Here is a 72,089-nt window from a genome sequence, read left to right as displayed (position 1 = left end):
TAATTGGAGTAAATATCAATCAATGAAGATGGAAAGTTCCTGAGATTTGAAATGACATGAAGACGGGGATTGGGCAGTTCGTGCTATAACAAGGGATTCGTAGGCAAAATGAGATGCAATAGGGTGAAATGATGCATACAAATGAAATTTACGAGAAGTATGCCGGGATCCGGGTGATCCGAGGCGTAACCCAGATGACGACACAGGGAAGGATCGTGGCACAGACAAGCTCCCAATGACCCACGGGATCAACTCCAATGGCCCATGGGGAGGGCCGACGGAAAGGGGGATGACCTTCATCCAAGAGCGCCATGCCATCGATGTGAACGAACAGTTCCGATGCCAAGAAGGAAGCTCTAATTTGTTATTCGGTGGCAAAGACTACTGCGTATATAAATTCTCCCTGAGGCAATGGCACAATAAAAAATCAACATAGAAGGAAATAATAATACTGTAGAATAAGGGGAGTAGAAGTGGAACCTGAGGGCCAAAGCCGGAGATCACTGGCGGGGCACAACAGAGCGATGACAACTCGGGAAATCAAAGCCGGCGGAATGAGACACTGAACCATTTCCCCTATCCCTATTGCTACCTGATTGCTTTATTCGGGGAAGGCTAGAAGAGGTGCAATCGTCGACTGACGTGAAGAAATGGCCGGGGGGCAACGTTGCACCTGCGTGGTGCTGAAGGTGACCACTGACCACGATGGGCTAAAGTAGTGCAAAGGCAGCATTGCTGGGTCGAGAGCAACAAGGAATCCCAAATGGATGAGGAAAATGCAGGTTGAAGTCACTAGGACCGTTATTTTTTGACTCACGCAACTCGTCAAATTGTTCCTGAGGGATTTGATAGAAGAGGAGTTGCAGCGAAGGAGAGAGATTGAGAAGAAGAAGAAGAGATCAGGATTGAAGAGGAAAATCCCATAGAAATAAATCAACGAAATGTTCTGCTATTTATAGGAGAGTAAGGGCGGTAATGCATTTAATAACTGCATTAACCACAGTGCCCGACGCCATGCTGTCGGGAATGATGACTGAAGATATTAGTCATGTCAGACCATAGTGGCAGACGTGTGGTGCCTTGGGACAGTGTGAGAGCCATCATAGAGCAATGTGTCCGAGCCTGACAAGGGTGTGGCTCGAGGCTTGTGGCGGCGTGCGTACATGCTTCTAGAGGCTTCACTGTCAAGTCGTTGGTGGAGCAGTACGGCGGGCGTACAGCTGTCCTCAAGGAGTCATCATTATCTTTGACAGGATTCTTGTAGGCCAGGTGGTTCTGGTTTCAAATGGGTGACAACGGTGAATATTTCACTTCCAGGAACGTCACAGTAATCTCTGTCGGCGGTGCTTTGGTGAGAGATAGCTGGAAGGCATGTGCCAGCGCTATGTAGAGGAACTTCAGATTTTGTGGCGGTGTGTTCCATATTTGTGGAAAAGGTTGTTTTGCGAGTGGTCACAGAGCGACGAACTGGACGACGACTTCGTCGATCGACAACCTAGTTGATTTGGCGTTGCCGAGAGTACCTGATCCGGACAATGCAATCGGCGTTCACATGCAACGTGACACAATGATATGGAATGACGTGAGCACATCAGTGGATCGCATGGGGTCGGCTTTTTCACATAACAACCTGAGTATTTGGCGATAACGTAATCCTGATGGCGAGCCGAGGATCTTCCTCAAAGCGTGTTTTCTCTGGAAGCAAGACCAAAGTTGATGAACCCAAGAACATGATCTTCCAATGGTGCTCTTCTACTCCATGGATGACAACAGAGAACTGGTCGAGAACCCTAGGAGGGGAACTTCCAGAGAAAAAAGGAAATAAAAGTATTGTTTGAAGAAAACGACTTCTTCATCAACAGCAAACTTCAACAATTTCAGATCGCCTACCCACATTCACTTTCCCCCTCTTCTTATAGTAGAAAACGGGGGAACGGTTATGGGTGCCATTATGGTCCCCTATTAAGGGGAAGCTTATTGGGCTTCCCCGTAAGACGGTCCTTTAGGGGGGGGGAATAAGTCAACATGGGCTTTCCCCCCACCCTCTAAAGGTGCAGATTAACACACCAAACAACACAAACATAAACACAAACAGGGAAGGCCCATACACACGCAGGAGATGGCCTCCCTACAGTCAAAGATGACGAAAAGAAAGAGTAAAACGACACAATGATAGGCCCATACACGAGAAATAGGGTGTCATAACCATAAAGGAACACGACACGTAACAAGATGATGTGAATGCAGCTTCCTCAAACTTGGTAGCGGAAATGCGGATTCTTCATATCGGCTGGAACTTCGTGAAGTGGCTGGTGGCGAGTCTGGACGCGCTCAAATGGATGGTTCTCCATCAAGATTTCTCTCAACTCTTCCTCTCCAATGTTGAGTTGTCATTATTTTACGGTTTTGTCTAGTCACAGAACAAAATGCAAATATTGGGTCCCCGGTGATCATCGATCAACGACTGTCGTCACACCACAAGCCCCTGCCAGAAAAAGACAAAAAATGTTTTAACATTATTTTTTACGGTATTAGATATGAAAAAAAGGAATATGCATCTTACATGGCATTGCGTTAGCACGTACCATGTCAACATGCCCTTTAGAAATGAGAGAGAGTGAGACACGTGCAAGCCGCATGTTCACATGGTGCTACGTGTCTCGCAACACGTAAGTAGTGCTTCTATAATGGATTGGTCAATGGATAAAAAATCATTATTTAAATTTTTGAGCATCGACCTCTAGGTCATATTGATAGCAAAAAAGCACAACTTTTTTTACTAGACCACATAATGTTGTGAGAGGGAAAAAAGAGAGAGAATTTGTTATTAGTAAAAGCCATTAAGGCATCGATAATTGTAATGCCATAACGGTTGTGGCTAATGATTGGCAGGCACTAATCATTAACGAGGTTTGATGATTGGGTGTCACCAATCATTAACCGTAATCACTGATTGGTCACCATTTGATAATTCAAATGCCGATTTACGACACGACAGAAATTAAGAAACCAAAAAATATTAAAATTCTTATAAAAGTAAATAAATCCCAAAATATAAATAGATATATATCAACATAGAAAAATAGTAAATTTATGAATATAATGTCAGAAAATTGAAAAAATATTTTATGACTGAATCTATTATTTTCTATTTCAAAAAATGTGGTTAGAAAAATTCTAAAAATACTTGAAAATCAAATTATCATTATAAAAATAAATTTCATCACTTTAGGATAAATAACATCAATATGTAACCAACTTAATGCGAATAAATATACACATACTATTATATTAACCTATCAGTATTTTGGGTTATCAATCATATACAAAAAATGCTAAAGACGTACATTAATTTAAGGTCATTGTCATATGTCCAATGGGTTGTTTGGTGCCTTCTTCACTCATCCTCTTTAGGAACCCAATAGCGAACCCCAAATAAGATTTTGAATTAGAAAATTACAACTCTACTCGTAATTAAGAAGGAAATCCAAGGATACCTTTTTTAGAAAGACATGGAGAGGTGTCTAATATTGATTATTGGTATGGATAAAAATAGAGAAGATACATAAAAGCTGCTCTGGGGATTTTTGATGCAAGACAGCTAGATGATGGATGCAAAACGACTGATGAGACGGGAAGGATGATGACAGGTGCTGGGATGGGATTGGTTTAGGAATGGGAGGGATAAATCAGACCACAAATCCACACAATCGATTTCGAGAACTTAAATCCGATGAAATAGTAGTGGTGCAACCCCTCTCCTTGTCGAGGGCCGGTGTACTATCTTCAACCACCGCGATGATGCCAAGCACCAAAATCAATACTATCGAATTCTCGTTTGCGGGAAAACTCAAGAAAGACCTAATCCACTAATCCTTGAAGATTCCCGAGAATCCATAAACAGATCCGAGGGCGGTGGAAGACTTCTCGCGGAACACTAGATGAAGAACACATGACACCAAAGAGTTCAGGAGTACCTCTCCACAGAAGTGTGTATCGAGGCTGCGTGGAATTCTCGGCGTATCGCTGATGGGCAGGGGTTTCTTGGCATTTCGGGCATTGAGTGGCCCTGGCAGTGAGGTGGCCGGGTTGGCCTGGTCGCTCGGTGGGCGGGGCGCTTGGGCGGGATGGACGAGCAGTAGGCGTAGATGGCGTGCGCGAGCGGCTGGGTGCGCGGACGGGCGCGTGGCGAGTGCAGGCGGCTGGGTGCGCAGCAATTCTTGAATATAACTTTGCCTAATGTTTCTTGCAGCATTGGCTTTTATATATAGGCCTTGGAGGAAAGAGAAAATGCGAGAGATAAAAATAGAAGTAAAGATAGGCGAGGTGATATCATGTAACGTTAGAGGGCAGTTCTTGATCTAGCGTTGATGACGTGTCATGACGCATGACGAGGCGTGCGTAGGTGGAGACGTGCTCGATGGGGCATGCGTAGATGGAGACATGCTTAATGCCGGTGCGTTGACTTGTTCAGTTGACGGTGGCGGCGTGTCCGCAGAAGTCGTGTTGTTGTCGTTGCCATCAATTTCTGCCTGAACTCTTGGATCATTAAATATCTTGATTTAAAATTTAATCATTATCTACTGTCCATTTTGTTCTCTCTCATTCCATGTAGTAGATTGCTAGAGTGGATTAAAATTATCATAAAATAAAAAAGTAAAAAAACTTGATAAAAGCACTAAAACAGTTATATATATTTATGTATAACTTATAAATTTAGTTTATTCATTAATTTAATGTTATAATAATCCATAGGAATACAAAAAAATCAAGATAATCAGAATATCACTTAAAAATTTTGATAAAACTATGTGAATAGTTATATAATACATTGCATATGCAGAATTATAAATTAAAAAACTTTTTAATGTCTAAAATTATGTAAAAGTACCAAATATTTTGGGAATTTTCAAAAGTTCATTAAGAAAATTGAATAAGTTATTTTAACTTAAATATCATATGTATAATTTCAATGAAAAAATATAAAAAAACAAGAAAGCACTATTAAAATAACATGTTAATTATGATTATATTGGGGAAACAATGAGAAAATTTGTAGGAAAACTCTCTTCGTCTCTCAAATATAAAGCTTGGGATTAACATTGTCAGAGATTGGCTGGAGATAAATGAAGAATGAGCAACCTCTTTATAGTTTGATCCCATCACCAATATGATTGAGTCCATGACTTTGTGTGAAGTTTGGTCATTTAACTCCACAAATAAATCAATTGTGATCGACAAACTAATGAAGAAGAGTAAGCTGTGATGGCAAGTGTGATGAATAAGGTCAAACATGGCAAAGCAAGTTTCATGGGGAAGGATGAAATAATAAGGTAGTTGTGCTGACGAATGTGAGAGTGAACATGGTGAGAAGTGTGACATAAAGTGTTAAAATTGCCAAAAAATTGGGCATTTTGGCTATGAATGCCAAAGTAAGAAGAATGAAGAGGAGCCAAAGAAAAGAGTTACCAATATAGCTGCTTACATCAAGAAGGAATTATAGAAAGAAGTTCAGGTTTGAGTAGGCAACAAAACATAGGAATATGATGTGGTCTATGTTGGGTTCTGCATGCCTTGGTATGGATGAAGAAATCAAGGCGATATGCAGCGGAAGCCTTTAGGGAAATTGAATGGCATCATAAAAAACATCTAATCTAAGAACCTGTGCACGGATTTCATCCTTGAATTCTTAGATCCCAGAGTGAGACAAGTCGAGCTGCTCAAGTGTGCATCCTCTAGACGTATCCATGCGGTCTTGGCATGTTGAATCTCCTCCTCTTGACAAGCCCCGTTCTAGCTCCATCGTCGTCATTACGTCATTCTGATCACATCGGGCATTGAGAAGATTCATGGGGAGAAGGAGAAGAGGGGGAAGGCCCCTGAACAATTCTGGCCTGGGTGAATTTCGTTCAGGGCCTTCCCTTATTTATACGAAGTGGGTATTTTTCATAGAAACCCCAACACTTAAGCATATCTTTTGACGTTCAAAAGACCATCTACGGGTGACCCTCTAGGCCCATGTAAAAGTCTAGTTAAAAAATCTAGCGGCCCAATAACCTTTATTGGTCTTTCAAATTAATTAACTGTATCGTCATATAGATTAATTAACATTGGATCGATTTAACCCAATCAATAGGTTGAGTCGCCAACACGTGGGGTGTCAAGCAACACCTCGTGCTCTAGAAGATGCAAATGAGTGTGTCTCGACTCACTCATAGAACCTCTTCGTCATCGGTTACCATGTACGTATAATCCCTGATCCACTTGACGCTCCTTGGATGACTTAGGGTATGGTCAATTGTCAAACCCTAATCGGTCATCCTAGTAGTGATGCATTTGGAAATCATCGAAGAAGTCTTCTCCGATATTTCACTACCTTGGCCAAGGACTTCATCGCAACCTCTTCCTTGAGCTATCACCTCCTATACCGAGAGTGGACGATTTCATCTTGACCTCTCAATCATCTTCGTGAACTTCTTGATGTACTCGAACTAAGACTATTTAGAATCCCATGACTAGGGACACGTAGGCCATAGTCAAAGTACGATTGTCCGTCCACCAGACGTCTTTGGTGTCTCAAGTCTAAGGACCACTTACACAACGTGACGTGAACCAACCTGATTGACAATATGGTATAATACTATTCACACAATTTTTCAATTTAATTTTGATGGGGACAAATTAAGTTTTAAATAAATTCCAGAAAATTCATAAAATTAATAGAAATTTAGGGATAAATCAGAAATCACCTAGAAACATTAATTACATGTAAATATATGATAAATACCCTATTTTAAACTCTTTAAATGCATAAATTTGGGATAATTACTTGAATTAAATACCAAATTTGCCTTTAGAAATTTAAGAAAAACCCCTTTGCCTTTAGAAATTGCTTAAAAACTCATATGTTCCATATATTTATCTAAGGTTCTTATGAGAAAATATTTGTAGGGGGGCGTCAGTTTGCGCGTGCATATCTAATCTTGGACTGTTTTGCAAAAGTTCAGGACATTTTCTCTCCGGGAGGTAAGTTCACCTCCCTTGCTGCACATACGCATCGCACACACGGGAGGTGATGTGGTGCTCTATGAATGGGTGAAACTTTGAAGGCGCACAGGTAAGTGCAAATCGCACCATATATGGTATATTTTTTATTATTTTTTATATATTTTGATTTCAGGACAGGGGGTACGTGGCATTACAAAAATGAACACGCTATTTTAAATGCGTCGGCCAATCACGGGATGACATGACATAGCGTGTAGAAAATAAATTTAATTAAATAAATGAAGATTGATCCAACGGCTTAGATTGGTCAATTTTCATTTATTAATAACTTTTGATCCTGGAGTCCGATTGAAATGATTTTTTTATAGATTTGCTCGTTTTAAACTCCTCTTTCTATCTTACATTCAGATCAAGCCTACATTGATGGATACAATTTATACTAAATTAGGGTAAAATGGTAATTTTTACCATGTAACCTAAGTATAAAAGCCAAATTTTGAGAGGAGGAGATCATTCTAGAGGTGGCTCTTTCACAACTGCAAGACAGAGAGGAGCTTCATCCTGGATCAACTATATTAGGTGATTTATATTTCATTGTATTTGATTTTTAGTGTGATTTGGATTATGTTTTAGTAGATTTTGTGATTGTTTTTCTTGATCTTGGTCTGCATTTCTAAATCGCTTGCCTTAAGTAGAATGTACAAGCTTATTTTAGAATTGAGAGGAGAAGTTATGAAATTGATCTAACTATTCTATTTGCGCATTAAGAAAAAAGTATAAAAAAGCTTAATTTCTAGGAGATATTATGATCTTGAGTTAGTACATTTTGAATTAACAAATCCCCAAAACCAACTAAAACCAAATCAAATTTCCTTCTTAATCCCTCTACTTGACTGATTTGATCCTTTTAATTTGATCAAAAAATTCAATTTAGAGCTCTCTATTTCTTCTACTCTTCCCATATCTTCTACCCCTCTTTCTAAATTGTTCATCTCATTAGGGTGATTTAATCTTCATTGAAGATCAAATTAACTCTAATTAGGGTCAAATTATTCACGCAGATCACAATTGAATCACCTTGGACGATACCTATACTTATCATTATACATCTTAAATGAAGGTTTTATAAATTTTATTGTAAAAGCTAAAATTAACAATGACAAGGGATTATAAAATTACAAAATTCACCCCTATTGTTGGCTTATCAGGAATGACCACACTCATCATATGAGTGAGGCAAGATAGTGCTATTCTATCTGAATTGTTTGATGTCCTTCTCTCGTATCCTGCGAATAGGAATATTTAGAACACATGCTTAAAGACTAGTGATCTCTGTATTACAGACTCATCATTATTCACTTAGTCCGATCATGTATTCATAGACTTCATTATAAGCATCACACGTGCACTATAATGAATTTGTTCTAGTAATGAACATGGAACGAGATATGGAATGTGTGATTGGCTTGCCGACCACATATTTTTGTCGATCTCTTGATGTTGGAGCTAGAAACCGTAATGACTGGTGATACATCCTTATTTCAAATTTTCAGAAGTTTTTTACGATGATAATGGTGCTTCTTCTCCCTACTCTAAGGAATTAATTTTCTATGCTAGTGTGGACCGTGAATCACAAAACTAAGTTACTCACTGAAACCTAAAGTGTAAGAGCTTAGATTATATCATCAAGAGTCAATGATATTGTCATCCTTGATTCTCGAACAAATAAGAGCCGTATGTGTAAGTCCCAAAATGGTGGTGATGTAACTAGGGAGGTGTGATTTGGTTTCAGAGTTACTCTATACGTTTTCTAGTTTTTGTTATCAATTCATGGATTTATCACTCACCGCTCAATCTCACAATACAGATGTATTTTTATTGTGGTTTGAGGACCTAAATGTCTCATATTTATATCCTAAGTCTATCTACCTCAGTTCGTCAAATCCTCAACATGGAATCTTGATGTGTACACCCTTCACTAGGGTTGTAAGACTACCTTAGTACAAAATGCAGAAATGCCCCCATGACGGTCCCTACCACTCGAGCCACTATCCTATATCACTGCCCACTCCAGTCTTCACCTCCTTTGTTGTTGAACACTCATTTCCTTTGACTAACCTCCTTACGAAGATCTCACATCATCACAGATGTGTCCTACTGCCATGTGGTGTGATTCTCAACTCATGTAATGTTTCTTGTACTCCCTGGACTTTTGATCTACGTAAATCTCTCATCTCAAAAAAAGTGAACAAACCAAATAAAATGGACATCTAACTTTGAGATTCAATATGGATTGAATTTGAACTAGAGAGAAATGAATATTGACTTTGAGTAAGGGATGGACTTTAAGTAAACTTGACTTTGACGTATGGTTTACCTTTGACATACATTTGAATTCACCATGTGGTTGACCTTTGACATATACTTCACCTTGCCTTAGTGTTGACATTTGATGAAACTCGAATGGTTGACCTTTGACTACACTTGACTTTGACATGTGGTTGACCTTTGGTATATCGTTGAATTTTTACTTCGCTTGACTTTGACATGCTATTGTCATTTGACTGGATTGGCCTTTACTCGGTTGAACTTGACTGGCTGACTATAGTCTTTGTTCAACTTTCAGAAAAGAGTGATCACATATGCAACAATGAGATGATATTTAACCAATAATCAAGGAAATAAAATGATGGATTGAACTAGAACAATTAGAGATATGCAATATTCCAGAAGCGTGTAGAAATAGCAAGAATTGAGTATCAATAAAATATGGATAGTGATTAACATAGTGAGATATAGATAAACAACCAATCTTATTCAATACAGCTTATAAAAAATTACGTAGAAGTTAACCAATAAGATAAACACATCTTGATTAATTTGAACGAGAAGAAAAATATTGTGTGGGAAAAGATAATTGTTTGGGAGGAAGTAGGTTTGTTGGGAAGGAAAAAAAGAGCGGAAAGGTTGAGATTGAGATTGATCTGGAGGAAAAATAGGGATAAGGAAAATAAAAATGATTGGACAGAAAAAGAAAGATTGGAATACAAATATTGGTTGGAATACAAAATTTTATTTGGATACAAAAATTTATTGGAAAGAAAAATATTGATAAAAAAAATTGGGGGAAATAAAAAACAGAATGTAAAGACCAAAATGGAATAAAAAGAAAAACTGAAGGGGATACAATCTCCACCACTGAAGAGATTGAACAGGGAGAAATATTGAATGAGAAATCTGAATAGCTGTATATTGGAAATACCAAACAACTCTGTAATTTTGACAGTAATTTTTACGCACTTTATGTGTTTGTTCTCCTTAAAATCATCATAAATCCATGGGAATATGAAGGAGATAGCACGCTGGTCGCGTCAAAGATGATGGCCCATTTGCACCGACAAACAGTGGAGGGGGGGCGACTGATGATGAATTTATCGGTGCGATGGTGATTGCAGAGGATACGTGCCGATGAGCAGTGGAGCTGGAGGCTGCATAGAGGATAGTGGAAACCTAGGCTATCGGCAATGATAATGAGCAAAAAATGATGAATATGTGAGTTGGAAAAAGATGAAGATCACTAACCTCGTCGTCATGTCCCTTACAGGTTGAGTTGTGATTTTCTTCATGTGCCTTGAACTGAGTGTCACTCCTTCAATCCTTCACCATTTGAGTACAAAAATGGACCCAAACAAGTTTTTGAATGAGCAAATTACTCTGCTAATCCTCCAATATTCAAAATTATACGCTCTTTGCTCGTCGGACGGGTCCTCCCGGGGTCGGTGCTGTCGGCGCGGTCTTCCTCGCATGCGTCCTGCTCCTCATCCGCGTGTGGCGGTGGCCCTAGGTGAAGCCTCGTCAACGGGAGCCTTCCTGTGTGAGCGACGACTCGTCGTCGCCCTATCTTCGTTGTCACTAAGTGACAAGACACCTAGTGACCTCGGGGAGGTCCGTGGGGGCCGTCGGTGTCCATAGTGTGCACGGGTGTGCTCAAGTGGACCGAACGGTGCGGGGGCACTCGCCTCGGCGAGTGCGGTCCATGCAGGCTCCATGGTAGCTGTGATGGGCCACCTACGTGCGTCACAGGACGATGTTCTGAGAGGGCTGTACGGTGGCCTCTCTCGTTGGGCGACGATCCAATGCGTCGCGGGGAGTTCGAACCTCCGGGTTGCATCCGTCTGTTAGATCTCATCTCAACGGCCATGGCTAGTTACTCGGAGAATCCTAGATGCGTTTTCAAAAAGATGAAATGCAAATACGATGATGCGGGTACGAAGATGTGCTGTGAGCGACCACAACCGGGCTCTAATACCAAGATGATGTAGGACGTCGTCGGGACGTCGTCCAATCGACACCGAATGCAAAGTAGCGGTGCCGATAATAGGTGGGGGAAGTCGAACTATAGCTAAGCGTCGTCTGATAGTGTATGCAAATGAGCGAATGACGATGAAATGCAAAACGGTAAACTGTGGTACGTGCAAGTGCCGACTCATGGGGGATTCCGACGTCCGGGAAATGGGTGGAGTCGCCCGGGGAGGTAGGGTAGACGCTTTGAGCCTTGTCCGAGGGGATGAAGACGGCTACGGCGCTGAACGGGGTAACCCCGCCGGGCGTTGCTATCACGGGACGGGCGAACCCGATTCGTTCCAAACAGGTAAGACACTCGTGTTTTCGATGTCATTCACTCGACCTGTCTCGCTCACCTACGTCTAACCCGAGCGCGGTGGAGGCTACCGAAAGTGCACTGGAAAAGATAAGAGATGGGGACGGAGCGGCATACCTTGTCAACGTCCGGGGATGGTTGTCTCGATTTTGTGCGTCAGTCAGCTGCGGCGTCGTCGGTGACGATGGGGTTTGCGTGCGCGCGGTGGCGTCGGCGTACGGGCACAAGCGTCGGCGGCGGCAGGTCATCGACTCACGCGTGGGACAAGGCGCCGAGGCACGGTGGGCGGCGACAGCGGCGGCAGTACCATGGCCGCGGGCGAAGATGGCGGCCGTCGCTCGGCTCGGATGGTGAGGCGACGGGGGGGGGGGGCGCCGACGCGCACAATGGGGTGGATGCGGCGGCAGGGATGCGGCAACTCCGCGCGTGAAGGCGGAGTCACGGCGCGCCAGAGTTGCACCCGCAGCAGGATGTGCGGGAGAACCACCGGCGGTGGCCGGCGTGGAGAGGCGTTTGCACCGACCGGGCGTAACACCAGGCGCGCAAGACGGCATCGGGTGCGAGCGGATCGATCGTCAGCGGCCTCGCTTCTGCGGCACTTGCACTCGGGGGCGAGCGTGGCCGCGCGACAGGGATAAGGCGCGGCAGCGTCAAGCACACGCGCGAGGGATCTAAGCGCTCGAGGCCATGGAGCAATGACCGCGGGGTGGGACCGGCGTCAGCGTCGCGCGCGCGGACGGTCAACGTCCTTGCGGCGCGCGAGGATGGCCGCGACAAGCAGACCCGCGGCAGGGGCGCACGCGGCCGAGCGGTGTCGTCAGGGCGCGATTGGCGGCGGTGGAGGCTCCGCGACAGGTTCGTCCTTCCTTCCCTTGGCTCCTCCCTCTCTTCTCGCCTTCTCCTTCTTCCTCCTTGCCTTCTCCTTCCCCGATCGGGCGGCGACCCTCCTTTCTCTCAACAATTCACGTTGAAGAAAATACTTCGTTCAAAATATGAAGGGTAGTGTTTTAGAGCACCATCCGATCCCTTTTATAAGGGAATTAGATGGGCCTAAACATGCAAGGCCTAAACCCATAAGAGAAAGGGAAAATAAAAGAAGGGAAAAGAGAAAGGAAAAAGAAAAAGAGGTAAAGAAAGGGAATGTTCTAAACCCCTTAATAGGTGGAGGGGAAATCCTTATAGACTGGATTTCCCCTCAATACAACATGGGAGTAATGGGAAACAACATGAAGGGAAAACGAGGGAAACATGGATAAGAATCCAGATAAAATGACAGAGAAACGACGAACGAAAACACGATAGCGTACCCGTTACCTGAAATATTTCAATCTGGGCATGCGTACCGTCGCCTTGGCTTGCCGGGCAGGCTGAACGCGTACCGGCGGCGATGTCGATGGCGATGGTGACGTCTCCGAAGACGTTTCCGGGGGCTCGGGTTGCTCTGCGCCATCATATATTTTATCCTGTTGTTTGGTGACGAACAATGAATTTCCCATCCCTACATCTGCTGATGAGTAAAAGATAGGGTTCCCCCGTCCCGATATCCGATATCGGACAACCGATATACGATATCCGAAAAAAAATGGGACGGTTCCAGATATCGGATATCGGATATCGGGCGATATCCGTCTATCAAGGGTTAGACGGATATCGGTACCGGATATCGGGGGGGTGAGGACGAATACGGTATCAGATACTGGATATCGGTTTTCCGATATCCGGATGTCGGAGACGGATACCGGATGCCGGATACCGGTTTTCGATATCCGGATATCGGAAAACCGATATCCGATATCGACTGATAAAATAATCATCCTTTAGACATCATACTTGTTAGTTTAATTTGCATTATTTGATTTTGATATATATTCAATGCCTGTTATTATATAGTGTGCAATTTTTTTTCTTCCATATGGGATAACAGAATTCAAAGTTAATGTAAACTCTGAATCCAGTTATCCCACATGGGAGATTTTAGAAACTTTTATTAGTATCTATTAAATGAGGTCGATATATATTAAATATTAAAATAATAGCTGTGTCTATTATCGCTATTTTTAAGAGCGTAATATACGTATATTAATTTATTTATTAATCAGTATGCCTTCCAAATAAATAGAAACAATTTTTTTTGTTATCTTTCCATATGGGATAAAGGGATTCCGAGTTTAACACAAAACCAGAATCCCTCTATCCCGTATGGAACAAATAAAAAATAGTCTCTTGTATATAATAACCAAGTTTATGTTCAAGTAATAATATCTTGTGGTACCCCCTTGCCCACGTTACCTCTGCGAAACGTTAGATGCCAGCCGACCAAAATTTTAGGAGAGAGAAACGTGGTTTTAATGTGCTTCTCATATCTTTAGAGAGAGAGGCATGAAAAGCTAGAGCGAGAGTGAGAGAGGGAGGGGGAGAGAAGAGAGAGAGAGATAGAGCGAGAATGAGAGCGAACGAGAGAGAGAGAGAACGAGTGCGAAAGAGAGAGAGCGAGAACGAGAGAGAACGAGTGCGAACGAGAGCGAGAGAGATAGAGCGAGAATGAGTGAGAGAGAGAGAAATAATTCGATGCGGATATCGAAAACCGATATCCGCATCCGATATCCGGTATCGTCATCTGTCCCCCTGAGACGGATACCGGTATCGGATATCGGCACTGTAGCAACCGATATCCGATACCGATCTCCGGTATCCGGATATAAAAAAAAAAGGATACGGGAAGATTCATTTCCGGTATCCGGTTCAGCATCCGTCCAGATGCCGGCATCCGATACCGGCATCGGGACGGGTGAACCCTAGTAAGAGAGGGTAAAAGAAGGTAACAAAACTAAACACTTAAACTGAGTCTTGAAGAAAGGCCCATTAAAGAATACAATGAAGGCCCATTAAGTGTGGGCCCATCAGAGATTTAGGGCTTTTTTCTCTCTCTCTTTAAGCTCTTCCCGCCGCCCATAGAACAAGCGAACAGTAGAAAAGGGAGGGAATTTCGCCAAAGATTAACGAACGAATTTCTGTGCATCGTCTCCTTCTCTTCGAAGAATCGCTCCTGCGCTTTCCGCATAATCTCGCAAAGTCGATTGATGGGCGTGGAATTCGGTGGTAACCTTGAAATGGAGATGGCCGTGGAAGAAAGCGGCTACTTCAGCGATTCCGAGGTCGTCGCGCACGTTCAAGAAGCGCTTCGTTCCGTTGCGTTGGTAAGTTTGAATTTTTACAGACTTTGGATTTCTGGGTTCTCTTGATTTTCTGCTACAGGCGATGTTCTTGTTTTTTTTTTGTTATAGACATCATTTTTTTCTTGAACCGGAGAACAATGAGGCCGTAATTCGAGCTTTTGATCTTCCCTGTTTTTCTATTGATGTGTAGGGGGACAGGGAACAGTATGAATGGCTTCTCTACGAAGTTTTGTGCCCGAAGAGAAATAATAGCCCTGATCAAGATGCTCTGCTTCTGGTAGGCGATTTTCTCATTTCTCTGAATACCCTTGTCTATCTTCACCTTTTTTTTACTTATATTCCTGATTCAACCTTTTTTTTTTACAAATGCAGGCGACACTTCGGGCTCTTTCAGGAGCAGTTTTACACATCGATGTCGATCATCATCAATCTCTATATTCCTTGGTGCGCAACTTCCTATGGCCGTCGGATTTTCTTGTGTATTTTGTAAAATATATTTTTTTATTCAATTGCATTTCTTCGTAGATTTTCAGAATGAGCCTGTGGAACTGTGCGGCGGATGTGAGGGGTGCTCTAGTCGATTTAATCACTGGTCTGGTATGGTTTAATTTTTCTTTCAATCGAAGATTCATAATTGTTTCGTCTATGTTATCTTCTTTAATGGACTAATTGATCTATGATTTCCAGGCTACTTCCAGTGGTGTGTTTCTGGACGGGTGCCTGGATATGCTAATTGTAAATTTTACCCCTCCAATGAAATTACAAGAATCTCTCAGCGACGATGAGTGGGCTGCAAGAAAGAAAGATGTTTTCGACTCTGTGCTGTTAACTTTGCAAAATATCACCGACTTAGTACCTCTTACTCCTATGCGCCTGTGGCCAAAAATTGTGCGGGCTATGCCAAAAGCAGCTCGGCAGAAGGTATTCAGAAAACTCTGAAACGATCTCTGTTCCAATGTTGATCATAATTTTCGCCTGAAATCCGTTTCCGAGATTTCCGTATTAGAGATGTGTAATTTTTTTACCATGTTCCATCTCATGTTCATGTCATTCAGTTTTTTTTCAAAATAAGTAAGGCAAATCCCCTGAGATCGGTGATCACCCGAGGGTATTAAAATAGACGAGCAATTAATACACCCGATGTCCAAAGAGGCCGCCCCTTCACTCCCTTTTAAACTAGTATCCCACAAGAGTCTCCACGAAATGAATAACATTGTCGGTCGAGGTTGTCCTCCTCTTAAACATTACCTCATTGAGATTCAACACGAGAGCCTTCCTTATTCCATCTTTCTCCAAGATCAGCCTTCCATGATATACTGCAATGCCCATGACACCAGAGCAAACTGACATGCAAATAACGAGAGCATACTTCCTAGCCTCCTGTGCACATAACGCATTCTGCCAAGGCATCCATGAACATTCTATTTCGGACGGCCTGTGTCACTAGTTGCGGCCTCATCAAGAACCAACAAAAAATCCACACCTTTATGGGAACTTCCACAAGTCACATTTGGTAATGGTCATCAGATCCTCTGATACTCCTCTGATCTTCATGTCGACATCCCTTGCAGTAAAGGAGTTGCAATGCCATCCCGGGCTATCTCGTGTCTCGTGCAAAGGTCTAAGATGTATGATCACCTGTTGCATGCCCATCAATTCTTCAACCTTCTTCTCTGAAAAATCCCCTTCCAAGATTGAGTTCCATGTTCCATCTCAACATTTCCCTACCGTGGCTTGTGGATTCCGTGCAAGGGCATGAATACTTGAAAACTCCACTAGTAGCTCACCTCTAGCTGTCTAACCGTCCAGCCAGTATCTAGAAATGAAGCCGTCACCTAGTTCGGTGGCGAAAAGTTTCTGGGTGCGGGGGAAGATTGTCTCACGCCATGCTAATATGGAGATTCTGTTCGAGCTCTAACTGCATGTCTCTCCAAATCCAGCTCCGAGCCATAACTTTCCTTCAGGACGTTCAAAACCAGATCCTCCTCTGAGCGCATAATCCCAGGCGACCAAGGACATCCCTCTATTACTCCTTGATCTGGATTCTCTCCAGAAAAACCACCTTGTCAAGCCTTCCTACCCCTTTAGGCATCTTAAAGACCGAGTGGTTGATAATTGGAATAGTTGAATGAACCGATCATTCTCTTTGATAGTTCTGCCATCTATCCAGTCCCCTTTCCTCCTGTATCACTGGCTACTAGTCTGTGTTCAAGAGCCGTCCCCCTGTTGATGGTAAGCCTAAGTAATTGATAAGAGCTGACCATGTGATTCAATACAGTTTCATCATCTTTTTGCTGGGTCAATCAATAAGTTTACGGAGCTTATAATCTCGAACTTGATTGCCTTTAGCTGGACGTATTGTTTCTTGTCCGTAGGAGTGCACTTATTTTAACTTTCTCTTCTGTAAATTAAGACATCAGAAATTTTTGTTTTGCATGAAATTTAATTACATATTATTTTATTTCACAGGACCTTTTGGTATACGTAGAATGCATGCTGCAACTGGAGAGGGGTATGATTGGAAAGTTTGTGGGAAGCTTGTTGATGAAAGCGTTGGTGGATCGGCTGTTGGATCTTGATGTGCGTATTGTTTTGCATTCTACTTTCATTTTGCAATCAAACTCTTGAGTGAATATGTTCGGGTTTTGTTCTATTTCTGGATTCTTCAGACGGACATTAACTGGGACGAGGTACCTCTGGAAGACAATAGCAAAGGAATATTTGACATTGAAGATGTGCAGGAGGGACAGCGCAACGAGAGAAGTGAAGTGGTGAAAAAATTGTTTCTTGAAATTGGATTTATATTGTAATTTATTCGTCCTCTAATGGGGGAATATTTTGCCTCCAATCTTGTTAGACTCAAGAAGACATCAAAAGATTTTCTCGAGGCTGGACCAACAGCGAAAAAGTGGACATTATTGATGGTCTGATGGTGCTTACTTGTGAACATTTGAAAGCATGTGTTGATGATGGCCGTCATATTCAGGTACTACCACATGCATTTTCTGAAGTACTGTATGTTATCTGGTAGTTATCCTATGATTGGGAATTGTCGAAGGAGAGACAAGGTACCTTCTTCCTGTTCTGACAATGGTGCTGGATCTTATTTGCACGCGAAAATCTTTTTTTTTCTTAAGAAACAGATTGGTGCATTCATTATGATTTAGTGGCTATTTTATTTATTTACTCCTGTTTTTAAATGATCGTTCAATTAAGAGAGACTTGTTCAGATTCGTTGAATCTGCACGGTCTCGGCAGGATTCCTTAAACCCTGATGAGATTCCACTTTGACTGAAGATAATCTCGCTTACTACAGGTGTTTGGAACACTTCTTGAATCTTTTCGGTCAACTGTCCTCAATGCATATAAATCTAAAGTTGCTCAGGTAACGTGCTCGCTCTGCAGTTTCTGTTTTTGATGTTCTTAATACACCATTCAGCTCATAAAAAAAACCATTCAGTTAGATTTTTGTTCTCTTTTTTCTTATAACTTCTTAAATTTTGTGGTGCAGTTTGTAGTATTCTATGCTTGTTCCTTGGATCCTGAAAACTGTGGTGAACGATTTGCGTTCATGCTGAGAGAGACTTTCTTGTCAAGGACAAACCCTCCGCTCTTTAGGTAACTGGAGATGCCATGTACTTTTTATGTTATTCTTGAACTACATGATCGTTCTACATTTTCATGAGGGGCTCTTTCCACTCAGCGAAAATTTCCTACTTGAAATGAACCCTTTAATTTTCATTTTCTAGACTAATGCAACCAATTTCTTTGGTTTCTTCATCCGTCAAACCAAAAGTTGTAGGATAAAAGACAATCCCTGGGATTATTATTTTTTGTGACCGTGTTAATTTATTTCACGCCCTGTTCTAGTAACGAAGAATCTTCAGTCTTATCTGGTGCTCCATAAATGAGTCCCTGCGCGTATTAGTCTTTGGTATCAGGTTAATAAAAGTTTCCCGACAAGGGGAGTTCAATACTGGTTTTCTATGTAAATATTGTGTTTGTGCATTTGATATTTTTTGATGGAATGATATTATCAGTATAATTTATATCCCCCTTGCAAAGTGTAATCGGCTTACCTCATTTAAATTATAGTACGATGAGAGACTAAATTTCCCTGTTTGTTCAGGATGAGCAGTGTTGCATACCTCGGAAGCTACTTGTCTCGCGCAAAGTTCATTGGTTCGTCGTTGGTTTTGGAGATACTCGAAAGGTCATTCTCTCACTTTTTCTATCGACAAGAATGCTGCAAGATGCAGCCTCCCCGCTACTTTTCTCGCTTAAAATTATAAATCCTTCATAGCTCATAATATAGCTGGACAAAGTTTTTATTGCGACATTTTGTTTTTTTTTTTAATGTTGTCAGGAATCAGACTACTGGAATATATTTTAATGTTTGATCATGCGGTTAATCTAACAGCTCTTTATAACTTGCTGCGCAGTCTGACGGAGTGGTGCTTCGATTACTGTCAGCTTGTTGACAACTGCATGAGAGCCGAACCCAGAGTCCACAGAGTTTTCTATGCAGCATGCCAGGTACAGTGAGACCAATCCATTGCACAATCTGCTCTTGATATCCTCCTTTTTTGATCATCCATCTTGGATGGAAGAGGATGGCACCATCCATCCATCCATCCATCCATCTATCAATCAATCTATTTCTCTCTTTCTAATTTTACCGTCTATATGTGTATCTGTCGTACCGGATATCTATAATAACCCTGTGTCATTCCGATTGTGGTTCCATGCAACCATCCATCCATCTTCAGTCCTTAAATCCAATCATCTATCCTTCCATCCATGAGTTTCATCCATGGATGTATCTATCCTCCCATTCAGCTCTGTGAGGCTGCAGGTACTATGGATCCTCTGACACTCAATGGGGTTGCCTTCCTGGGTTTCACCGTTGTTACCTGTAGGTCATTCTTTGTGCATTCTTGTATCCTTCCTTTCATCCATCCATCCATCCATTCATCCATTTGTTCACAACCTTAAAACCATCTATAGTTAGTCTGTCCAGCTTAATCTCCATCTTTAATTAAATCTATCGTTCTATCATTTATCCATCCGTCCATCAGTCTGTTGTAACCACTATCCACCACTCCATCCCTCTCTCCTGCCATCTTTCCACCCAGCTGTGTCTCTCGATATATTTATCCATCATTTTATCTAAACTCTCCCTGCGTCCATCCATTCATCCCACGGTCTGTTTTTTTTAAATAAAGCATTCCTCCGCCGAAAGCATTTCATTTAATCATCCCACATTTCATGAATCTTTTTTTTTTCTGTTGGTCGGACAAATTGCAGGCTGTGATGTACATCTTCTGCTTCCGGATGAGGTCCCTGATGATAGACCCCATGCGCAAAAGCCGCATCCTCAATATGCCATTCCATGTCGTTCTTCGCCATCCCTTATCTCCCCTCAAGGTGATAATCTTTAACTTTAATTTTTTTCAAAAGAAAATTTTCTTTCATTTGAGTGATTTCATCTTTTGAAAATCTGTTCCGCAATATCCTAAAATCTTTCTTTGGAAATTGGACAGGTCTGCCTGCCTTCAATTGTGGGAGAGTATCTGCGGCAGGCCAAGGCAGCCCAGTTGTTCTCATCCTCCAAGGCTTTCATGTTTGATGATGTTCTTGAATCCGATCTGTCCAAGGCCTTTGGTGGCGCTCAACGCCTCGACATGCTCTTCCCATTTGATCCCTACCTATTAAAGCGCTCCGACAGGTCAGATCCGTTTTTTTTTCATTTTATCCTTTTTTTTAAGTTTGATGTCCCCATCTTCAGAGAGAGATCTCGATTCTATTGTGTTTCTCGTCGTTTGTGACTTGGATAAGTTACATTTTCAATTCTATTTGATATGCCAAGATCGCATTGCCTGATTAAGGTGTTTCTGAATTGTCCGTATCATTATCACCCATCAAATTTGAAATACAAAAAACACCCTTTCCCTTAATTACACCATCATCATCATAATCATGATGATGATCATCATCTTAATAGTGTTCTTGGGTGTGTAGGTATATCCGGCCGGTCTATGGATTCTGGGCGACAGTGGAGAAGACATACGATGGAGACGAGAACAGTGAAGATGAAGAGGTGGAAGAAGAGGGGGAAGCGGATCCTGCCGTTTGGTTTGGACCCGATGGGTATCCGATTAGGGGATCTGACAGTGAAGCAGATGCTGACGAGGACGACTTGGGCTGCTCTATGAACAAGATGTCCATCACGCCCAAAGACTCCTTATTGGGCCGCGGATTCCCATCGAATATCGGAGTCCCATTTACCCGAATGCCCGCCCGGATCCGACCCTCTTCAAGCCCTGTTTGACCCGTATCCAAATTTCTCCATTTCCTTCATTTTTCCTGTATATAATCTTGATTTTATATCCTCTTCTCTTATAAGGAACTAATTCTTATATGCCTTAGCTTTCTGTCAATTATTAGTCGAAAATAAATGAAAAGTTTTCTACATCTATATGGATTCTAAGATAATCCAATTCTTGATGTGCCTATTTCTCTTCAACTTATAAAATACGACGGAGGCTCATGTTTTTTGTGCTTTTTAATTTCTTAAATATTTTATCTCTTGATGTCCATTTTTTCTTTAAACTTCATTTTTGTCATACTGATTTAGTATTTTTGGGTATTTTATTCAAAATTTAGTTATTATGGTAATTGATCAAATGAAGAGTTTTCCATAGAGGTTTCCCTTTTTCTTATAAGGCAAAATTTGAAATCTCAGGGGTCCACTACCTTGCTGCTGCTATGAGGGGTGTTTGTATGGTGGGGGTAAGGAAACTAGTCCATAGAGGCATATGGCTCAGAAGAATAGGGTAGCGCGTGCCCTCCAGTGTGAGATGCTCTAAGTGGTCTTCAAGTTTCACTATAGGCTAGTATGATATCAATATAAATGATGACACATTTGCCCAATAGCTCACAAAAGTGTGTTTTATTATATGCATGAAGGTACTTGATGTGTTGGAGAGTCCAAATGGCAACAACAGGTTGAATGTCTGGGGGGGGGGGGGGTCCCTCTAGTAAGTATTCAGAAAATACATCTGGAAACTTAGTTTGTAGACTCATAAAGTCTAGGTCCATAGTTTAATTGGGTGAAGCTGTATTTGATAATGTAGGATATATTATGAGCAGCGGACCATTGCTCTTTGCAGATATCATTGAGGATGAGGTATAGTTGCGATAGCTGTGGCTGAAGACTGACACGAGATATGGGATTGATCTTACTTGTTGGTCTAAATAGTCTGATTATGATGCATTTTGCTCCGTGTGTACATTCGCACTAGTTACTTTCACCATAAAGGGTATCATCTAGGTCATACAACAATGGATGTCCCAATATAACGCCACCAACCTCTAGTGGCAAGACATCTAACCATACATTGCAAGAATAAGGAATTTCTAGACAAAGTAAGCAACATTGTGGATTTGGAACTGATTCAGAATTAACTTATGCAACCTGATAAGTTGTCTGATGTGTTGGGTTCTAGTGGCCTTATCTGGATGAACATAATGATTCATCGTAGCGGGAGAGTTATAACAGAATGAATCACCTCTGCACCGTCCAAATTCATGGTTTCTTGTATCCTTGAACAAGATGAGTCTCGCTGCTCCTGTGTCCTGCCTCCATACATATCCATGCGGTCTATACCACATGGAATCTCCTCTTTCATCTTGACGATCTCTGTTCATCTTTGTAGTTATGCAGTCCCGATCGCATCAAGAATGGAGGATGAATGGACGTTGTCAACGTGAAAGAGCTTGGTTCACTGCAGTTATAATGATCCGAACTGTTTGCCACATAATAGAAAACAATTACCATGAGCTTGAAAAGTAATCTTGTGCTATAGTTTGCATTATAGAAAGCAATGTATAAAGATGAGGACCAATCAAGCATTTAAAATGAGTTTTAAGTATTCAAAATGTCATATCATAAAAGAGATGTACCAACATATCAGGCTTTAGAGGTGTGAAATCATCACATTTGTTTAAACTGTGTGGTGTGCAGTACGGATTGAATTCAAACTGCACATCCACACACCCCGCAGAGAATGGCACCCAAACTAGATGCAGGCCTGTGCTGTGCGATTGTGCAGTTATTTGCAAATGTTTCCCAAATTAAATAAATAAAGAAATAAGAAATTTTGTCTACCCCTCACAGCTATTTGTCACTCTCTTTTTCCCCTTCTATTTCTCTCACGCTCACCCACTTTTTCTCTATCACAGTTGCTCTTCTTTTTTTTTCCTCTCTCTCATTCGCTCCCCTCTCTCTCTCTCTCTCTCTCTCTCGTGCTCATTCTTCTCTATATCTCCTGCTCACTTGCTCTGCTCACTTGTACTGTTAAGAAATATTAAACCATATCTGAATGATGCATTTTTAAACATATAAAATATTAATTAAGTTTTATATAACACTATTTCACAATTTAATTTAGAATCAGAACATGTTATTTTTCTAGGTACTCGGAGTATAGTTCCATGCATATCCTTGAAGGAAGACCATTCAACGTTATGAAATAGATAGAAATAAAAATACAGAAGAATATAGCCAAAAAGGTGCCATGAAGGTCATCAAATCAAACACATGGATCTCATAAGAGTGTAGTGTCCAGGCATTACATAAAACTATTTGACTCACTTTTGGACGTGAAATAGGCTACAGCCTCGATTACATCATATTGGACCATTTCCAGTTGATCACCATAAAAAATATTACTGTAATTTAGCAGTCTCCATGTTATGCCATTATTTAGATATGTCTAACAAGAAGAAACTCTCCTACTTAACATGTCAAGATTGTCCATTAACTACTTGTTTTTCAAAAATACCAGAGTTTCAAAGAAACAAGATGATTCTTAGTCATATGGTTGTCAACGTATATGCACCAGCAAATGATAGAAATTTTAAACCATATATTATACTTAACTCTTTTCTAGGTTCCACAAATGTTTTTCTTAGTATTTTGTTCACATCCATACAATAAAATGGAACTTAAAATAATTGTATCTTTTCTGCAACCTTTAGACTTTTTGTAGAGGCGAACCTTGAAGAAGCCACTTCGCCATTGAACCAGTTTACTGTGCCCAGCTTCTTTCATGATTTTAGACACATCTATTTCATCATTTTGTTTCCAAAGAGCCTTTGCCATAAGAGTATCACCCTGCTCTATGCTTTTCAAAAAGATGATTTTTTTACCTTTTTGATGAAAAAGTTAAACATTCCCTCGATTATCAGAACAGATCGATAAGAACCACTTCAGCTTGACCGATATGAACTGCCTAAATTCAGGTTTGATGGTTTCATTGTTTTTGATAAAAATGGGAGTTTTGATTTTCAGGAAAATCAGGATTCAATCTTGAACCAAAAAATATTATTTAATCCAAAAGATATCAACAGGGGGAGATTTCTGTTTAACAGAAGAAAAGATTGATGAAAAAATACCGTGAGCAAGGGAAATACTCTCGTTCGAGACTTCCTAAATGATAAAATGTGTAAAAATAAAGACGAAGACCCATTGAAGACAATGCGACAGTCAACTGAAGTGTCAACTTCTAGCTCACAGTTCCACCGGCCACAGTAAATAGATAACCGGTCATGGATCTTCAATTCTCAATGTCATCTGAAAAACCAACATAAACATAACCTCATAATGAAAGTGAGCTACCTTTGTCTAAGAGAAATCCCATATCAGTTGTGCCCTTCAAATATAGTGAAGGAAGAGGCGGTCCCACTCCATCAAGGACAATGCCGAAGTCCATGCCGTCGCCAGTGACAGCCGCCAGCTCGAGCCCACCCAGGTTGGCACGCCAAGGCGGAGGCGAAGGTACACACGTGCTCTTAGGTTTGGGCCATATCCACGCACACAATTCATTCTTTTCTTTTAGAACTTCTATTTTTCCCATGTTTTATTTGTTTGCTTTAAGGGGGGCCCCTATGCCTAATGGGCCTCTCTTGTGGACCTCTTTCAGAGGCCCATCACCATCTCTCTTTAAGGGATGGAGGGGGCGCCCTAATTCCATAGTCAAAGACAAGAAAAGTCTAAGTTATTTTTGGAAAGAAAGGATCCACGATCCCATGAGAGAGGAGAGAAGGAGAAGAAAGAGGAGGAAGAAGGGGAAGGGTGGTTGGGACACCGACCACCGCCAACCTTTGCCGCTGCTGGGCCGCTGATCACCACCGACCTCCGCAGCTGCCGGGTTGTCAATCGCCGCTGGCCGCCGCCCACTGCAGCCAGCCACCGTCGACTGTTCGCACCTGGAGCCCGTCGCCGCCACCGAGGCCGACTGCCTCCGCCATAGCCGGGTTGACCTCTGTCGCTGCGGGTCACCGACCGCTGTCGTTGCCGGGTCGGTGATTGCCGTCAATGCCGGGTCACTGACCGCCGCTGCTGTCGGGTTGTCGACCCCCGTCGACCGGCTCGCCAACCACTGCCAACCTCCGTCGTTGCGGGGTCGCCGATCGCCATCGTAGTCGGGTCGCTGACCTTTGCCGATGCCGGGTTGCCGACTGCTGCCACTGCCAGATTGCCGATTGGCGCCGCTGCCGGGTTGCCGACTGCCGCCAGCAGTGCCGCTGTTCGCGCTGCCGCCGCATTGCCGCCGCGTCGCCGCCCTACGCCTCCCTTGTGCTGCCGACTGTACCACTGCTGCTTGTGTCGCTGCCACATTGCTGCCCCGTGCCCCCGCCAAAATGCAGCCCGCGTCGTCGCCAGCGTCGCCGCCGCGCCACTGCCCCTGGCCGCCCATGCTGCGTCGCGCTGTTGCCTGTGCCGCCGCTTGATCCGCCGCTTGCACCACCATCGTCACCGCTGTCGTCCACTCTGCGGTCATGCCGCTGCCTGCGCCACTGCCCACGCCGACGCCGCTTGGGCCAACCCCATGTCGCTACCCTGCGCGGCAGCCCACGCCACCATTCGAGCTGCCGCTCGTGCTGCCAACGTCACCGTCGTCGTCTGCGCCATTGTCGTCGTCTGTGTCGTCGTCGTTGTTTGTGCCACCATTGTCACCACTGTCGTCCATCGTCTGCTACCATCGTGCCACCGCCCGCGCCGTTACTGCTTGCTTTGTTGCGGCCGTGCCGCCATTGATCCCGCTGACACCATGTTACCGTCTGCGCTACCGTCGCGCTGCAGCTCCGTCGCCCGCCGCCGCCGCTGTGCTGCCGCTCGCACCACTGCCGCCCACGCTGTCGACGTGGCTGCCGCCGTCTGCGTCCCTGTCGCACTGCCGGCAGCGCTCGTTGCACCTGCCATTCTGCCTCCGCTCGCGCATCACAACTCCTGAGCTGCATCTTCGCCGTGAGTCGAGCGACGCCGTGCTTATCCCGGGCACGATTCCACTTAATCTATCTGCACTGGCTACTGCACCAACGAATACTTCGACAACGGGATGACGGGACCAAAGAGGTACCTTGCTCCCCTTGCTCACCGAGTTAATTTATCTTTTGTTGTAGATCTTTCGATTGCACTCCACTGCGCTCGGGGTAGAATAGGTGAGAGGACAAAGGGATACGAGAGAATCTACCGAGCATCTTCCCTAGGTACGGGATGAGCCAATCCGTTACATGAGAGCACCCACGCACTCAGTCCGTTCGGAACCGTAGACGTCGTCGTCGCTTCGAGAAGGGTCAGGGGGTCACCGTCACCGTCATCGGTCACTACCGCGGAGCCCGGGGCTTGGCGAACCCCATGAGTCGAGGCCTGAAAGTATATCCGCCTAGGAGTCTTTGCATCACGTAGTTGCATCGCCGTAGATCCACACCCGATGGACGATGTCTTCGAAGATGTCCACTATCATCTCGACATTCGAGCATCGTCTTGGTACCCTTGAGACAACGTCACCGACATCGTCCTGCATCATATAGGAGAGTCCATTTCACCTTGCTCTAATGCTCCTTCCTCGGATTGCTCATAAACCTGCTCACCAGTCCAAGTACATGAGCGACAACTTGTCTTTTACAGATCATAACATACATGAGAGGACCAGCGACACTAGCATAGTACAACCTGAAATGGTTAGCTAGAGGAGTATGGACCATTTTAGGATTACTCATGCCAAACATGTTAACAATCTTCTCAAGATTACTACTCTGAGTGAACCATAGATGGCAGTTCACATGATCTCTATCAAATCTCTATTCCAAGGATCTTCTTTGTAGCGCCAAGATCCTTCTTTTCAAATTCCCAGCTCAACAATGCCGTTAACAATGCAATCTCATTGAAATTCTTTAAAGCAATGAACATATCATCTACATTGAGTATCATATAAATATTTTAGAACCATCATCACACATCCTCATGTAGATGCAACAATCAAATTTACACGTGGAATATGCAATACTAGTGTTCATCCGTCCCGTACCTGATATCGGATGATAATATAGGGGCAGATGCTGAATTGGGTATTAGACAATACTGTTCTGATATCCCTTTTTACTGATATTCGGACATCAGATGACAACATCGGGCATCGGTTGCTACATAACCAGGATCCAATATCGTCATCTGTTTTGACATCGACATCTGTCTCTGTCTCTCGGGATGGATGACAATACCAGATCTCGGAGTTCGATATCAGTTATTTCAATATCCAAATGGAATTATACTCTTAGGTAAAATGCATAACATTCATATAAACTAAAGGAAAATCTAGGTTATTCCTTGAACTTTTAAAAGCTGGAAGTTGAAAGAGGCGGCATCGGCGGCGGCGGTGGTTTTTGACGATGACGTGAAAACACGTAAGTCATCATTCCATTTCTTCCTCTTCCTCTTCATCCTCATTGTCTGTCCATCTTCTTCCTCTGTCCCCCTCCCTGCCTCCTCCTCCTCCTCTAATTCTCACTTTTCTGCCGAATTCATCCTCTCCCTTCTCTCTTCTCCTTCTTTCCTCTTCTTCCTTATCCTCTTCTCCTTCTTCTTTCCTCTCCTTTCTCTTCCTCCTATTAGCCTCCTCCTTCTCCTCCTTCCTCCCTCTATCTCTATTTTCTGCCATCTCCTTCATCCTCCTTCCTCTAACTCTCCATTTTTTGCCATCTCCTTCCTTCTTTCCTCTTCTCGTTCTTTTTTCCTCTTCTTCCTATACCTCTTCTTGTTTTTCTTCCCTCTCCTTTCTATTCCTCTTATTATCCTCCTCCTCCTTCCTACTTCCTCTAATTCTCTGTTTTCTGCCATCTCCTTCATCCTCCTTCCTCTAACTGTCCATTTTTTGCCATCTCCTTCGTTCTTCTTTCCTCTTCTCGTTCTTTTTTCCTCTTCTTCCTATACCTCTTCTCGTTTTTCTTTCCTCTCCTCATTCTCCTCATCCTTCCTCCTTTAATTCTCTATTTTGTGTCGTCTCCTTCCTCCCCTTCCCTTTTCTTCCTCTTCCTCTCCTCCTTTCTCTTCGTCTTCTTCTTCTCCTTCCTCCTTCCTCTAATTATCTATTTTGTGTCATCTCCTTCCTCCTTTTCTCTTCTTCCTCTTCCTCTCCTCCTCTCTCTTCTTCCTTTTCGTCTCCATTCTCTTCATCTTCTTCTTCTCCTTCTTCCCTCCTCTAATTATCTATTTTGTGGCATCTCCTTCCTCCTTTCTCTTCTTCCTTTTCGTCTCCTTTCTCTTCGTCTTCTCCTCCTCCTCTTATTCTTCTCCTTCCTACTTCCTCTAATTCTCTATTTTCTGTCATCTCCTTCCTCCTTTCCTCTTGTTCTTCTTTTTTTCCTCCTTTATCTCCTTCCTTTTTCCTCTCCTCCTTTTCTTCTTCTTTCTCTTACTTCTTCTTCTCCTTCCTCCTTTCTCTAATTCTCAATTTTCCTGCTGTCTCCTTCCTCCTCCACTTTTTCCTCTTTCCTCTTCTTCCTCTTTCACTCCTCTCTCGTCCTCTTCTCCTTCTTTCTTTCTTCTGGTTCTTTTCCTTCTTCCTTTTTCTAACTCTGTTTTTTCTGCTGTCTCCTTACTCCTTCTCTCTTCTCCTTCTTCTTTCCTTCTTATGGTTCTTTTCCTTCTTCCTTTTTATAACTCTGTTTTTTCTGCTGTCTCCTTACTCCTTCTCTCTTCTCCTTCTTCTTTCCTTCTTATGGTTCTTTTCCTTCTTCCTTTTTCTAACTCTGTTTTTTCTGCTGTCTCCTTAGTCCTCTCTTCTCCTTCTTCTTTCTGTCCTATTGTTCTTTTCCTACTTCCTTTCTCTAATTCTCATTTTTCTGCCATCTTCCTCCTCCTCCTCTTTTATCCTTCTTCTTTCCTCTTTTTCCTATTCTTTTTCTCCTTTTTGTTTCCTCCCTTTCTCTTCCTCTTCTTCTTCTCCTCCATCTCCTTCCTCTTATCCTCCGTTCCTCTAATTCTCTATTTTTGACTGTCTCCTTCTGCATCCTCTCTTTTCTTTCTTGTGTTCTTCTTCTATGGATTTTTTTCTCCTCTCCTTGTTTTTAGTCTTTTTATAATTCTTAGTTTCCTCCTGTAAGTTTTTATGTGTTAGGTGTATTGAAACTTTTATTATTATCTTGTTTGTTTGGTGTTCTTGGTAGATCATATCATACTTTGTTTATGTTATCTAGTAGAAATAAATACCTAGAAAGTGTGCAATTGGATATATAATGCTGATGACCCACTTACGATTCTTAGAAGTATGAATGCATTTGGAAGTACTGTCCTGGCCCAAGTCACATCTGTGGGGAGGAGACGCAAGATCATCATGATACACACAGTGAAACATCTCGTGGTGCACAGAGAAATCCATGATCAAACAGATCGATCATTGTAGACTAATTCCTACCTATTGGTGATGGGTACTATGCATGTCTACTATGTCATGAGAAGAACCCTGATGGTCGGAAGAAAGCGATCAAGTGCCAACATGACATGAGCAATAATGTATTTTGGAGACATTTCAAATCCTGTCAACCTTCACTTTATGAGGAGCTAAAGGGCATTGTCGACAAGAAGCGGCCACCAATAACCCATGCTAAATGTGGCCAGCCACGTGGAGGGGCAATCCAACGATGAGCAATAAAGGGGCATACCCCTGAAGAGACAAAATATGTCATTGTGTATTTCACTTGCTTAATAGATTTCCCTTGGAACATCGCTCATAATGTTGCATTCAAGGAGTTGTGGCACTATGCATCACAGGTGGTAAGACCCCCTAGGTGTGGAGGTAATAAAACAATGGAAAATCCAAATGCATGGCCGCATAAGGGAAGGTTGAAGAGGCAATGGGATAATGTCCACCGAGTGTCTCTCATTGCAGATACATGGAATGCAGAGATTGGTACTGGTCATTTAGACATCACCATTCATTGGATGGACAAGAAATGGGTGTAGTGGGAGCGAGTACTTGCCATCCGAGAGATCCTCCGCAAGCATGATGGCAATAATATGGCATGTATCGTTGTCCAGATCGTAGAAGAATTTGGCCTACGTTTGAAGGTAAACATTTCAAAAACAATTCCCTCTTCTAAGTTACATATATGATTTTATATGTAACATATATTTATGCAGGTTTAGGATAACATCCATTTTACATGTCACGTCGTACATTTCATATAGGAAATGTAAACTTAAATAATGTCTTAGTATCTTAAATTTTCCTGCATGATAATTAGGCTTAGAAATACAGATAACCTTAGAAGTATCGAACCTAATATATGATATTCGATATCTGCTCGTCCCTACTCTAGCTAACATCCGTTATATAAATGATTATCGATATCCATTTGATACCCAATATCGGGTATCAGAAACCACCTGGATTTTTATCAAATATGGGGTATTTGTGTTCCGATACCAGACATCAGTTGGATATCAGACGGTCGAACACTAGCGAATATACATCATGTATTAGTCGAACCTCTTGTACCACTGCCTTGGGAAAACTTCAGCCCATTCAAGGACTTTCTCAACTTACATACAAGTTTTTTGGCCTTGGTATAATGAATCATTTAGGTTGCTGCATGTGCATCACTTCCTTCAAATCAAATCACCATTAAGGAATGCCATCATCACATCCATCAGCCCCAACTCCATGTCCTCATGCACAACAATGGCTAAAACCATACAAAATGTTTTCAAGACAAGTGAGAAGATTTCATTTTTTCTTTGATATATTTAATTTCTGCTTTTTGATAACCCGTGAATTGTATGATGGCTAATGCACATAAAAAATGGCGCATTCTTCTTAAATACCCACTTGTATCCCATGGCTTGGTTCCCAACTGGAAACTCCACCAACTCCAATGTTTGGTGGGACTTTTTTTCTTACAACCATTTCTCTTTCTTTTTCTTACAATCAATTGAGGAGCCTGTCTATGCGGACATTGCCTACAACCATTTCTCTTTCTCAGGGCAATTCAATGTGTCCTTGAAAGATGTTGGTTCTCCACGGCCTCCTCAATTGATACTCTACTATCAATTGAATTGGTTGAAATTTGCGCATTCTCCAGCTCCACCCAAGTACTGTCTTGGACATTTCTGCCACCAGAATTCTGACCTCCATGCTGATTAGAAAACTTCACCATGTGATTTAAAAAAAAACCACATCCCTGCTAAACAAAATCTTATGTGCTTTCAGATCCCAAAGCCGATAACCCTTCACTCCGTTGCTATACCCCAAGAAGATGCACTTCTTAGTCTTTGGATCAATCTTTGATCTTTCATGAGAAGGTGTAAGAACCTAACCTGGACTTAAAAATAAATGCTATATGGAATATTCCACATGTTTTACAATTTATACCTCTTCAGCCATCCGCCCATCAAGAGTAGAATTTTATGATCTATTAACCAAATATGCCACCATCTAAACCACCTCTGCCCAAACTCCCTTAGGAAAATATGCATTCAACCACAAGCCCCTTGCTCTCTCCGCATTCTGCAACATGCAGTTCATGCATTCTGCAATGCCGTTCTGCTGAGAGGTCTTCTTCAACATCAAGTCTTCTACTAAATGCCATGCTCTACACAAAACAGATCAAATGAATAAAAAATAAATTCAATAGCATTGTCAGTTTGTAAGACCTTGATCTTCCTCCCCGTTTAGTTTTCAAATCTTACTCTTCAAGTCTTGAACCATGAGAAAACCGCAACTTGTGCTTAAAGAAAGAAACCCAAACATTCTCGGAAAAATCATCTACAAAGGTCAAAAATATCAAGCACCTCCACCACTCACACATCAATGTTACCCCATAGATTAGCATGAATATAGTCGATGACCTGCCAGTGTCATACTTTGCCACCTTCAATATCACCGTGCACTGTTTGCTTATGACATAGTACTTATCAAAATCCAATTTGCAAGCTCTCACCCATGTAGCAGTCCTCGTGCATGTAACTTCTGCATACCGGTCTCCTCAGACAGCCAAAAGGCAAGTGACACAAGAGTGTATCATCCGTCATCAGCTTATGCGGTGTAACAACTGAACATCCACCTATAACAATGCTTCCTTCAATCTTGGAAATATTTGATTATAGACGTGTCCTCTTATTGCTACTTTGTAAATTTTTATAACTCCATTCATGGCCTTGAAAGTACTGCCATTTGCCACCAAATAGCCAAGGGAAATCAAATTTTGCCTTAGCTTTGACACATGCCACTCATTTCCCAATACTCCAATGACTCGATCAAACATCTGAATCTTCACCATTCCAACGCCAAGGACCATGCAATAAGCGTTGTTCACCATAGAAAGCACTCCTAAAGCACTCGAAGAAGAGTAAAACTAGTCAGCGTGAGGAAATATGTGATAAGAAAAATTAGAATCAAGAATCCACAAGTCAACGAATTCATCATCTGCGACCAAAGCAGAGTAAACGTCTCCATCACTAGTCTCCTCAACCCTCACCAAATTAGTAGTTCTCATCTCGCCAACAACCGTATTCTCATTTTTCAACTTCAGAAAATATTTCCTCAGATGTCCTTTCCCATGACACTTGTGATGTGTCATATTCTTAAATCAAGTGGTCCTAGACTTGGATAGATGGCTCTTCTCTCCCAACTTCATCATCTCCTTTTGCATTGTGATAAGTCCAAATTTAGGGGCTTTATGTCGTTGTTTGGATTCAGACTTAACCAACAATATTTATGAAAATTTTACACTTAAGTATCTATAATTAATATAGGGAAAGTAAGGGGTCGATTCACATAGAGGCAGAAATTTAATTTGAGATTTTTTTCTCAACTTGGATGAAGAAAATGGTTTTAAAAGTGAAAAATATAATTTATGGGATTTTCTTGGATTTTTAGAAAGTTTATATAATTTCCTATGATTTAAATTGAAGTAGAAATACAAAGAAAAACACAAAATATTTTTGCACTAATTTTCCTAATTTTCTTAAAAAAGTCAAAAAAATATTTTTAGAATTTTATAGAATTTAGTTTACACCAAAAACCAGTTGGAAATATTAAAAAAAAGTTAGAGATTTTTTAGAATTATTTTAGATGTTAAAATGACTATAAAATGAGTATATGAATTTTCTGGACTTTTCCTAATTTATTGGAATTATAAATGCAGAAAATATTTTTTTTCTATTTTTTTGGATTTTTAATGATTTTTAATAATTTTTCAATACTAAAAATATAAAAGTTATGCTCCAGCAATAGCCGACGCCGGCATCAGCAAAGCGGCGACGTTGGTGCGGCGGCGACAACAACGACAGAGTGGCAGCGGCGGAAGCGGCGACGATGACGCACTGGCTGGGCTTGCAGACCTGGTGTGGCATGTATAGGGCTGGCATTAGTTGGTCAGCCCACTAAGGTCTGGCCTAATTTAGTTATGTCAAGACAGCCAAATGGGCTAAGCCCTATTGGGCTTAACCCAATATGGTCAGGATTTAGCCGATTTGGCTAAGTTTTGCACAGGGGTACCCTGTGCCCTGCGCTGCCTGCGCGCAGAGCGGAGGGCAGAGGGCTATCCCTGCTGCACAAGTGCCACACAACACCGGACGGCAGCGCACGACACCGCACGGTGGCGGCTAGGAGAGTAAAAAATTGAGTTTTAAAAGGATAAAAAGTGATATTTAAATATGATTTTTTTGGGATTTGAAGTGGGGAATGCTTGAGGATTTAGAGAGATATGGTTAGATAGTTTAGAGAGAGAAATAAAAATTTTTAGAGAGAAAATACGAAATGAGAGGATAGAGAGAGAAAATGAAGAGATAGAGAAAATGAAGAAATGGTAAAGAGAGAGTTTGAGAAGGAATTGGAAAGCGTAAATGAAGGAGAATTTTATGAAGTTTTGAGGGAATAAATAGGTAAATAGAAGAAGGTCTAGAGAGAGGAAAAACCAATTCTAGAGAGAGAAAAAGCCAAAATGAGGAGATAGAGAGAGGGAATGAAGAGAGTGTAGAAGGAGTTTGAGATAGAATTTGAAGGTGCAAATGAAGAAGCTTTTTATAAAATTCTAGAGAGAGAAAACCTATTCTAGAGAGAGAAATTAGAGAAATTGGGTGTTTAGAGTGAGAAAATGATGAATTTTAAGGGTAAATAGATGGATAATGATGTGCAAAATAGAAATCTAAGATCCTAAACCTAAATGCAAGTTAATTGAGCCCTCAATGCTTACTCTCAAGTCTGGATCCTTATATTTTGCAAGGATTAGGCATTTTTTGATGCAAACAAGAGATGGGATAGAGAAAAAACTTCAATAAACTTGCATTAAGCAGGTTGAACAACCTGGATTTGAAAAATGCTTTGTCCTGCTGGCCAGCCACTTGATAGAGCATGTCCAGAATGAGGGTAAATGAGGGAGAAAAATTCTATTTGTACATGGGGAGAATTACTAAAATACCCTTTTAGGCATTTTCTATTCTATTTTATAGCCGTTTTGCCTCTTTTTCTCTATTGGTTGAGAGCTTCACCATGTAATCTTTAGTTTGTTTCTTTGTAAGGCTTTTGAGAGCCCAATGGGCAGGTCAGATAGTCGCCTATCTTCATCAGATTTCTCTTTTGAAGGTCCAACACTCCACTTGATCCTTCCAAGCTCCTTTGTAGAATCACTAAGCTCATAAAAATTCTCCAACTCTTTAATAGTTACCATCTTCTCATTCCTATATATTTCTGCACATGTGAAAATATAGAATACTTATCAGAGACGTATCCAGAGTCGCCATGCTTGCAATCGACAGCCCCGCCGATTCGCGTCCAGTTCGTCCGACATGCCAAGGCGCTAGTGAAGACACTCGTGTTCAAATACCCGGAGTAAAGCACACCCATAATTTTGGCTGTTTTGATTTTTGTCAGTACGTGCTTGTTCGGATCGTCATGCATCATGTTTGCATGTTTGTGTTCGTCGTCGTGTTGTGTCTGTGTCCATCATGCGTCATGCGGTGTTTTCATGTTTTGCATTTTCATGTCATTGAATACGTGTCAAACATATTTTTATTTTGTGTTAAAGGGGGGTCCTATGTATAAGACCAACACCCCCCATAAATTTCTCATTCCTATAAATTTCTGCACATATGAAACTATAGAATACTCATCAGAGACGTATTTGGAGCCGCCATCCTCGCCATCGACAACCCCAACGATTCACGTCCAGTCCGACTGGCACACCAATGCACCAGTGAAGGCACCTGTGTTCAAATACCCCGAGTAAAGCACGCCCGTAATTTTTGCTGTTTTGATTTTTTTTCGGTACATGCTTGTTCGGTTCGTTGTGTATTGTGTTCGCGTGTTTGTGTTCGTCATCATGTCGTGTCATGTCCATCATGCGTCATGCCGTGTTTTCACGTGTTGCATTTTCGTGTCGTTGTATATGTGTCAAACATGTTTTTATTTATTTTGTGTTAAAGGGGGGTCCTATGTATTTTTAAAGTAATACAGTATTTATAGTTATAGGTTTTAAATAATACAGTATTATTTATTGTCATAGGTGTATAAAAAAATAACACAGTATTATTTATAGTCATAGGTGTATTAAAAAATTAATACAGTATTAATGTCATAGGTGTTTTTTTTTATAAATAAATCAACCTGGACATGATGGATATGGGGTGTATATATAGATGTGAACCTCTATATGTCACCGACGTGACATCAATGTCCAAGATTATAGGTGCATGGCACTAGCTTGTCATATGATGTAGTAGAGGAGCTCCACGTTGAACTCCCAAGATAAAGGGGTAACCACCAAAGAGTAATGAAGACATTATAAGCAAGAGACAAAGAGGAAAGCCAGTGAGAGGGACAAGAAGAATGAACAGAAAATACCACTTGATGGCTGTAAGTTGGATAAGGGTTTACTAGGAGGTGAAAACCCTTTAAATAAGTGGGAAATGGTCCCCAAATGGCCCTTTTCCTCACAAAACGACAAGAGAGAGGCCGCGTGCTTCGGTTTTGACCCCCAGCTCCCGAATTCTCGAGGTTAGGCGCTGACATATTGCCAACAGCTACATTTATGGTGACGTTAAGAGATGCAGACTGCATTATTCGCCCTCATCTTATCTCTTAGCCCACTAATTGAATCAATAAAAGAAAACCTTACATTTCTCTTTTCAACCACTTTATTTTATTTGTTTTATGAAAATAGATGGAACGAGAGGAACGTTTCCTCTTTCATCATAATCCACGAATATGTAATTCTTTTTAAGTTTCGAACAATAACGACATAATGTGGATTTGCTTGAATGTGGACCCACATTGTAAATGCAGGCCCAATGTGCTTGACTTTTAGGCATATAAACTGTATTATCCCATCGTTTTTTATCCCATCAACCCTGTCGGTGGAAGAAAAAGTTGGGTTTCATTTTGCCTACATCTATATTACTCGATACGTACCAAGAGAAGTAATCGTTATTTAGTTTCCAACCAGACAACCTTATCTGAATTTCATCCAAAGAGTGCTATCCTTGCGTAGCTGAGGACCATTCGGTCCAACTTTGAAATATTTAAACAAGTTATACACCCTCGCCGCACGCCTCCAAGCAGCCTGTCCCCGATGGATCCTTTTTCTTCGGGTGGTCCACCAATTTCATATTTTGTAGCTATTATCCGTTCAATTATAGGTCAGTAGCACCTTTCAGCCATATTTCGTTGTCATCTATATTCACAGTTCAACGATTTCTATTTCACAATCATTTAAATATTTGCATATCTCATACGTCATTGTCATCTATATTTTAAATTTTGCATGAAATTTGTCAAACTCCTTTCGCTCTTAGAGAGAGCCTTTCTTTGGCGTCGTCCGATAGAGCGTAGAGAGGTGCATATAAGAATGACCTCCACACGCATTATAACATGTTTAAATACGTATGGCTCAAGAGCAGAAGAATGTCCTCCACATGCGCCGGGTCTATCCTCTTATTTTTTTCTGGTCATTTTCTCGTGCGCCTGCAAAACACATTTGCAGTGGAGACCCCGCTTCTATCCCCAAGTGTGCAATAATTCTAAAGAATTTTCCAATGAATCATGTCAGCGGCTATGCAGGAGGATATCCCCTCCGCCCGTCAGCGGCGCTTTTTCCATGACTGATTCGTCAACCTACGTGTGAATCGGCGCTCTTAAGAGGGACAGCGATAGCAGAAAATATTTGGCTTACTTTGAGCGATGTAATTGAGCATACCTCTCGTCCCGTCGATCTTGTCCCAATAAAAAGATTGAATTCCTGCCCCGCCGATTCCGTCTCGTTTTGTTATGATGAATGCTGTGTACAGCAAATTGCGAGGTTCAAGCATATGATAAAAGTTCCACGTGTTTCTAAATTATTTTATGGCGTCCAACCACACGACATGACGTAGTTTTCTTGGAAAGAGGATTATCACTGTTCCCGTCGCTGTTCGCACTGCTGCACGAAAATAATTCTCAAGGTAGTATGAAAAGGAAATCAGAATTATTTTTTGACTTTTAGCGCTGTTGGGTATGGTCAATTATTGGATCTGTCCCCTACCCCCTCAGTCCCGCGCAGAGACGTTTGCATCTTTTCCACAACGTTTATGTTATTTTTTGATGAGAGAAAAGCAGGCAGAAGCAACTTCGTCTTTGAACCAGTCTACCGTACTTATTTTTATTCGAGATTCCACGGAAATCTTTTATTCGATATGTCTATCCGTGTCTGGAAGAAAGAGCATTCGCAACAATATTATTGGCCCACCCTATGGCAGACTTTTTCACCTTAAAAAAGAAATTTTTACCTTGTTTGGCTCTGATTAGCGTTTATATGGCTCAACCTTGCCTTCGCATCACTTTACAAGTTGAACTCGGTTACCGCGTTACCGTCGTGTTTTCCTGGTCGAACTAGAAAGACTGCTGGCGTGCTTTGCAGGAAACACAGGGAATCTCGAGCTAGGTCTCTCGGCTCGGAATTGACGTGTGCCGGCCTCAGTACTTGGGCAGAACACTGAGCAGCCTTGATCTCTTGCAGCGGAAACTCTTGGGATTGCTTAAGATCGCTTAGAAGGGGTTAGGGAGATGGTGGTGCTAGGCACCGTCAGTGAATAGGGTCATTGCATTAATATCATTAATAATACATCGTAGATTACATGGGGGAAGACGAGGGGTGTTACAAGGAACGAGACGAGGCGCCTTGCGTCGAGGTAATGTCGCCGCACCGCCTCAGGGTCGCCGCTCCGCCAGCGCGCGCCCGCTCTGCCGCTCATTCGTGCGCCGGGCCGGGTGCCGTGTGCCCGCGGGAGTGGCGATCACACATGCCACCCCTACCTTGACAATCACACACGCCACCAGCACCCGTGTCTACACTCTGGTGCGCAGTCTGCGCGGCGCCGTCACATCCGGCGTCCCAGAGCTGGGCGGTGTGCGCCCAGCATTACCCGCAGGAGCGCCACGCGCCCGCTGTGCCGTCCCGGCGCTCTCCGTGCGCCACATGCCTTAGTCTCCTGGCAGGGATGTCTCCCAGCCGCGCGCCCCGCACACGCTATGCGCGCGCCGCCCGTGCGGCCGTTGCGCGGCATCCCGCACAACCCCGTGCGCGGTGCCCGCGTCATGCCGCCCGGCCTGCGCATCCCGCACCCGCGCGCAGCGCTTCCCGCCCCCGCGCACAGCTCGGCGCTGGCGGGTAGCATTGGCGCCTGCACGTGGCGCTTGGCGTTGGCGCTTGGCGTTGGCGCTTGGCGTTGGCGCTTGGCGTTGGCGCTTGGCGTTGGCGCGTGGCGCTTGCGCGCGCGCGCCTGGGCCGGTTCAGCCTGCGCGCCCAGCACGCACGAGCCGTACCTGATCCGTCCCGCCTTGGGCGTGGACGGGCGCGTGCGCAATCTACCGTGAATCACCACCGGCAGTCGCAATGGCCTAATAGATCAGGTATTTGGATATCGCTATCCATAATGACTCAGTCCTGAGAAATGTCGTGAGCCAAATACAAGGGCAATCCTTCCCAATAAGCACGCAGGCCTCTGGGCAAGGAATGCCGAGTAATTAGGGGCCTAACAATATGCCATAATCATGTATATCGACGGTAACATCGCACTCATTCCTATATTTAGTTCCCACCATACAACGATGCGTCCCTTTATTCCGATATTTTAGAATATCGTTGACTGTGGAGGTGCATTTATGATGACGCTAAGAGATGCAAACTGCATTATTCGCCCTAATCTAATATTTCAGCCCATCAATTGGATCCACAATTGAAAACCTTTACTTTCTCTTTCCAACCAATTTTTTTTCTTGAAAATAGATGCAATGACACGATCGTTTCTCTTTCTCAGTATATTACACGAATATGTAATTATGTTTTTAGTTTCGCGTCGTAGACTTCCATGATGATAATAAATTATAATGAAGAGAAAGACCCACAGATGATTAAAAGTATTCTAAGAGTATGCGATATTTTTGCGGGATGGAGACGTGACCATAGGTCAGACTAGCCTTATTATTGAAAATCGTTCTGTTGCCCCGCATGGCGCGCAGAAATTTCAAGGAATTGAATACCGTTGACTCACCCATCCGTTCGCAAAGTAATCAAAGAGTAGTAGGCCATGGCGGCGGGTGATGTGAGCTCAAAGTCTCTAGTATCGTCTTCCCTAATATTTAGTTCCTGCATGAATTCCTCCGATACACGACATCGAGAGAGAGAGAGAGAGAGAGAGAGAGAGAGAGAGAGAGAGAGAGAGAGAGAGAGAGAGAGAGAGAGAGAGAGAGAGAGAGAGAGAGAGAGAGAGAGAGAGAGAGAGAGAGAGAGAGAGAGAGAGAGAGAGAGAGAGAGAGAGAGAAATACGAACTAAATATATGTTCTAAACATATGCCAGAGTCATGCATATCGACGGTTACATCACACTTATTCCGGAACTAAATACCCACCATACGACGATTCATCCCCTTATTCAGATATTTAGGAGTATCGTTGATTGTGGAGGTACATTTAGGATGACGTTGAGAGATGGAAACTGCGTTATTCGCCCCCATCTAATATCTTAGCCCATCAATTGAATCCGCAAAAGAAGACCTTGACTTTCTCTTTCCAACCAAGTTTTTTTTATTGAACATAGATGCAATGAGACGATCGTGTCTCTTTTTCAGCATATTCCACGAATATGTAATTATGACGTTAGTGTCGAACCATAACGACACAATTTGCATTTCGATATTAACCGGAGGGTAATTTTGGTTGACTTTTAGTGATAGGAACTATATTATATCATCGTTTTTTATCGCATCGAATTGTTTCACCGCAAGCAACCGTTGAATTTGGTTTTGTCTATCTCGACATAACTTTTTTGTGAAGATACGTCCCAAAAGAAGTAATTGGCGCTCTTTACGCCTATATCATAACCGTCCAGAGATATTGTTATTAGGTTTTAAAGTAGACAAACTTATCTGAATTTCTTGGAAAAAGTACCATCCTTGCCTAGCCGAGGTCCACATGGGCCAACATTTAGAGTTGTAAGCAAGTACTACATCCTGGTCGCACGCCTCCAACCCCATACAGTCTGTTCCGCATAGATACTTTAGCCTTCGTTTGGCCCACGTATTAGATATTTTGTTGTTATCATACGTGACTAGCGACTTTCCGCCATATGTCATACTTATCCATATTTAAACTAAACCAGTTTGTATTTTATACTCATCCACAGAGTATAGTTTTGCACGCAATTGGTCAAACTACTCTCGTTCTGAGAAAGAGCCTTGCTGTGGGTCAACATGGGCATCGTCCCATAGAGCGTGGTGGGGTGTATATAAAGAGCTACATACCCCCAGCTTCATCACCGCACTTCAACCCGTTAAAATACGCATAGCTCTAGAGCGGAAGAATGGCTTCCATACGCGGGGGGTCTGTCATCTTCTCCCTTCTGGTCATTTTCTTGTGCGCAAGCAAAACACACGCCCAGTTGAGACCACATTTCTATGCTCAAGGGTGCCCTAGACTCGAAAGAATTGTCGAGGGAATCATGTCAACGGCTGTGCAGAGCGATCCACAACTTCCCGCCGCACTTCTCCGTCTCTTTTTCCATGACTGCTTCGTCAACGTACGCATGAATTGGAACTTTTAAGATGGACACCGATAAGATAACATATATTTTTCTTTTTATTTTTGGTGCTGTTCTCCTTCCTCCTCTTTATCTTATTAATCTTCTTATTCTTATTCTTCTTCTTCTTCTTCATCTTTTTCTTCATTTTCTTCATCATCATCATCATCTTGTTCGTCATCCTCTTCTTCTTCTTCTTCTTCTTCTTCTTCTTCTTCTTCCTTATCTTCTTCTTCTTCTTCTTCTTCTTCTTCTTCTTTATTTATGACACAGTCTCTGTCTACAATACCGCAGAGTTGCGACGCATCTATCCTCCTAGCAGACACTCCGTCGTTCATCGGGGAACAGAGTGCACCCCCCAACAGAGCCATCCGCGGCATGGACGTCATCGAAACTATCAAGGCTGCCGTCGAGGCAGAGTGCAGCACTTCCGTCTCTTGCGCAGACATCCTGGCGCTTGCCACCCGCGACGGAGTCGTGCTGGTGAGTAAAACTAGATCAGTCAAACTTTTTATCATAGGCCACATCTACGTATCTATCTCACGCTGACCGTCGTGTTCTTGTAGAGCGGTGGCCCCAACTGGCTGGTGCTCTTATGACGCCGAGACGCGACTACCGCTAGCCAAGCCGCCGCCATCAGCAACCTCCCACCGGGATCCGCAAGCCTATCAGCCCTCATCACCAACTTTGCCAACCAGGGCCTTGACCTGCGCGACCTCGTTGCTCTATCTGGTGCACACACCTTGGGCGTTGCCCGCTGCGCCACCTTCCGCAACCGCATCTACAATGATCTCAACATTGACGCAGACTTCGCCGCCACTAGGAGGGCAACCTGCCCTCTGTCTGGCGGTGTTGGAGTCCCTTCCCCGCTTGATCTCAACACTCCGGCGGCCTTTGACAACTCGTACTACGTAAACCTACTCCAAGCGCGGCCTTCTGCATTCTGACCAGGAGTTGTTTAATAACGGTGCGGCTGACTCCATCGTCAGCAGCTACGCTGCCAACCAGGCAATTTTCTTCAGAGACTTCGTCGACTCCATGGTGAAGATGGGAAACATCGCCCCTCTAACCGGTTCTAGCGGAAATATTAGACAAATCTGCAGCAGGGTTAACTGATATTCTGGGCGCCATGATTTCATCAAACGACATCTCGAATTTCTTCTTGATGTTGAATAAAGCGAAGGACTTGTCTTCGTCGGAAATGACTGAAATCACCGACAAGAGAAGTCTAGAGGTTACATGTTTTATTTATGGTGCCCGTCTCTCGTCCTTGTATTATTGTATATTGTTATATAACGTTTACGAAGGATTGTCTTTCGGTACATTACATCAAAACCCACCAGTTTCTGCAGATAGAAAGGAAAGCACGAGGCACACTTGTTTCAAATGAAGGAGCAGAAAAGTCGGAACAAATAAAACCAATACTATAATGAATGCCATCTGATGGAGTTTGCTCAAGCTCGTCGGAGGATCACCGTCGTCGGCGGTTTCTCCGGCAACGCCGATTTGGGAATTTCTGTTCCCAGGTCGATATTACTTCTGTTTCAGGTTAATCGTAGCCGTCCGGTTCCGGGAGTTATAACGGCGAGGATGCTGCCACCTCGGATGCGACGCCAGCTGTCCCGGGAATTAGTTAGAGACACCTCTCTCCCTCCTTCTCCTATTGGACGCCCTATATAAAGGGCTATGTGTTCCACGGAATGCAGAGCGGAATTTCTTCATTCTTACGAGTTTCTGATTTCTTCTTCTTTTCTTGTTTCTTTGCCGTTTCTGTTAGCTTCTTGAGTTGGTTACATGCTTTCTGAAGCTAACAAGTGGTATCAGAGCAACTCGATTCCACGGGATCAAGACATGGCGAAGAAGACGAACGAGGCAAGCACTTCCAGCGAGCGCTGGGGAGAGATGGCGGCGCAGGCGCCGTCTCTCAAACTCTCCAAGACGAACTACCGCGTGTGGTCCATGTCCATGGAAGTATACCTCGACTCTCATGACTTGTGGCAGGCAATCGTCAGAGAGAATGTCTCGAAGAAGAAAGATCGCTTAGCGCTTTCTGCAATCATCAGCGCCGTTCCAGAAGATCTGCTGGTGATGCTGGACACAGTGGGATTGGGAGATCCTTCGACAGCGGAATCTCGGCGTGGACAGAGTGATTCAGTCCCGCATTCAAGGATTGAAGCGCACTTAGACATGCTCACTATGGCCAAGACAGACTCTGTCGTGGATTTTGCGATGAAATTCACGCACATCGTCTCCGATTTGCGAAATTTGGGAGAGGCGATGGAGAAGAAAGATGTGGTGCGGCGATTTCTACGGGTGACGCCTTCAAAATTCGATGCTCTCACGCTTCCTCTGGAGCAGTATGGCGACTTGGACAAGGTGAGTCTTGATGAGGTCATCGGCTCGCTCACCATTCACGAGCTGCGGCTCAAAGAACGGGAATCTCGCGAAGAGGAGCAGGCCTCACTGGCCAAGCCTATGAGCAAAGCCAAGATCTCGTCTGAGGAGGAGTCCTCGTCGCGCAGAAGAGGTCATCATCGTGGCCGAGGACATGACCGAGGATGCAATCAGCCTCCTCAAGATGACAAAGAGAAGAAGTCATTTGATAAATCGGCAATCGAGTGTTACAATTGCCAGAAATATGGACATTTCGCCTACGAATGTCTAAGTACGAAGAAAGAAAGAGAAGATCGGGCCTATGTGGCTGAGTCCACTCTGGCAGTAGCGGCGGCGGCGGCGACCTCCTCTGCTCCGACAGTGGCGACTTCCTCTCTCCTCATGGCCGTAGTCGAAGAGGCAAGTGATTTGCTCCTTCATGGATCTGAGAGTGCGCTCTCTGATCCAGCTCTCTCGTATCTGGATACGGGAGCAACGAATCATATGTCAGGGGGCCGAAATTTCTTCTGCGATCTGGACAAATCAGCATCAGGATTTGTCAAATTCGGGGATAATTCAAAGATCCGAATTGAAGGACGCGGCGACATTGAGATCAATCAGAAGAATGGGGGCATTCTCCGGCTCCCTAATGTGCTATTTGTACCTGATTTGGCGGCAAAATATCCTCAGTCTCGGTCGACTCGATGAACAAGGCTGCAGTATGACCATGGGTGGAGGTAAGCTGACTATCTTTGACTGTTATGGACGATTATTTGCTGAAGTGCAGAGATCCGAGGGGCGGCTCTATCTGCTAAAGCTCAAAGTAGTGGATCAATGTATGGTCACTACTGAAGACGATTCCAAGAATTGGCTGTGGCACACTCGTTTTAGCCATATTAGTTTTCACACGTTGAAGGAGATGTCCAGTAAGCAGCTTGTAGAAGGACTTCCATGGATCAATGTGCCAAGTCAACTCTGCCAAAGTTGTGTTGCCGGAAAGCAACACAGGGTGTCTTTCCCTCAGGCATCCTCATTCTGCACATCTGAGCCTTTAGAGCTCATCTATGCTGACATTTGTGGTCCAATCTCACCACCCACCTTAGGGGGAAGCAGGTATTTCCTCCTAATTATTGATGATTTTTCGAGGCTAACGTGGGTGGCGATGTTGAAGGAAAAGTCTGGTGCATTTGAAGCCTTCAAACAGTTCAAGACTCTGGCAGAGACAGAGAAAGGATTGAAGATTAAAACCTTCAGGTCTGATAGAGGTGGAGAGTTCACATCCGAGGAATTCTCGAGTTTTTGCCTCTCACATGGCATTAAGAGGCAATTGATCGCGCCTTACTCACCTCAACAGAACGGGGTAGTGGAGCGGAAGAACAGGACTGTGATGTCCATGGTCTGAGCCATGTTGAAGGCAAAAGACCTCCCTAGAGAGCTATGGGGAGAGGCAGTAAGTACTGCTATTTGTATACTTAATCGGTCTTTCACTAAAAGCTTGCAGGGTCAAACCCCATACGAGAAGTGGACTGGAAGAAAGCCAGCTGTTGATCATATGAGGACTCTTGGGTCAATTGTCCACGTGAAGCACACTAGAAGACATTTGAGTAAGCTGGAAGACCGAAGTCAACCCATGATTTTCATTGGTTATGAGCTTGGATCGAAGGCCTATCGATGTTTTGACCCAGTCAACTCCATGGTCACTATCAGTCGAGATGTGATCTTCGAAGAAGAAGAGAAGTGGACTTGGTCAAAGCAAGGTGAAAGCTCAAATTCCTTTACTCTCTTACTTGATTTTTTGCATGAGCAGAGTGTGGAAGTTGAGTTTGAATGTGCTGATGAAGAAGTGGAGGTCTCTACTCCACATGAGGTGAATTCAGTTCCTCAGAGTGATTCTGAAGAAAGTCAACGCCCGAAATACAGGTCAATTGCTGACTTGTACTAAGAGACTAGACCTATCATCCCGGATGATCAGGTATGCATGCTAGCTGGTGAAGAACCTCTCTCCTATGCAGAAGCTGCACAAGATGAAGTATGGAGACGGGCCATGAGAGATGAAATTCTGGCCATTGACCGAAGTCACACATGGGAGTTGCAGACTCCACCGGCAAATTTCAAGCCAATTGGTCTAAAGTGGATCTTCAAATTGAAGAAGAATCCACAAGGGGAAGTAATAAGACACAAAGCCTGACTCTGGTCAAAGGCTACTCACAAAGAAAAGGGGTTGACTATGAAGAAGTGTTTGCTCCTGTGGTCCGATTTGAGTCAATTAGAGCCCTAATTGCCTTAGCAGCTCTAAAGAGGTGGATGATTCATCATCTTGATGTCAAATCGGTGTTTCTCAATGGTGAAATTGAAGAAACAATCTATGTGACACAACCTGAGGGATTCACTGTGGATGGCAAGAAGACCATGTTTTTCGACTGAAAACGGCCCTATATGGCTTGAAGCAAGCGCTGAGAGCCTGGTACTTCAAGCTTCATCAGAGCCTACTCTCACTTGGCTTTGTGAAGAGTCAGTATGAGCAAGCTCTATATCTCAATAAATCAGGTTGCGAGGTCCTAATTGTGGGTGTGTATGTTGACGATTTAATTGTCAGAGGGTCAAGCTCAGGTGGCATAGATATGTTCAAGGCAAAAATGAAGCTCAAGTTTGAAATGAGTGATCTAGGATCACTGAGCTCCTATCTGGGACTCGAAGTAAAGCAAAGGGATAGTTTTATTTTTCTATCTCGAAGTAAAGTAAAGCCAAGATGGGAGATTGCAATGCTGTTTCCACTCCACTTGAAGCTCGGGCAAAACTCACCTGCAATGAAGGAAGAACAAGGGTGAATTCCACAGAGTTTAGGAGTCTAATCGGGAGTCTGAGATATTTGACACACACAAGACCCGATTTACTCTACTCAGTGGGAATCTTAAGCAGATTCATGGAGAATCCTGCTCAAGAACATTTCAGTGGAGTCAAGAGGGTGCTGAGATATGTAAAAGGCACAGTTGACTTCGGGCTATTCTACAAGAAGGGAGATTCGAACTCTGAACTAATGGGGTTCAATGACAGCGATTTTGCCGGAGACATTAGTGATCGGAAAAGCACCTCTGGTGGAATGGCAGTCAGCTGGTTATCACAGAAGCAACATATTGTTGCCTTATCCTCATGTGAAGCTGAGTACATCGCAGCTACCGAAGCCTCTTGTCAGGCCGTGTGGATGAATCGTCTGATCAGTGAGATGAAGGGCGAGGAGCAAAAGACTGTGAGATTAATGGTGGACAATCAATCGGCCATTACTTTGAGCAAGAACCCAGTCCACCACAACCGAACCAAGCACACTGATACGAGGTATCATTTTATTCGACAGTGTGTTGAAAATAAGAAGATCGAGATATGCTATGTTCGGACGGAGGATCAACTGGCGGATGTATTTACTAAAGCTCTTGGAAAGTTGAAATTTCAAGAGATGCGAGGCCGTATTGGAGTACGATGTCTTCGCACGGAGGAGCTAGAGCAAGGAGGAGATTGATGGAGTTTGCTCAAGCTCGTCGGAGGATCACCGTCGTCAACGGTTTCTCCGGCAACGCCGATTTGGGAATTTCTGTTCCCAGGTCAAAATTACTTCTGTTTCAGGTTAATCGTGGTCGTCCGTTTTCGGGAGTTATAACGGCGAGGATGCTGCCGCCTCGGCTGCGACGCCAGCTGTCACGGGAATTAGTTAGAGACACCTCTCTCCCTCCTTATCCTATTGGACGCCCTATATAAAGGGCTATGTGTTCCACGGAATGCAGAGCGTAATTTTTTCATTCTTACGAGTTTCTGATTTCTTCTTCTCTTCTTGTTTCTTTCCCGTTTCTGGTAGCTTCTTGAGTTGGTTACAGGCTTTCTGAAGCTAACACCATCTACAAGCAAAGGGCTGAGAAACTAATCTTGCGGTGGGGGTAAGAGTATGCAAGCCTCTATCGTGAAGACAAATTGTTGGCCGTTGTTTTTTGAAGAGAACTCTGTCGTCATCGAAGGTTTTGGAAAAACCCGATGTCTAAGTTGGCCTGCCAAACAAATAAACAAAAAGATCGATAACAAGAAGAATAAGACTAACGTCAGCGGGAACGCAAGTAAGTTAAAAATGGACAAGAAGAAGAAGAGCAAGTGTGTATCAGGAGGTGACACCAAGTGTGTATCTTCTTTTTAGTTGGTCCCTTTGGCAATCTTGTTCTCTTTTGTTCTTTTGTACTTTTATTGTGGATGTCTATTGTATATTGATCGTCCCATTCAAGAAGGTTGTTTTCCTCCAATCAGTCTGTGTGTTTTGTTTACTATTATCCCTATACTCTGGGTGGATTCTTGAACTTGATTGGATACGCATTTTAGGCTCCATTAAGTGAACATCATTAACATGTATAACCTCAAATCGCTCACAGAAAAACCATCATTCTGTACGAGGTTATCTCCTCAACCTGGAGGGTCTTCCTGTGAAATATGTAGTTGCCATGGGGGAGAATGAATTTTTTTAACAAATTAAATAATTAAAGATAAGGTGTGTATAAGGGAGGATATCCCTGAGGCTAGGGATGTTGAGGTCATGAACCTCTCATAGATTTCTGGCTGACAGTGTCTTGTGACACATTTTAAAGAATGAAAGCTAGTTGATCCAACACATGGTTCTAATTGTGAACTTAGTGTACCACATTTTGAGTAGTCAGATCCATTCTATAACTTTCCAGCTCCATTTTTGGATAATATTATGCGATAAATTGAATAGTCTAGATGCACCTCTTTATTACTGGTCCAAACGATAGATGGGTGAGTTCATCCTTTTCTTTATGTGACCAAACGTTATAGTGAATAATTTTTTGACATAAAATATAACTGTAATAGCTTATATTTTCAGAAAAATTGCATTTGATTTTTCCTTAGAATTAAAGAACAAAGAACTATGCTGGCATAATAGAAGGGTCTCCAGCCTTGTGGACATAAAACACAGGGAAAATAAACCAAACAATTACACATAACAATTTCTGCGAGCTTGAAAAGTACTCTATTCATATAGTTCCTAGCGTGGAATAAAATATATATGATCAGGGCCGACCAAGCATTTGAATTGTGTCTTAAATAATCAAAATATTGAATGGTAGAAGGCACGTACAAAAAATGTCTAACTAATGTTAGTGATGTGCAAATCATCTGATCAGTTTGAATGTAGTACAGTGTGTGGTGAACTTTGAATTTCAAACTACACATCACATACTGATAAGGGAGTCAGCTACTCGGTTCCTAGTCAGCCGGCAGATCTGCCACAAAGGACCGGTAAGATATTTAAGAAAGACTAGCTAGAAAGAATAGAACACGAACCCCTATACTCGTTATGAGAACTAGAGACTATGATTTGATATAACCTGAAAGACAGTTATGATTATATATCGATAGGAAAGAAATTTGTAACTAGGATTGGAACTTAACGTAGCCATTATAAATTTACATAATCAGTATTATTAAGTTATGGAGACTATCTCCTTCGCACCTCTCCTGCTAGCGCCCTGGATCCTCTCTCTCTCTCTCTATGTATCTCACTGTTACAGATACAACTCTCTTTCACCTTATATATTTTACAGTTTTGTGCAGTGTGGGGTGTGAATTTCTGTGCCAATTTGCATTGTGCGTCACACAGAGCTTAAATACGGTCAATTTTTTGCACAATTGGTGCAGAGCATTGCAGCTCGCTGCACTCCAATCTCTAGCCAAAGAGCTAGTAACTAGGCATTGAGATGAGCAAAAAAGCTTGGACTAACTTTGTCTTGCACCCCATCCACTCTTTCTTGGATAAAACATTTTGCCTTAAACTGGTGAACCTCTTTCATAATTTCTGTTAATACAAAAAAATAGCTAAAAATGTTAATTAAGCTTTATATAGTACAATATCACAATTTATTTTACAATTTGAACACATTCTGTTTTCTATGTATGGGTAGTATAGATTTATCCATGGAGTCATTTTCTATGCCAAGAATATCCTTTTAGGAGGATACAATGGTTATGAAATAGATACATAAAAAAATTTTAGAAGTTAGCATCTTCCTTTGTGTTACAAAGGTAGTATAGTTCAAACACATTCAACTCATGAGGGCATGGCCCCCCCCCTTTAAGCAGATCCTTTAGGCTCTATTTTGGAAAGCTTAACTAGACTGTAGCATCAAATTATCTCGTGTTAGACTATTACAAACCTATCACCATAAACCAATTTATTGTAATTGCTCAGTCACCATGGTATCTTACTATTCAGATATGTCCAACACAAAGCAATTTCATATTTCAATCTCAGGTGAGACACGTAGAAATTTCCAGTTCTAACCATGTTTGCTTGACTATTTAGTTTTTGAACATAAAAGACTCTGGTGTCCATGGAGCTCATCTTATGATGGTCATTTGGTGGGGCCTCCCTGAGTTGCTTTGGGGTTATTTGGCACGTTGGGATTTAGGCTGTTGATGGCCTTTAAATCTCTTTGCATGGCATTGTAAGATATAATCCATTCCACATTAAAGATTAAATAAAAAAAAGCTTTTGATATCTTGTGGGGGACTTGTTACACACTTGACTTTCTCCATGGGTGAGTGTTCTAAGGCTATTCACATTTTGACCTCTAGAAGTATTTGCATGACAAAGGGGCTCTTGGGTCTCCTCTTGTTAGTCTCCAACTATTCTTGAATATCGATAAAAAGGACATAGGAAAATTTGATACATCCAGTCATGAAGGGATCTTGATGTGCGATTCAGAGACATCAAGAGCCTATCGAGTGTATAATAAGGCTTCAGAAAATTTGAAGAATGTATCCATGTGTAATGTATTGAATTTTAAAAGGCTGAAGAGGATGAAGTGATTGATGGTCTCGAAGATGATGAGAGGCTAGTTATTGGTTTTCTACTTTAGAAGTTACCGATTGGACTAAACTTTTCAATGATTTTATAACTAAATTCTACCCTCATGGTAAAACCAACATGATGAGGAAATCGATCATGAGTTTTTCTCACAATGCTAACGAGCAACTCCATGAATCATGGAATAGATTTCAAGGATTATTAAGGAAGTGTCCCCATCATGGCTTTTCCCGATGGCAATTATTCCATTAATTTTATGAGGGAATGGATTACCAAAACAAACAGATCATAGATGCTTCTTGTGGAGGCTCCATAGGTAGCAAAAGCGAAGACCAAGCTTTTCATATCTTAGAGGAACTAATCCAAAATTCATTCAACTACACCACTTCATCTACATATGATAGAGCCAATGTTACCTTTAAGAAAGAGGGAGTATATGAATTGGTAAGACATGCCGACAAGGAGTTAAGGAATGAAGTTAGTGAAATTAGTAAAAAGTTCGAAAAATTTTTGGCTGCCCAAAAACCTAATACCCCTCCAAAAGCATCAATTTGCTCCTTTTGTGCAAGTCAAGACCACATTGAGACTGAATGTGTAGCTTTTCCCAATATGCAAAGGGAGGTGAGTGCAGTCTCCCAACCCAAATTATATGATCAGGGTTCGAAAAAACCAAATCAAGGATGGAAGAACTATCCCAGTCAATCTTCCTCATTTCCAAAACCTAGTTCCAATTTTCAAAATTCCGCAAAAACCGTATGCACCACAAAATACCCAATCATTTCCGAACCCTGTCCCACAAAATCCTCCAATATTTCAAAATACTGCTCCAAGCATCACACACACCCATTTGGATCCTACAATCCAAGCTCTAAAAGAACAATTAGCTAGCCAACAACAGACTCTAGCACAAATGATGTCTCAAATAGAAGTCCAAAACCAAATCATACAAACTCAAGGACAAATGTTCCAAAATCAATTTTCACAATTGTGCAAAGGCTTATCGCAGGGCCAAAATGCAGACCCAAACCCCAGGGGCCAACTCCCGAGTCAACCCATACCGAATCCAAAGCACCATCCCCCCGGATTCGCTTCTCCTCTTATTGCATCCGTGTCACATAATCAGACAAGCTCTAGTCAAGGAACCCAATTGGAAGAATTGAAAGGAGTAACCAGACTTTGGAATGGAAAGATTATAGATAAGCCTGAATTAGAGCCCATAGAATTCGTAATATCTGAGGAAGGAAATGATGACGATGTAGACGAATCCTCGAAAACACAAAAGGCTGATTACAACCCATCGATACCATTTCCTTCAGCACTCCTTCCAAAAACAAAAAAAAAAAAGAAAAATGTCAAGGATGAAGAGCTAACAAAACTATTCCAGCAGGTTCATATTAATATTCCCTTACTGGATGCCATCAAACATGTTCCCTCTTATGCCAAGTTCCTTAAATCCTTGTGTACTCCTCAAAGGGAAACTAAGACCATCAACTTATCGATAGAAGTTAGTGCCTTTATTTTAAATGAAATGCCTAAAAAGAGGAAAGATCCGGGAAGTCCTCTAGTTTCATGTAGTATCAAGGGATGATATTTAGCATTATTAGATCTCGGAGCAAGTGTTAATATCTTACCAACTTATCTCTTTGAAAAATTCAAATTGGGGGAACTATGCCCAACGCCTATTGTACTAGCGCTTGGAGATCGCTCACTAAGGTATCCAAAAGGGCTAGTTGAGGACGTCATTATAAATATTGAAGGATGCTATTTTACAGCAGATTTTTTGATATATGACTCCTCCAAAAGACTTGAAAGAAGCAACGATTATATTAGGTAGGCCATTCCTAGCTACTGCCCAAGCTAATATCAATTGCAAAACAGGGATTGTAGATATGTTCTGTGGAGATGAGCAAATTTCTTTAAGTGTGTTTAGGGCTGCAAAATATGCCGCTGAGGAAGAGGAAGAATATGATCAAATTCAAACTATAGTTGAAGAAGTGAATGGGATAAACCAGTTATTTGAACCTACATTCAATGGTCTGCAGGAGATATCTGTGATCAGCTCAGAACATGATGATCCCAACCTTAATGGCATCCTAATTTAGAGCTTAAGCTCTTGCCAGAAAACCTGAAATATGCATATTTGGGGAAAGATGAAACCATGCCTGTCATAAATGCATCTGATCTGGATCATGATCAAGAAAGGCAACTTCTTGGAGTCTTAAAAGAATTTAAAGACGCATTAGGATGGATTACGTCAGACTTAAAAGGCATTGATCCAGAGATATGCATGCACAATATCTATTTAGAAGAGAATACCAAACCCACCAGAGAAATGCAAAGACGACTGAACCCAAGTATGAAAGAAGTGGTGAAAAATGAAATAATAAAGTGGTTGGATGCAGGGTTCATATATGCCATCTCTAACAGTGAATGGGTAAGTCCCGTTCAAGTGGTCCCAAAAAAGGGGGGATCCACTATGGTTGTTAATGAGACAGGAGAGAAAGTACAAACAAGGTTGCCCACTAAATGGCGCATTTGCATAGACTATCGTAAATTGATTTCCGTTACAAAAAAAGAGTATTTTCCTCTTCCTTTCATCGACCAAATTGTTGAAAAACTCACTGGGAATAGTTATTATTGTTTATTAGATGGCTATTCTGGGTACAATCAAATTGTCACTTGCCCTTTTGGAACATTTGCATACACAAGGATGCCCTTTGGACTCTGCAATGCCCCAACCACTTTTCAACAATGTATGATATCTATATTTTCAGAAATGGTAGGAGACTTTTTAGAAGTCTTTATAGATGATTTTTCTATCTTTGCATCATCATTCGATCTATGCTTGGAGAACCTAAAGAGAGTTCTGTCAAGATGTGTAGAAAAAATTTGGTGTTAAGTTGGGAGAAAAGCAATTTCATGGTTAGAAAGGGAATAGTGTTAGGACACATGGTGAGTGATAAGGGAATCGAGGTTGATCAATCTAAGACAGATGTAATTGCAAAATTACTTACTCCTGAAAACCTTAAATCCCTCAGATATTTTTTAGGTCATGCCGGTTTTTACCGTAGATTGATAAAAGATTTTTCTAAAATTGCAAGACCATTAAGCTCGCTTCTAGTTAAAGATGCCCCTTTTATATTCTCAGAGGATTGCCTAATAGCTTTTAATACACTCAAGAAAGTATTAACATAAGCTCCCATTCTACGATCACCAGAATGGGGCAAACCCTTTGAAATTATGTGTGACGCATCAAATATAGCTATGGGGCCGTTTTAGGTAAGAATATAGATGGAAAAGCAGTTGTATTATATTACGCTAGTAGAACTCTAGATGAAGCAAGAACTATACTGCCACAGAAAAAGAGCTCCTAGCAATTGTATTCGCTTTAGAAAAGTTTAGATCATACCTCCTTGGCTCTAAAGTCATAATTTACACTGACCACTCAGCCCTGAAGCATCTCCTAGGCAAGAAGGAATCAAAACCCCGATTGATTAGGTGGATCTTACTACTACAAGAATTTGACTTAGAGATTAAAGATAAAAGGGGTTTGAAAATGTCGTTGCAGACCATTTATCAAGAATTAATGGAGCCCACCATTTTCTGAACGATGGATTTCCAGATGAACATTTATTGACCATCTCCAAAATTAACCCCTGGTATGCACATATTGTCAATTACTTGGTTTCTGAAAAAATTCCTTCATGGTGGTCGACTCATGATAAAAATGTTTTCTTTGCCAAATTGAAATATTTCTTTTGGAATGAACCTTATTTGTTTTATATGGGATCCGATAATATTTTGAGGAGATGTGTGGCAGAAGAGGAACAGTTTGACATCCTCAAAATGTGTCATTCTTCAACGAGCGGAGGACACTTCTCACGACGTAAAACAGCAGCAAAGGTACTACAATCTGGTTTTTATTGGCCTTCACAGTTTATTGGCCTTCACAATCTGGATGCCCATAAATATTCAAAAGGCTGTTTAGAGTGTCAATCCTCCATGAATATATCAGCCAAGGATATGATGCCACTGAATCCAATTATTGTAGTAGAAATATTTGATGTTTGGGGTGTCGACTTTATGGGCCCATTCCCATCATCTTATGGGTATGAATATATCCTGTTAGCTGTAGATTATGTTTTGAAATGGATCGAAGCCATAGCCACAAAAACTTGTGATCATAACGTGGTACTAAAATTCTTAAAAAGTCATATATTTGCTATGTTCGGATGCCCTCGAACTATTATTAGTGACAATGGCACACACTTCATTAATGCCCAATTCAAAGCCCTCTTAAAGAAAAATGGTGTCCATCATAAAGTGTCCACACCTTACCACCCTCAAACCAATGGTCAAGTAGAGGTATCAAATCGTGAAATTAAGAGGATCCTTCAGAAGATTGTAAGGCCTGATAGGAAGGATTGGTCGTTGAAACTATAAGATGCACTTTGGGCCTATAGGACAGCATATAAAGCACCTCTAGGAATGTCTCCTTTAGGCTGATTTTTGGTAAAGCATGTCATCTACCCGTAGAAATTGAGCATAAGGCTTACTGGGCCATACGAGAACTGAACATGAACATTGATGAGGCGGGTAAACATAGAATCCTTTAGCTTAGTGAGCTTGACAAGTTAAGGAACGAATCATACATGAGCTCCCGCATTTACAAAGAAAAGATGAAACTTTATCATGACAAACACATTAGACAAAAGAATTTTGTTAAAGATAAAAAAGTCTGGTTATTTAATTCCAGATCAAAACTCTTTCCTGGGAATTTGAAATCACAATGGGATGACCCCTATACCGTGATTCATGTTACCGATCATGGCACAGTAAAGATCATAGACCCTAAGAATGGAAACACTTTTGTTGTAAATGGACAGAGATTAAAACCTTACTTGGAGCATGAAAGTGTCCCATCATAGGAAACCCTTATGTTAACAGATAATGAATATTGGACAGTCTAGCTATGGACTCTAAATAAAGCGCTGCTTGGGAGGCAACCCAAGAAAATGTTGGTCATCTTTCTTTTTGTTTTGGTTCTCTTTGTTTGTTCTTTTCTTGGTTTCTCTCTTTGTCTCAGACAAGTTCCACCAATAAAGAGCAACGTGGAGCTCAAATGCACAGGAAGCACACAACCGGAGGATCTCATCATATCTGCTCGACTACCTTCATATCATCAAGTGACATCCTTCCAGATTTATTTATTTTTCATGACATTGAGGACAATGACAAATAATCTGGGGGGAAGTAGATGCCATACACATGTAGTTGAGCATTTTCCAATTTTAATTGCATGAAATTAAACTGATTTAACACTACAAACCCATCTAAGTAGAACTTTATCCTATCCCTCTTCTCTAATGAGCCCACCTTGGTGCGGATGATCGTGATATCCTTTTGTGGAGAAATGGCACTGTTAGATTCACATGTGTCCTCTTAGAATTGGATTCAACGCGTCCATTAACCTCAAGTATATGTGTCCATTGATAGGGAGGCCTGAGATTTCCGAGGTCCTTAGGTGCTAAAGACCCTCACTTCTTAAAGAAGCCCAGAGGTATATCATCTTGTAAGTCCATGGTAGCTGAAAAAGTATGAAGCTCCTTTAAAAAAAAAAAAAGGAAGGAGCAAGGATAAAAGAGCGGGGTAGAAATTTCATGAAATTCAAGATTGGAATTTAAAAATTCCAGTCCTTCAAAGTACATAGTTCAATGCTCAAAAAGTCAAAGCCCAAAGTTTGAAGCTCAAAGTTCACAACTCAAAGTCTGAAGCTCCAATTTCAATGTTTCAACCCCCACGCTTCAACGGCAAGAATCTGCCAAATTGGTCAAGTATGTAATTCTCAGCATTGTATATCAAAGTCTCAAAGCATGAAAAAGGTATGCCTACCACAATCCTTATAGCCATGACCAAGGCCTAGAGTACCTTCAGGCGGAGAAAGAGGGGGAACGAGGGGGATGAGATCCAAAGGGGCATAAGGAGTCTCAACTTAAAACCCTTTCAAGGACACATGAGGAGTGGATAGCGTTTGCACCACATTGTGGTTATTACTTGGTGCTTTGGAAGGACATGGATCAGTGTTGTGTCTCCCCACATTTAAGGTGTACCTTGTTATGGTGAAGGATGGAAACGATACACTTTCTACCTAGATGGGATTAATGTAATCATCTATTTAATCATTGCAAGGGACTAGCAACACTTAAGTTGGGGGCTGTGATAATAGCATAATAAATATCTATAAGTATATCAAAAACGCTATTATCTGTTACAATAATCTCATAAATATTCCTCTAAGCTCATCATTTTTGCACTTTGGTATTTTTATGGTATATTCCATGAAAAGATGAACTTCTTTACATGATTCTTGAATTATTTGTTTTAGAGAAAGCCTCAAATCAACAAGGAGGACCTCTTTGGAGTACAGAAGAGAAGCAGTCAAAGGAAGTCAATTGAATGAAGTTACTCTTGTGTCTCTTCTCTGAAACCTCTCTTCCCGCCTCTTCTAATTACTCTTATTTTATGTAGTATTGCTTCTCTCCCTTATAGTTCTTATTCTTATTACTCTGCTTAGTCTGAAATCTCTTTTATCTACTCTATTCCAATCTCTTCTCCTCCCCATGGTTGTGGAATCCAGTGGCTGCTATTCGTCCTCAGCAGGTTGGTGAACAAGCCCCCCATCCCTTGATGTTCAACTGTGGACTCCCGTCGCTTATCATATCTGTAATGTCATGGAACTTCTCTCTTTTGACTATTGAGTATTTTCTTTGAAGGATTGACTTTGAAAGGATAGTGAGTAGTTGAAGTACAATGTTCATCTCTCATCGTTTGTAAACTTGTCTCTCAATCCCTATCCTCGACTTACACTACTTTCTCTCTCGTTTGTCTCTTCTCTCTTCTAATTGATATTACTACATCTTGAAATCCCCGAGGATCGACCTAGAAACCTATACAAATAATACCCCTCACAATAACAACAGTTTTCTAGATACAAATAACAAATTTGTGGGTTCAAGCACACAACGACATTGGGCCTATCAATAATTATGTCGTTGTTTGGGTTTTTAGACTCATGCGATAAAACTTATAATTTCTATTAATCACTAAATACTAGGTATAGAGCAAGCAAGGGGTCGAACTACAAGGAGGCACTCTGCAAGAATGAATTAATTTTGCATTTAATGGTCTTAATTGTATTTTATAATTAATCAAAATTAAGCAAAAAACTTAATAATGATCTTAATATTTTCAGTCAAGACACTTTGGATAGAACAATATTGATTCTTTTATCAGATCATTTCAAATTTCCAATATTCAAATCAGGGTGATTTATCAAAACAGCTTTTATGGATTAAAATTTGCGAATCAATAAGCAAGAAAGGGATTTTTAAAATTGGACTTGAAGATTTTTGTGAAGATTTTTCTTATGAAATTTTAGATTTTCGTATTTTAGATGTTTGATTGATTTTTCCAATAATCAACTTTGATATCTAGAGATAGAAAATAGGTGATCTAACCTAGATAGAGAAAATAGATGAATTTTTAGGAAAATAGATTAGAGATGAAATTCATCCCTAAATTAAAGATCTAAGATGCAAAATGAGATAATAATCAATTTAGAACTAAGTATTAACAATCAGATCTTGAATCAAAATCAATATGCAATGCTAATCACCTTTTAAATCAACTTCAAGGGCATGTGCATTCCGCCCATGCCGTGGCATTGTAGAATCATTCAAGAAGAAGTTCAAAAGTAAATTAGAAAGTTACAACTTTCAATGATGAATCAGGATCTGTCGACTTCCAAAGCATCTCCTCTGTCCTTCCTAGTCAAAACCTTGGGGAGAGCCTCAAAAATGTGAAATTTCCATTCTTCAGGACAACCTTTTAAAAATCCAACCATCTGGATTGTAGAGGGTGAAAAGACAAACCTACCCTCAAAATTTGGGCACAATCAGACGGCTAGATCTCAAGATATCGCAGATTTACTAGTGTTTAATCTCTACTGTTGGATCGTTTTTATTGGCTGATGCTTTTTCCTCGTTTTCTCCATCCTTGGATCGCGTTCTAACACGTTCATGCGTGCTTCCACAGGTTGCACTCATTGCAAAATAATGCTGCATTTGAACGGAGGAGAATGCGCCACGTCGCTCCTTTTTTTGAAAAAAATTTGTAAAAGACAAAATACCATTTTCTTTAGAAATTATTACACGCGATTTCCAATTGCTGCGTGCATTTAATGCATGCAGCAAATCGATAACCGTGTGTATGAAATATAACAAATATATATTCTTTTATACATGCACGTGGTGTCAGTTGTCGTGTGGAATAAATGCACGAGGCTTACCAATTGGGCGTACGAGAAATAATCTTGCTTTATAAATGCACACAGAGATTGATTATCCGCATGCATTTATTACACGAAAAATACAATAATAAAAAAAACGGACTTTTTTTCTCGCCGCTCGTGCCACGTTGCTCCTTTCGAAGCAATAATTTTCTCATAATGGCATCAAGCATTGTGATGCCATAATGAGCCAATAATGCTCTTTTTTTGTTGCCTCCACTCATTCGCCTGGATTTTCGGGCAAATGACATGGATGCCACATCATTATATATATAAATACCTTTTAAAATACGAAATAAATAAAATATATACTCTTTAAATTCTAAAAATCATTTCTTGGCTAAACTATGGTCATAAAATTATAAATTAATATGGAAAAATCTAGAAAAATAGTAAAACCCATACCAACCTCTGGCCAAGTATTTCATGCCCTCTAAAAAATAGTTCTTCAATGCAATGAGGTTAAATACCATGTAAAAATAGTAAAAAATTAGAAACAATCAGAAAATTAAAGTGCAAGTCGTTCATATACATTTATATATGAAAACACGCAAATATGGCCATTAAAACACATAAATCTAATGTAATATACATCAATTTAACATGATCAATTGCAAGTTATCACTGGCCCTTGCCGGCCGTGGGCGGGCTTGGGTGGCTCGGGTGCTGTGTGGTTGGCTTGGGTGCTGGTGCGCCTTGTTGGCTACTTAGTCGGCCCATTATCCCCTTTTTATTATTTTTATTTACCTTTTTTATCATTCTTCTTTCTTTCTCCATTCACTGATTCTTTCTTTTACTTCACTTCTTCTCTGCAAAAAATATAAACTGAAATACTAGATATAGCATTAAAATTTACAATGTCTGAAACATATTTTTGCTAAGAAATTCTCGAGTATGTTAAACATGTATTATTTTTATTTACCTTTTTTTATCATTCTTCTTTCTTTATCCATTTACTAATTCTTTCTTTTAATTCAACTTCTTCTCTTAAAAAAATATAAACTGAAATACTAGATATAGCATTAAAATTTACAATGTCTTAAACATATTTTTGCTTAGAAATTCTCGAGTATGTTAAACATGTATCAAAAATGACATTAAAATGTAATTTTTTACCATTTTCTGTATTTATTGCATGAAATGCATTATTTCATAAAATTGGGGAAAATAAACATGAAATTATCCCAAAATGACTTGAAAATAAGTATAAACACATACACATTTTGGGTTTATCACAATCCTAGTCGCGAATTTCTTTTGAATCGATATATAATCATAACTGTCTTTCAGGTTATATTGAATCATAGGTGTTAGTTCTCATAACGAGTATAGGGGTTCATGTGCTATTCTTGCTAGCTAGTCTTTATTAAATATCTTACCAGTCCTTTGAGGCAGATCTGCCGTCTGAGTGGGAACCAAGTAGCTGACTCCTTTATCAGTATGTGATGTGTAGTTTAGAATTCAAACCTCACAACACACTGTACTAAATTCAAACTGATCAGATGATTTGCACATCACTAACACTAGTTAGACATTTTTTGTACATGTCTTTTCCTATTCAATATTTTGATTATTTAAGACACAATTCAAATGCTTGGTCGACCCTGATCATATATATTTTAGTCCATGGTAAGAACTATATGAATAGAGTATTTTTCAAGATCATAGAAATTGTTACGTGTAATCGTTTGGTTATGTCCACAAAGCCGGAGACCCTTTTATTCTGCCTGCATAGCTCTTTGTTCTTTAATAAGGATGAACTCACCCATCTATCGTTTGGACCAGTAATAAAGAGGTGCATTGATGGCGAGGATGCCAACACATCACCATCGGACGCGTCGCCACGTTCAACCGAAGTCAACGTCTCCGCCACGGATACGCTGCCACAGTCAACCGACGTCAACACTCCCGTTACGAACACGCCGCAACCGTCTCCGCTACGCATGTCTCCACGCACACACACCCCTTCGCGCATCATGACACGTCGCCAACAGCAAATCAACAACTGCCCCTTGGCGTGACATGAAGCACGTCTCATTTTTAATTTCTCGTCTTTAAGTTGTATTTTCTCTTTCCTCCAAGGCCTATATGTATAGGCCATTGTTTCAAGAAAAAGTTAGGCAGTCATAATTCAAGAATCGAGTTTTTGTTTAACTCTTCTTGGAGGACTGCCCAAGCCTCCCTATCCCGTCTTCAACTCTACGTCGCAGCCTCCACCGTCGCCGCCGCCACCGCCTCGCATCTTGTCGTCGGCCTTCCCTCCCTCTTAGCTCTCTTCCATTTCCCGCTCTCTCTCTCTCCTCTCGCCCCAGGGCCGCCTCAAGCCTCCCCTTTGGCCGCCCTTCCAGACCGCCCTAGGGCTGCCCTGCACAGGTCGCCCAAGGGCCGCCCATCCAGGCCGCCCAAGGGCCGCCCTCCCAGGCCGCCTAAGGGCGCCCAAGGCCGCCTAAGGGCGCCCAAGGCCGCCCTTTGGCTGCCCTCCCAGGCCACCCCAAGGCTACCAGGGCCGCCTCCTTGGCCGCTCTCCACAGGCCGCCCAAGGGCCGCCCATCCAGGCCGCCCAAGGGCCGCCCTCCCAAGCTGCCCAAGGCCGCCCCTTGGCCACCCTCCCAGGCCGCCCAGTGGGCCGCCCTCCCAGGCCGCCCAGGGGTCGCCCTCCCAGGCCGCCCCAAGGCTACCAGGGCCGCCTCCTTGGCCGCCCTCCACAGGCCACCCAAAGGCCGCCCATCTAGGCCGCCCAAGGGCCGCCCTCCTAGGCCGCCCCAAGGCTACCAGGGCCGCCCCCTTGGCTGCCCTCCACAGGCCGCCCAAGGGCCGCCCATCCAGGCCGTCCAAGGACTGCCCTCCGAGGCCGCCCAAGGACGCCCAAGGGCGCCCCTTGGTCGCCCTCTCTGACCATCCTCGGACCGCTCCGGGACTGATCTTGGACCATTCGCTCTCAGCCAGGGCCACACAACGCCCGGAACGCCCAGATCCTTCTTCGTCCAGAGGGCCACGCAACGCCCGGATTCGCCAAGTTTCGCCTCGGTCAGAATTTCTCGCATCCTCTTCACGCACTAAGGTGCTGAGTTACGCCTGAACTCCTTGGTGTCGAAGTGTTCTCCGTTCAGTATTTCCTTGAGAAGTTTCCACCACCGTCAGAATTAGATTTGATTTGGATTTCCCACCTCCTCCCTCTCTTTCTCGAGTGTTTCTTCATGACGTGAATTCGGGTATTGATTTCAGTGCTTAGGCATCGTCACGGTGGGGGAAGACAGTACTCCCGCCCTCGAAAAGGGTCGGAGCTGCACCACCAGATTTTCATCGGTTTTAAAGTCCGAATCCGATCATGTGAATTTATGTGGGCTGTTTTATCCCTCCATTATCCGATCCATCCTATACCGTTCATCCATCTGTAGCCAGCCCGTTAATCCAGTCGTCCATTACCTAGTCGTCCTACGTCCATTCCTTAGTCCAGTCGCCCATTCCTGAGCCGTCCTGCGTCATGCATCTAGACTATTCAATTTATCGCATAATATTATACAAAAATGGAGCTGGAAAGTTATAGAATGGATCTGACTACTCAAAATGTGGTACACTAAGTTCACAATTAGAACCATGTGTTGGATCAACTAGCTTTCATTCTTTAAAATGTGTCACAAGACACTGTCAGCCAGAAATCCACGACAGGTCCATGACCTCAACATCCCTAGCCTCAGGGATATCCTCCCTTATACACACCTTAGCATAACTTATTTAAATTGTTAAAAAAATTCATTCTCCCCCATGGCTACCACATATTTCACTGGAAGACCCTCCAGGTTGAGGAGATAACCTCGTACAGAATGATGGTTTTTCTGTGAGCGACATGAGGTTATACATGTTAATGATGTTCACTTAATGGAGCCTAAAATGCGTATCCAATCACGTTCAAGAATCCACCAAGAGTATAGGATAATAGTAAACAAAACACACAGACTGATTGGAGGAAAACAACCTTCTTGAATGGGCCAATCAATATTCACAATAGACATCCACAATAAAAGTACAAAAGAACAAAAGAGAACAAGTTTGCCAAAGGGACTAACTAAAAAGAAGATACACACTTTGTGTCACCTCCTGATACACACTTGCTCCTCTTCTTCTTGTCCATTTTTAACTTACTTGCGTTCCCGTTGACGTTAGTCTTATTCTTCTTGTTATCGATTTTTTGTTTATTTGTTTAGCGAGCCAACTTAGACATCGGGTTTTTCCAAAACCTTCGATGACGACAGAGTTCTCTTCGAAAAACAACGGCCAACAATTTGTCTTCACGATAGAGGCTTGCATACTCTTACCCCCACCGCAAGATTAATTTCTCAGCCCTTTGCTTGTAGATGGCATTCATTATAGTGTTGGTTTTATTTGTTCCGACTTTTCTGCTCCTTTATTTGAAACAAGTGTGCCTCGTGCTTTCCTTTCTATCTGCAGAAACTGGTGGGTTTTGATGTAATGTACCGAAAGACAATCCTTCGTAAACGTTATATAACAATATACAATAATACAAGGACGAGAGACGGGCACCATAAATAAAACATGTAACCTCTAGACTTCTCTTGTCGGTGATTTCAGTCATTTCCGACGAAGACAAGTCCTTCGCTTTATTCAACATCAAGAAGAAATTCGAGATGTCGTTTGATGAAATCATGGCGCCCAGAATATCAGTTAACCCTGCTGCAGATTTGTCTAATATTTCCGCTAGAACCGGTTAGAGGGGCGATGTTTCCCATCTTCACCATGGAGTCGACGAAGTCTCTGAAGAAAATTGCCTGGTTGGCAGCGTAGCTGCTGACGATGGAGTCAGCCGCACCGTTATTAAACAACTCCTGGTCAGAATGCAGAAGGCCGCGCTTGGAGAGTAGGTTTACGTAGTACGAGTTGTCAAAGGCCGCCGGAGTGTTGAGATCAAGCGGGGAAGGGACTCCAACACCGCCAGACAGAGGGCAGGTTGCCCTCCTAGTGGCGGCGAAGTCTGCGTCAATGTTGAGATCATTGTAGATGCGGTTGCGGAAGGTGGCGCAGCGGGCAACGCCCAAGGTGTGTGCACCAGATAGAGCAACGAGGTCGCGCAGGTCAAGGCCCTGGTTGGCAAAGTTGGTGATGAGGGCTGATAGGCTTGCGGATCCCGGTGGGAGGTTGCTGATGGCGGCGGCTTGGCTAGCGGTAGTCGCGTCTCGGCGTCATAAGAGCACCAGCCAGTTGGGGCCACCGCTCTACAAGAACACGACGGTCAGCGTGAGATAGATACGTAGATGTGGCCTATGATAAAAAGTTTGACTGATCTAGTTTTACTCACCAGCACGACTCCGTCGCGGGTGGCAAGCGCCAGGATGTCTGCGCAAGAGACGGAAGTGCTGCACTCTGCCTCGACGGCAGCCTTGATAGTTTCGATGACGTCCATGCCGCGGATGGCTCTGTTGGGGGGTGCACTCTGTTCCCCGATGAACGACGGAGTGTCTGCTAGGAGGATAGATGCGTCGCAACTCTGCGGTATTGTAGACAGAGACTGTGTCATAAATAAAGAAGAAGAAGAAGAAGAAGAAGAAGAAGAAGATAAGGAAGAAGAAGAAGAAGAAGAAGAAGAAGAAGAAGAGGATGACGAACAAGATGATGATGATGATGAAGAAAATGAAGAAAAAGATGAAGAAGAAGAAGAAGAATAAGAATAAGAAGATTAATAAGATAAAGAGGAGGAAGGAGAACAACACCAAAAATAAAAAGAAAAATATATGTTATCTTATCGGTGTCCATCTTAAAAGTTCCAATTCATGCGTACGTTGACGAAGCAGTCATGGAAAAAGAGACGGAGAAGTGCGGCGGGAAGTTGTGGATCGCTCTGCACAGCCGTTGACATGATTCCCTCGACAATTCTTTCGAGTCTAGGGCACCCTTGAGCATAGAAATGTGGTCTCAACTGGGCGTGTGTTTTGCTTGCGCACAAGAAAATGACCAGAAGGGAGAAGATGACAGACCCCCCGCGTATGGAAGCCATTCTTCCGCTCTAGAGCTATGCGTATTTTAACGGGTTGAAGTGCGGTGATGAAGCTGGGGGTATGTAGCTCTTTATATACACCCCACCACGCTCTATGGGACGATGCCCATGTTGACCCACAGCAAGGCTCTTTCTCAGAACGAGAGTAGTTTGACCAATTGCGTGCAAAACTATACTCTGTGGATGAGTATAAAATACAAACTGGTTTAGTTTAAATATGGATAAGTATGACATATGGCGGAAAGTCGCTAGTCACGTATGATAACAACAAAATATCTAATACGTGGGCCAAACGAAGGCTAAAGTATCTATGCGGAACAGACTGTATGGGGTTGGAGGCGTGCGACCAGGATGTAGTACTTGCTTACAACTCTAAATGTTGGCCCATGTGGACCTCGGCTAGGCAAGGATGGTACTTTTTCCAAGAAATTCAGATAAGTTTGTCTACTTTAAAACCTAATAACAATATCTCTGGACGGTTATGATATAGGCGTAAAGAGCGCCAATTACTTCTTTTGGGACGTATCTTCACAAAAAAGTTATGTCGAGATAGACAAAACCAAATTCAACGGTTGCTTGCGGTGAAACAATTCGATGCGATAAAAAACGATGATATAATATAGTTCCTATCACTAAAAGTCAACCAAAATTACCCTCCGGTTAATATCGAAATGCAAATTGTGTCGTTATGGTTCGACACTAACGTCATAATTACATATTCGTGGAATATGCTGAAAAAGAGACACGATCGTCTCATTGCATCTATGTTCAATAAAAAAAACTTGGTTGGAAAGAGAAAGTCAAGGTCTTCTTTTGCGGATTCAATTGATGGGCTAAGATATTAGATGGGGGCGAATAACGCAGTTTCCATCTCTCAACGTCATCCTAAATGTACCTCCACAATCAACGATACTCCTAAATATCTGAATAAGGGGATGAATCGTCGTATGGTGGGAACTAAATATCGGAATAAGTGTGATGTAACCGTCGATATGCATGACTCTGGCATATGTTTAGAACACGCTAGTGGCTTCGTATTTCTCTCTCTCTACTCTCTCTCTCTCTCGCTCTCTATCTCTCTCTTTCTCTCTCTCTCTCTCTCTCTCGATGTCGTGTATCGGAGGAATTCATGCGGGAACAAAAGATTACGGGAAGACGATATTAGGGACTTTGAGCTCACATCACCCGCCGCCATGGCCCACTGCTCTTTGATTGCTTTGCGAACGGATGGGTGAGTCAACGACATTCAGTTCCTTCAAATTTCTGCGCGCCTTGCGGGCCAACAGAACGATTTTTCATAATAAAGCTAGTTTGACCTATGGTCACGTCTCTATCGCGCAAAAATATCGCATATTCATAGAATACTTTTAATCATCTGTGGGTCTTTCTCTACATTATAATTTATTATCATCATGGAAGTCTAGGACGCGAGTATTTCGCTTGCTCGCCGTATTTTTTGAACAATGGTTTATTTCGTTAAAGAGACTGTTCCTTTGCTTGATATCTTTGCGATTGGATACTCTGTGCTTTTGTAAGTGAGCATCCCTGCGTTTCCTGCAAAGCACGCCAGCAATTTCTCTAGTTCGACCTGCAAAACACGATGGTAACTATCACGCTGCAGCCGAGTTCAAGACGTAAAGTGATGCGAAGGCGAGTTTGAGCCATATAAACTCTAATTAAAGCGAAGCAAGGTAAATATTTCTTTTTCAAGCAGGTGAAAAAGTCTCCCATAGGGCGGGCCGATGATGTGGGGGTGAATGCTCTTTATTCGAGACGAGCAAGGTATCGTAGCTTTCGAAATCAAGTGATAAAAAAGATGTCCGTGGAAAAAGATCTCGAATAAAATAAGTACGGTAGACTGGTTCAAAGACGAAGTTGCCAGCTTTTCTCTCGACAAAAACTAACATAAACGTTCTGGAAAAGATGCAGACGTTTCTACGCGGGATTGAATGGGTAGGGGAGATCCAATAATGGAATACACCCTACAACGCTAAAAGTCAAAAAATACTTCTGATTCCTTTGCATAATACGTTGAAAATTGTTTTCGTGCAGCGGTGCGAACAGGGAACCTAGCTCTCTCACTTCACCAACTCACACAGAGAAGAGAAGAACAAGCACTCACTCACTTGATCTCACACAGAGAAACAAGATTTTATGCCCTCACTCTCTTGATCTCACACAGAGAAACAAGATGCAAGAACACTTTGAGAGAGAAAGGAACCTTGATGCACACAGCATACTACAACAATGAAAACACCTACATATTTATAGGCACTCCCCCATAACTGCCTATGGATCTAAACTCAGCATAGCCACACACCTGTCCATGTACTTGGTCTTCCAAGGAACCCATTCTTTAGCTCCTCAAAATAAGCTATAGCCTCCACATCTCCTTAAGCAATGCTGACTTGGTCATTATTGACTTATTAAAAACTACCAACTCCTAAAATTACTGAGTCAAGATTAACTTCCCAACATGTGGTTGGACGCCATAAAATAATTTAGAAACACGTGAAACTTTTATCATATGCTTGAACCCCGGAATTTCCCTTTCACAGCATTCATCTTAACAAAACGAGGCAGAATCGGTGGGGCAGGAATCCAATTTCTATTCGGACAAGATCGACGGGACGAGACGCATGTTCTAATTTGTTAGGATAGAATCCCTGCTGCCACTCCTTGGCAGCACAGGTCCTCGTGGGAGAAGAAGGAAGGATGAAGCCACAAAAGAAGAAAACCAAGTTCTGAAAAATGGTGTTCGACATTGTTGCTTTTGTCATAGGAACTCTAAGCGAGAAGTGAGAGAGTGCTGAGCAGGAACCGTGTAGGACCCTTCTCAAGGTCAAACCCCACAATCTCCCCCTTGATCTTGATGTCGTTCCCCGCAGACGCTTTGAACTCCCAGCTTCACACGTAGCTCCCCGAACTTCAGCCATCTGAGAGCTTTCTTGAATATGTCAGCCAGCTGATCTTCTGAGCTGACACGATGCACATTAACTTTACCTTCTTCAATGTACTCCCTGATAAAATGAAACCTTGTGTCGATGTGCTTCGAGTGACTATGGTAGACGGGATTCTTGCCAAGGGCAATGGCAGATTTGTTGTCGACCATCAGTCTAACAGGCTTCGGACTTTCTCCTTTCAATTCTGCAATCAACATGGCCAACCGAATTCCTTGACACGCCGCGGCAGTCATTGATATATACTCATCTTCACAAGAAGAGAGAGCTACAATCTTGTGCTTTTGTGAGGCCCAACTTATCAGGTTCGGCCCGAGGAAGAATGAAATACCGGTGGTGCTCTTACGGTCATCAAGGTCTTCAGAAGGGTCACTATCGCAATAACCAACCAGCTCTTGTTCTCCGACTGCTTTCTCATAACGTAGACCAAGGTCTAATGTTCCCTTGATATACCTTAAGAGCCTCTTCACCGCCATCATGTGTTCAGCCATCGGTCTCTCCCTATACCTGCTTAGAATTGGCACATAATAAGTTAAGTCAGGCCTGGTATGAGTCAAATACCTTAGGCTGTCGATCAGACTCCTGTACTCCGTGCAATCAACGGGAGCGAACAAGCCTTTAAGGGTAAATTTCTGTCTTGCTTTTAGCACCGTATGGACTGGATTGCAATTTATCATGTCATTCTGTTGTATAATATTCATTGCATAACCTTTCTGACTCAGTTTGATCTGTCCATCTAATTGAAACGTCCATGCCCAATTAAGAGTTGAGCAATCCCAAGTCGCTCATCTCGAACATGTCCATCATCTCGCCATTGAACACCTCAACGTGACTGCTCTCTGGCCCGATCATGATCAAGTCATCAACGTACACTCCCGCGAGCAAGTGCACATCATCTGCAATCTTCATGCAAACTGCATGATCCTGGACATTCCTTATAAAACTAATGTAAATGCCATCCAACTTGGTATACCATGCTCGCGGTGCTTGTCTTAGGCCATAGAAGGCCTTCTTCAACTTCAGAACCATATGCTCTTTGGCCCTCTTTATGAACCCCTCATTTCACTTCACGTACACTTCTTCCTTTATCTCTCCATAGAGAAAAGCTGACTTAACATCAAGAAGATGCAAGTCACATCTTCCTTGTGCTGCTTGAGCCATCACGGTACGGATGGTGTCGATTCTCACCACTGGCGCAAATGCCTCCTTGAAGTCAACTCCAAGCTTGTGGACGTAGCCATTCGTGACCAGTCTAGCCTTTTGTCTCATCACTTCTCATTGTGAGATCTTCTTTAGCGTGAAAACCCGCTTAAGGCCGATCGTCTTGCAGCCTTTAGGTGGATTCACCATCTCCCATGTCTGGTTCTTCTCAATGGAGTCCATCTCCTCCTTCATGGCACGTCTCCAAACCTCCTCCTTGGAAGCTTCAAGGAGAGTTTCTGCCTCCCCTCTATCACCAAGCATTCTTATTAGTCAAGGTTAACTTGCTCGGTGTCTTCATAAACTCGACATAAACCGCTGAACCTCCTGGATGAGCTCTCTTCAGTAGTGAGAAGAGGATCTTCCCATGGTTCAAAGGTCACTTCATGCGGATGTGATGCAACATCAGCTTCCTCCACCGGTATCTCATCAACCTGAACATCAAAATCATGAGAGAGTGGGGTACTTTGCTTCTTCTTCACTTTATAGAGATCCTACTCCTACTTTGCATCTTCTTCAAAGATGATGTCTGTGCTCACATGCACCTTTCCACTATTAGGGTCATAGCAGCGATAAGCTTTAGACCCAATTCCATAACTGATGAAGACCATAGGCTTGCTTCGGTCATCCAACTTGTTCAAGTGCCCCCCCCCCAGCACTTTCACATGAGCTAGGCAGCAAAAAACTCTAAGGTGTAGCGCCTTCTAGGCTTCTAGTCGGAGCACAATTCATGAGGTACACGGCAATGCTCACTGCCCCTCCCCATAGTTCCTTGGGTAGGTTTCTCCCATTCAACATAGACCGCAGCATGGACATAATTGTCTGATTCCTTCTCTCAACGACACCATTCTACTGCAGATAATATGGAGCCATGAAGTGTCTCTTTATCCCATGCTTATAACAATAAGCTGAAAACACTGCTGAAGCAAACTCTCCTTCTTGATCAGTCCTGAGAAATTTGACCTTCACATTCTTCTCGCCTTCTGCGATTTCCTTGAACTTTGTGAAAGCGCCAAAAGCTTCAGACTTCTACTTCAGCAAGGCAACATAAGTGAGTCAACTAAAATCATCAACTATCAACATAAAATAAGAATTACCACCCCATGTCGACGGAGTGATTGGACCACATAAGTCACCGTGCAGTAACTCAAGTTGTGTCTTGGCTCTATATGTTGATGAAGGTGGAAATGGAAGTGAGAGAGTGCTGAGCGGGAAATAAAAAAAAACCGTGTGGGACCCTTCTCAAGGTCAAATCCCACATAATTTACATCCCTCAAAGTAAGCCAAATATTTTATGCTATCGCTGCCCCTCTTAAGAATGCCGATTCACCCGAACGTTGACTTGAATATTGTGCTGCATAGTCGCTGACATGACTCAATGGAAAATTCTTTAGAAATTATTGCACACTTGGGAATAGAAGCGGGGTCACTGCAAGTGTGTTTTGCAGGTCCATAAGAAAATGACCAAAAGAAACAAAAGGATAGACCCGGCGCATGCGAAGGCCGTGTTAGATCCCTCGGAGGCTTGCGCCGATTCTTAAGGATTGAATATCGTACATTAATGTAAGTCAATGTAAAACATACCTTGATCCATTGCGTCTTCTATTAGTCGGATCAAACAATATCGAGGGGAGGCCTTTTAGATCAATACCGGATGATTTCCTGAAGTCTCTCTGGGTAATGGGATGTTCAGGAAAAAAGTAAATTACCTTATGACCCAAGGACCTAGCCCCTATTTATAGGAAGAGGTGATACTTAATCCTCTTAGTCTATCTTAATTAATCCCATCATTATAATTAAGATAGGCTTAGCCTCTACCCAATTAATTATCATACTTATTGTTATAAATGTCTTAATCCTGTCATTAAGTGAATCATATATAAATTGGGATTTATAAATGATCGATTAAAAATATGCAATTATATACATATGTATATATAATTGTCCATAGATCAAGAAATTAATCTAACAGGCCATTCTTCTGTTCTTGTTTTAATGCGTGTGAAAGCCTGAAATGAGATAATTGACTATATGTGCAAACCAAGGGATTCTTCTAGTGCTGACCCTAAGTATGTGTTCATCATAAAATATTTCAGAAATAGAGGTTGCGGTGTTGACGTGTAATCTAGACAAATGATCAGCAACAAATTTTTCATATCCATGTCTATCTTTAATTTCAATATCAAATTCTTGCATGAATAAAATCCTTCTAATTAACCTAGGTTTCTATTCTTTCTTATTCATCAAAAACCTAATAGCAGCATGATCAGAAAAGACAACTATTGTACTACCAAGTAAATAAGATCTAAATTTATCTACAGAAAAAACAATATCTAGCAATTCCTTTACCTCAGAATCCACTAAGGTTTCACTAGCATAATAGATGGCCACCAGCTTCTTTTCGATGCGTTGACGAAGAACTGCACCCACCACGAAGTCGAAAGCATCGCACATCAGCTCAAAGGGAAGACTCTAGTCTGGTGCTTGAAGAATCGATGCTTGCACTAGAGCCTCCTTAATCTGAATGAAAGTTTGCTTCCCTGCATTGTTAATTTCAAAAGTTGCATCTTTAACTAATAAATTGGTCAACGGTTTGGACAATTTAGCAAATCTATAATGGATCGTCTATAGAAGCCTACGTGGCCAAGAAATCCTCTAAGTTCCTTGGTGTTGGTGGGAAGTGGAAGGTTCTGGATCACTTCCACTTCAACCTTGTCCACTTCGAGTTCACGGTTGCTGACTAGATGTCCCAAAATTATTCCCTCTTGAACCATGAAATGGGATTTTTCCCAACTGAGCACTAGCTTTTTCTCCACATATATCTGCAATACCTTTACAAAATTAGACAAGCATGAATCAAAATCGTGACAAAAAAAAAGAAATCATCCATAAAAATCTCCAAAAAATCACCTACTAAATCTGAAAACAAGGCAGTCATGCATCGTTGAAATGTGGCAAGGGTGTTAAATAATCCAAATGGCATTCTCCTAAATGCATATGTTCCAAAGGGGCATGTAAAAGTATTTTTCTCTTGTTCCTCAGGATGAATTTCAATTTGATTATATCCAGAATATCCGTCAAGAAAACAGAAAAAGTTTTGA

The 72,089-nt window shown here is 42.2% G+C and overlaps 2 protein-coding genes, 1 non-coding gene and 2 pseudogenes across 5 annotated transcripts; 2 read left to right on the top strand and 3 right to left on the bottom strand.

Moving 5' to 3' along the window:
• The first annotated feature begins 14,624 nt into the window (after window positions 1–14,624).
• Window positions 14,625–21,265, top strand: LOC144712024 (uncharacterized). The gene is made up of 15 exons (XM_078586200.1): window positions 14,625–14,865; window positions 15,035–15,121; window positions 15,217–15,288; window positions 15,370–15,441; window positions 15,532–15,765; window positions 17,314–17,424; window positions 17,514–17,615; window positions 17,702–17,830; window positions 18,161–18,229; window positions 18,356–18,462; window positions 18,974–19,057; window positions 19,287–19,380; window positions 20,152–20,271; window positions 20,388–20,572; window positions 20,866–21,265. Exons 1-15 carry the CDS (start codon window positions 14,749–14,751, stop codon window positions 21,173–21,175), a joined length of 1,893 nt encoding a protein of 630 aa, XP_078442326.1. The 5' UTR covers window positions 14,625–14,748; the 3' UTR covers window positions 21,176–21,265.
• A 19,638-nt stretch (window positions 21,266–40,903) lies between these two features.
• LOC144711995 (peroxidase P7-like) lies at window positions 40,904–47,412 on the top strand (annotated as a pseudogene). Its single transcript, XR_013583706.1, has 3 exons — window positions 40,904–41,239; window positions 41,534–41,722; window positions 41,806–47,412. The product of XR_013583706.1 is annotated as a peroxidase P7-like (transcript).
• Window positions 47,413–50,591: 3,179 nt separating this feature from the next.
• On the bottom strand, window positions 50,592–50,698 carry LOC144712570 (small nucleolar RNA R71). The gene has a single exon (XR_013583835.1). It is a non-coding gene; the product is annotated as a small nucleolar RNA R71 (small nucleolar RNA).
• A 12,593-nt stretch (window positions 50,699–63,291) lies between these two features.
• Window positions 63,292–64,899, bottom strand: LOC144712369 (peroxidase P7-like; annotated as a pseudogene). The gene is made up of 3 exons (XR_013583779.1): window positions 64,613–64,899; window positions 64,133–64,321; window positions 63,292–64,049 (listed from the first exon to the last, which is right to left on the bottom strand). The product of XR_013583779.1 is annotated as a peroxidase P7-like (transcript).
• Window positions 64,900–67,670: 2,771 nt separating this feature from the next.
• On the bottom strand, window positions 67,671–68,279 carry LOC144712084 (secreted RxLR effector protein 161-like). The gene has a single exon (XM_078586265.1). It carries the CDS (start codon window positions 68,277–68,279, stop codon window positions 67,671–67,673), a length of 609 nt encoding a protein of 202 aa, XP_078442391.1.
• Between the last annotated feature and the right edge of the window lie 3,810 nt (window positions 68,280–72,089).

This window comes from Wolffia australiana, chromosome 14 (genome assembly GCF_029677425.1).
Source record: "Wolffia australiana isolate 7733 chromosome 14, ASM2967742v1".
NCBI classification, from domain to species: Eukaryota; Viridiplantae; Streptophyta; class Magnoliopsida; order Alismatales; family Araceae; genus Wolffia; species Wolffia australiana.
Note: the sequence above shows the minus strand (reverse complement) of the source record. Positions and strands in the feature narration are given on the sequence as shown.

Coding starts and splice junctions, on each gene's coding strand:
- LOC144712024 (XM_078586200.1), top strand. CDS start 14,749: ATGGGCGTGGAATTCGGTGGTAACCTTGAAATGGAGATGGCCGTGGAA. Junction 18,463..18,973: donor ACAAACCCTCCGCTCTTTAG/GTAACTGGAGAT, acceptor CTGTTTGTTCAG/GATGAGCAGTGTTGCATACC. Junction 19,381..20,151: donor TTTTCTATGCAGCATGCCAG/GTACAGTGAGAC, acceptor GACAAATTGCAG/GCTGTGATGTACATCTTCTG.
- LOC144712084 (XM_078586265.1), bottom strand. CDS start 68,279: ATGGCTGAACACATGATGGCGGTGAAGAGGCTCTTAAGGTATATCAAG.